Raw genomic sequence first — 72,089 nt, 5'->3', positions numbered from 1 at the left:
ATTCCAGGACATTATTTTAGAAAATGGGTGCGACGCTAACCATCTAAAATAATTATCAGAGAATTTGTACCTCCCCCCTTCCCAGTTCCCAACAGAACACTGCAATAGCATATCACATATTCCTAAGTGACCACAGTCTAGAACAGGCAATACAAACAACCCGCAACTCCCCACCCCAAGAGCAGACAAGCAACTGCTGACCACCCAAACCATAGTAACCAGTACATGAACAAGTGGTTTCATCATACGATTGGATTATTTGACGGTTAATCTGGGGGTCGGCCTCAGGAGCACAAGAGCGAATTGCCTGTGCTCCAGCCTGCCCGCATCTTAGACTTATGAGACCAACAGGGCTGAAAGTGTATAGGCTCCGTGGATTCAGACAATGTCACCTGACGTCTGAGGTGTCACGTGGGGGAGCTCCTCCATCATACTAGCAACCGATTCTACATCAGCGGAGTCTCCCCTGACCAAAGTCTCAGGCCTCGACCTCTGGCTGTCGTCCGAAGCTCTCGCCTCCATCAGGGAGGCCGCTGCCTGGAGCGCCGCTCTCTTCCCCTGATGTGCCTGCTGGTTTGTGGGTTTTGTCACCTGGTGGCCACCTGAAGAATCTCTGGCATGTCTTCTCTTACCACGTTATTGAGGTGGTTTGTATTCCACCTGTTTGGCGCCTATAGTGCCTGCACGGTGTGACTCAAGCCAAGCCCATGCTTCATCAGGTTCCTGAAAAAAGTGTGTAGTGCCATCTAATATAATCTTCAGCTTTGATAGGAACAGCAAAGAGTATTGGAGTCCCTCGTCCTGCAGGGCTCATTTCACTCTCAGGAAGGTGGCTCGCCGAGATTGGAGAGCCATTGTGAAGTCTGGAAATAAGGTGGCACGGCCATCTTCTACCTGGAATTGGCCCGCCTTGTGGGCCGTCTGCAACAGTAGGTCACGGTCTCTGTAGTGCAAAGGTTTTGCCACTATTGGTCGCAGTGGCCTCCCCGGTTCTGGCTTGCGAGTCGGGACTCAGTGTGCTCTCTCCAGTGCAAAGAACCGTTTGAGGGGTCGCTCACCCATAAGTGTGCGCAACCAGCTCTCTAGGTAGGCCACCGCATCAGGGCCCTCGATGCCCTCCAGTATTCCAATGATTCGTATATTATTCCGCCAACTGCGGCCCTCCGCATCCTCAGCGCGGCACTCCAGTACCTGAACCTGCTCCGAGAGGTGGGTGACCTGGACCCGTAGGGCCCGGTGTGCGGGTTGTATCTTCTCCATGGTTGTTTCAGTACCTTTCACCCTATCAACCAGTTTGTGATGGTCTGCTCCTAAGTGGCTTTGTTCGGCAGAGACCTTTCTGATTTCCTGGCTCAGAGTTAGTTTAGTATCCTCAATCGTCCCAAGGATCTTGTTCAGGGTGTCCTGCATAGTGGTAGGCGTTGAGCTCTCTCCAGCCTCACTGTTAGCCAACTGTCGGGGGTGCACCATGCCATCTGGGGTGCCCCCTGCGATTTGGGCCTGAGTTTCCCCATAACCAGCATGGATATGGAAGCAGTTGGGACCCACAGCCATCCAGTGACCAGTAAAGTGGATTGGCCCCTCAGCGCAGGGCACTAGTAGCTATCCGTCTCATGGATCTCTTCACGCAGCAAGGGAGTCTCCCAGTCCACCCAGCGTAAGATGGTCAGTTCTGTGCTTCCACAGTCTCTCATGTACAAGGACCCCCCATCTCTTCTCACGCGGGTCAGCTCTCGATGTGGGGGCCACTCCAGCGTCGTCCCCACGTCAGGCACCCCTAGGCTGTCACTCCCATTGCATGCAGTGAAGGGCGGAGCAAAGAATACATCCTGTCATCTGTTCTTTCTCGGGGACCTCCTCTCCAATGCCTCACCTCTCAAGGGACCAGGTAGGCTGGGGCCCCCACGACTTCCCTGCTGCCTTCTCCTCTCACTGCCACGGGCCCTGTCCCCAGAACTCCATGAATCTAGTGGCCAGTCCTGGGGGAGGGGGCCCAAGCAGCCAGGATCTTCTGTGCCGCCCCCAGGAATCCGGGCCGGGCCGCACCGCCACCGCCTCACCAGCTGCAGTCGGGGTGCCTCAGCGTGCCCTCAAGCACCACCCCGGCAATCAGCTGGCCACTGATCTCTTGGGTGCATGCCAGCACCACAGGCTCCTCTTCGCCGTCGGCCTCCCTTCAGGCCAACGGCCCGCGTGGCAGGCAGTGCTGGGCCATGCTTCTCTGATCGGCCGGGATGCTCGCTCGTCCAGCACAGCCAGCGGCGGCACCCAGCGCCCCTCTGGACCTCGTCTCCTGTATCACTCCAGGTAGGTGGGCCCCGCCTTCTCACGATGTCATGGGGGCCCCCCAGTAGCCAGGGAATATCAGGATTTTGAGCGGGCCGGCTCGGAGCTCGAGCACTAGGCAGCCACCATCTTAGCTGGGCAAGCTCTGCCCCCAACCCGCCACTGTGTTGCCGGGTTGGAGACAGCAGGCAGAGGCTCCCAGTCTTCCTTGGAATGCCAAACCAGGACGCTCCAGCTAATCCTAATGCTGCCTTGTGCTGCCAGCTGCATGAAAGCAGTGTTAAGAATGGGCGCAGGGCAAGCTGGGAGCCTGTGCCTGCTGTGACGAGGATCGAGGAGCGGGGTGGCAGAGGCGGCAGCGCTTCAGGTACTTTTTTTAAAATGTATTTTTTAATTGTTTGTTATGCCCCGCCACCTCCCCTTCTTTTAACCATCACGAGCCATGACTGAGCAGGACTGCAGCCACTGTCACCACCTTACTGATTTAGAACTGCATCCCTGCCAGGTCGACTGTGGTTGGAACACCTCCATCTCAAAGTTGGCCTATTGGGAGTGAAAGGGGATGAAAACCCACCTTATCCCCCATTTTCTCTTACATTTTCGACTGGAACATATCTGCGGGACACCTGCCATTACTGCTGATATTTCACCACAAAAGACACTGATCCCGTCGTCGCTGTACACAAAGGTGACCAATACATGGGACTTGTACATGAAGGGGTGGGCCTGTACAGTTGAATGCAACCCGACTGACAACATACATGTTTTTTTTGTTTTTCTTGGGGTTGGAATATGTGTTGACATAGGCAGTTGCATACATAGTATGCAACACACCTATATCAACACATATATCCAAGAGGACATTCCCCCTTCACTGCCAAACTGCCTCCGTCACACCGCGGGTACAGCGGGAACATCTAATCAGGTCAGCAGTATACCACCAGGCCGACGGCAGTGGAGTCCAATTGGCCAGCAATAGAAAACCACAGCAGCGGCGGTTTGTTTCCCAACTGCTGACATCTAAATACGGTGGTCAGTACTCCGTCAACTTGATGGAGTACATGGGACCACCGTGACAGCGGGACGGCGGTAAGACCGTCAAGATCTAAATCAGGCCCTAAGTCACTCAGGTGTTTCAAAAGTGATGCCATTCTTAAACTTGTCCACTACAGTACATAACATGCAGAAAAATTGCATATAATATATTTAACATTAATTAACCAGTGAAGCCTTTGTTGGCTCATGCATCCATTGCTGCACGTAAATCCTAAAGTCATTCATGCTGCCAAAAGCAATGTGTAACACATCCTACTACTTCACCACAAGAAAACTACCTGTGTGTCATTCACATACATGCACCCATTTGCCTTCTATCTGGCAGCAAAGCTTTGCAAAACGGGGGCTTTTTAAGACCAGTTCATGTATCACATTGGTCAAACAGTAAGTACAAAGCTGACATATAACAGAGATGGTTTCAAAATACCGTCATCTTTGAAATCTCCACTGCCATACACAAGTACATTTCAAATAGTGTCACCATCTTGGGGATTCCCAAGTAGCATGCAAGCACAATGCATCCCCTTGCTTCCATTAATCTAACTGAAATGTGGATTCATTCATACTCCCAAAGCAAGAGATAATAGACTCTGCCATTCCCATACATCAGACCAGTTATCATCCCCCATTGGTCATAAAAAAACCTAGAGTGCTGACCCGTATCCAAAACACTTTCAGAATGCCGTCATCTTAGTCCCTCACTATTATACATGATGAGGAAGGAAACAAACCCAAATATATTTTGAGAGATGTCATCATCCTGTGGGTTCACAAATATTACACATGCATAATTAATCCCCACTCAAAGAGCCAAAACTCCCTTATTGTCTCACCTCATCTTGACAATCCTACATATATCTGACCGATCTAGTATTGTTCTAAAATACTTACAAAAATTAATGTAGCTCATGCTGTGTATTCATTCCATGTTCAAAGGCTCATAACCTACTGCCTTATCTAGCTTCGGATTGTCACAAGAACAATTTCTGATCCCCTCCATATGTGTCTATAAACTATTTCTTGTATGGCGTGGAATGTAAATCACAGTTCTCTGGGTATCTATCTATAATATGTTGAACAATGGGACATTGAGTATCGTCATTCCTTATTGCTTTATAATGGTCTTGTGTGCATGCCTAAAATGATCTTTTAGTGCTTCCCGCATATATCTTTTGACAACTGCATGTCACTACATACACCACATAAATGCTGTTGCAATTAATAAGCTGGTCTATGAAGTAACATCGTTCAGAATTCTACTTGAACTCTTTCACTTTTTTTTCAAAATGTACCTGTTACATTCTGAGCAGATAAAAATCCTTTAGTCAACTTGCAAAAGACACCAGATTGATCACATGCCCTTCCCCAGCCTGGTACATGCTGAATGACTAGACCACACACAGAGCTGTAAATCACAAGTCTTCATTTCTCTGCATGTACCAGTGAACTCCAAGATTCTGAAGCAAGCAATACATTTGATTGTAGCGATTATGTCATACACTGATACAGAGTCCTCAGGTAGACAGAATGGTTCCATTCTAAATCATGCAAGACACTACATCTCTCCTATTAAATGAAAAATTGCTATTTTTTTAGAAAATCATGAGAAAGACACAAATGTATATATATATAGAAACATGTACAATTAAGTCTCTTCAATTAATCTTCTTGGTGTTTTGATCTGTCGACCCGATCTGGTTACTGGAAGTTGTAAAAGCTTGTCTTCAATGTCAGAAATTGCCAAGGATGGTAAGGAATCAGAAGCAGTCATTGAGTTTTCAAAATCAGACTTTCTTTCACCATCTCGAATTGAAGAGAAATGAAACACAGGCCTTAAGTGAGAAAAGTCTGTGGTAAGGGACTTCCCAGGTCTTTAGGCAGTCACCATGTGTCCTTTAGTAGACACTACTTAAAAGGTTTCAGCATCATAATGAGTATCAGGTTGTCTCTTCTGCTATCTAGCAATCACCAAATCCCCTTTTCAGAATGAGAGGTCTTTCGCATATTCATTTTCTGTTTTTGAACCAACTCCCTGGTATGAATCATGTTTTAATTTGTATCTCTCTTCGCGGTCCATTGCGGTAGCTGGGTTGCCATTGCTCTACCAAACATCAAAGTCGCAGGTCTTTTACCTGCAGTTAAGTGGGGTGTCAAACATTAAGCTAAAAAAATAAAGTTCAGTACTGTTTCTAGACTGTGCTTCTCAAGATTTGCACGCGGTATCTTTTGATGGTTTTTGTTCAGATGCTCTAGAAATTCTGTAAATTCTTTGCTGTTGAAGGGTGACCAATATCAGACTTCCGAATGGCTGGCAAACCCCATGCTGTAAATATGTAATCATGTTTTCAGATTACTCGCTCATATGTCAAGGATGAGATATCTTCAACCAATAGAAAACATGAATATTCATCTCTTACCACTATTAAACAATGTCTATTGTCAAGTGGAATAAAGAAATTGATGGCTATTTTCTCCCAGGCATGTTCAGGGAGTTCTCAGAGTGCCCTTGGTTGACGGGCAATTTCATATGTGATAGGCCTTGAGTTCCTTTTAAACTCTTTCATCAAGATATGAAAACCAAACTTGGTCTCGGAGAGCTCTCTTTGTTGCAACAATACCACAATGTTCTTTGTGAACCACTTCTATCTAGACCCAGGCATATAACACTGATTGGCTGGCAGAGTTTGCAGAATTCAGGCAGGCCACTCCATATGGAGTAGCATGGAGTTTCCAAATTCTTCAATCCAGCACAGAGCGGAGTTCGTTTGCAAACACAAAATCTGGTTTTGGCGCTCACTCATTAGCGCAATGATACTCTGGGGCCACTGGCGAGTGCGCTAGACTTTGCGTTTGCTCACACTGTTGTTCGGCTGCATGCGCATAACTTCACATTTACCTGTGCTGCTTCTGGCCAAAATAATCCCGCTTGCAAGCGCAAATGCACCTGGAGTAGATTTTCTACTGGAGATATAGCTATATCTAGTCAAAAATAGGCTTTTGACAGGATTGTCCTCTCCAATTGACCCTTCAAATTGTTTTTAGTGTGAGATGCCTTTTTTCTTTTTTTTCAAAGAGGAAGGACATGCCCCAGAGACTCCAACCTCCTGTTCCTGACCAGCAGGCTCCTATCAGTGCTTTATCCATCTCCTGGTCACTTTTTACTTGGATTTCAAGGTGGAATGATCACTCTCTTCATCTCCAAGATATACCTTTGGATTTAAGGACTTTGTTTTGGTGAAATCACACAAGTAAGTTCCAAAAGTATTGAATAAGGGTGTTTATTTGCTTGGACATGCACTGGTGTATTGATAATGGTCGATGGCCTAGTTATTGATTTTGCATTTCAATTATTTTTCATCCTTTGTAAAGGAAAATTGTTGCACAGCTCAGTGCCTTTTCTACATGTTTGTAACATTTCCAATATTTTTTTTCAATGTGGCCTAGGTTTCCAAAGGGCCATCTAGTCATTAGGCCCAGTACTAGTTGTCATGAGTGCATGAAATAAATGTTTAATTGGTATCTGTCTTGGTATATGTTTTTAAAACTTCATTTAGGTCAGGGATGGAATTAGATTAAATCAAAAATGTTGGCTATTGTTTGCATTTCATTTTTTTTGCAAAATGTGTATATGTTGAGGGGTAATATCTAATGGCATGGGAGGGTATGTACTGTTGTTGTGAGATTTTTATAGTTCAGTTAATTTTTGTGTTTTGCATTTTTGAATTAATGTTAGTGTTTATTTCAGTGTTGTCACCATGCCTTCTTATGGCCAGTGTGTGTGTGTGTGCTTGTTTGTCATCATCCACCATTTGACTTTGTTTTCTATGCCGTGTGGCCAGGGGCCATTTTGTAAAGTTTACGTCCACAGGCTTGCATGTGTTCTTTGTTCTCCATGCCTCCTTGTTCGCAGTTACTGTTTGACTATGTGGCTGGTGGCCATTTACTGCATCCAGTCAGTGTCCCTTGCCATAGGCTTGCATGTGTTCTTTGTTTGCCATGCCTCCTTGCTCCTTTTTGTTGTTTTACGAAGTAGTTAGTAGCCATTTCGTGCTTCCAGCCAGGGTGCCTTTGCCATAGTCTTTCTGGGGTTCTTCTTTGTTCCCCATGCCTCCTTGCTCTTTGCTGTTGTTTTTTGACCATGTGGCTGGATGCCATTTTCTGCACCCAACCAGTGTGCCTTTGCCATAGGCCTGCATGTGGGCTGTGTTTGCCATGCCTCCTTGCGCCTTCTTGTTGTTTTACCAAGTTGTTGGCAGCCATTTTGTGCATCCAGCCAGTGTGTCTTTGTCATAGGCTAGCTTGGGTTCTCCTTTGTTCTTCATGCCTCCTTGCTCTTTATTGTTGTTGTGTGACCATGTGGCTGGTGGCCATTGTGTCCATCCAGCCAGTGTCCCTTTGCAATAGCCTTGCATGTGTTCTTTGTTTACCATACTTCCTTGCTCCTTGTTATTGTTTTACCATGTGGCTGGGTGCCATTTTGTGCATGCAGCCAGTCTACCTTTGCCATAGGGTTGCATTCAAACATCATTAGTTATTGATCATTTGTTTATTTTATGTTTATATTGTAATTTTTCATTTTAATTTTTTGTTTTAATTTTCAATTTTAATTGGTTATTCTATTTTAAATTTTAATTTTCTTATTGTATTTTTATTTCTTTTTTACTTACCTTTTTTAGTTTTTTAATTTTTTTCTTCATTTTATTGAATCCTGCATTTTGCCTTAATCCATCCATTCCTTCATCCGTCCATCCACCAAAGGAGCACAGCCGTGCAACAGCACTTCAGTTTCTTTAGGTGTATAATAATTCTATTTCCTCCTGGACACTCTGACTGTGGTGCATGCAGAAAAATAAGAAGCATAATTTATTTTTTTGCTGATTATTCCATTTCCCCTACCATCCTGCCGCCATAGGTTTTTCAAGGATTATTCAATTTACCCATGCGCCTCTCTCTGACTACAACAGGTGTCTCCTTTAAAACAGATAGAGATAAAGCAAAGAGCTATAGCTATGTGCTGTGCTGCCTAATTTGAAATTAATGTTTCTAGTGTGTGGGTGTGGTTTGACTTTACAATGTTTGAATAAATTGGTAGTTTTCACATAATTACCCCACCACATTAGTATTGCATTTATCTGTACTATTTCAACTTGCAACAATGCCACATTTCACTAACTACACATTTTTCTTCCTTGTTTGCTTTTAGGTGCACAAAAGAAGAGACGTCACATCATTTGCAGTACTGTCAAAGAGAAGGCCTGTACAGTTAGTCCTCCAATCTCTTCTACTTGTACAGCTTAGCACCACTCCAAATAAGAGCTTTAAGATGGCCCCAAAGAAAGTTGCCCCAAAGAAAGTGGTTAGTGAGAAGAAGCAGCTTTCCACCAATGATGTGCTGACCACAACCTTTTTCGGGAGACATGTGCCTGCCACACTGGCCTCCAGGGAGAAATCTGGAAACAGCACTTCTGCATTTACAGCACGACCCCAACCTAAGCCCAAGGCCATGTCTGTCAGTGAATTAGTCACAGCAATCATGGTGACACCGATAAGCACTGACATTGAATTGAGTTTGACCTTTTCGCAAAGTACAACCTAATCATTTCAGGAAACAGAACAAAGTGGACAGCAGCCGCAGCCAGCAATAGTAGATCTTCCCAAAGTTGGAGCAGAACAGGAAGTCAAGTTTATTGCCTAGCAAGAACCTCCTCTTTTAGAATCAATGCCCCCCAGATCTCTAGCAAGAAAAGGAAAGGTACTATTCCCCCATCTTCTCCAAGCACCACTTCTGATGATACTGATAGGGACATGGAATGGACCCCTGAAGAGTCCGGGAGATGCCAGGAGCGGCAAGGGAAATGAAAAGTTCCAGAAAGCCTTCGAATCATGAAAGAGATGATGGTGAAGAGGCTGATGACAATGAGCCAGTCATTGTGGAAGATGGCACAGAGGAGTCTGACATCACTATCCAACCTGCTCTGAGGGATGTGACACAGGCTGCACTGCTGGTTCACATATTGTAAGGCCCCAGCAGAGACCTGCACCAACCGGTACCTCAGTAGAAGTATGTGCTTTAGAGAGGCAATCAACACACCCACATACCTCCAGTTCTTCTTCAGGCATTGGCAGTGGCCCAGTGAGAAAGTACTTCTCCCCAATTTTGGACTTTTTTATGATTAGCAAACAGGAGGAGAACATTGCGATATTTGCCACACGAGTTGTGGTCAAAGTAAACCTGGCTCACATTATGGTACTGGAGACCAGATGACCCATTTGAAAAAAACATCATGGAATCTGGAGGGAGTAGCACCTTAAATAAGTTGCTAAATGTGGTTGTGAGGGTGAAGGTGAGGAAAGTCAGGAAACATCAGATACAACTGGTCAAATCGTGGTGGAAAGTGAGGAAAAAGTGGGTGACAACCTCACAATAAGCAGTCCTGTCCCCAGCCATGCATGAGTATCAACTGACTCAGTGACCTCACAATGGCACAGGAAGACGCAATGTGAGATGGAGACACCACGGTATACTGTGACTGCACCACAATGCACATTGTCTACTACCACCTTCATCCCTGAAGTCACCTGCGTCAGTGGCCCCAGAAAAGAAGAAAATCCAGGCTACTATTACAGACATGATTAGGCAGGAGGAGCCCTATGACCGAAAATACCAAGTGACACGTTTGTACAATGGGAAGCTGGCAAAAATATTACCTCTGGACCTCCTCTCATTTTCTTTTGTGGAAGTAGTGGGATTCTTAGAGTTTATAGCAGCAATCTGCCTGAAATGGAATGTTCCAAGTTGGACCTATTTTGCTAGAGTTGCTGTACCAGCACTGCATTACGATGTGCTGCAATTGGTGGAACAAGCTTTGCAGCAAAGTTTTGTCCACACTATCTACCTGACCACAGACATGTGGACCAGTTGTCAGCCTACTGATTACATGTACATGACTGCACACTGGATCTCTTATGAGGGGGTAAAGCAACAGCTATTTACAGGTCTTAGCCATGAAGAAATTTTTAAGAGCATTCAGCGGCATGCAACAGTAGCCATGTTCATCACGGAGAAATCACATACAGCTGTAAACATTTTGGACCAATTTAATGGCTGAGACTCAGAGCTCTCCGAAATTGGAAGTAACATACTCAGGGCCATGGCAGATGGTGACTATTTCAGGGTCCTCTGCTGGGCACACTACATCAACCTGGTTGTACAAGACTTTCTCAAAACAGAAGACATAGGTCCTCATCATGACTCTGGCAGTAAATCCCTCTAACTTACTGCTGCAGTGGCGGATATCTGTTCACCGTATTATGACACACACACATCAGTCCGACAGAATAGAGCCACATACACAAATCCGCCGGACCAAAAGTCAGTGATAAACTGGCAGTACCAAAACCCACAGCGTTACACCAACAGAACAACGCCCATCATATTATGACCCACGAATCACCAAGGTGGACATTCAATGGCGGTAAACCATTGGCGGTACATACTGCCGTGCTCGCAATGGACACCCACATACAAAACAACACCACATTGGACAATTCAAACAACACACACCTAACACCCATACTCACACCACATACACACACCCACACCACTATAAAAAAACACACCATTACCCACAACCCCTTATGAATACAAATCATTGGCACAAGACTGACACTGAGACCACTGCGACAACTAGACACTCACACCACTCACACCCATACATCCCTCACGCACTCCACATCACACACCCCAACACATTACCCAACACCCCCTCACCAATACACATCATGCAACACCCATGGCACCACAAATGCACCCCCGTTTCACTGAGGAGGCGTTAAGGGCCATCGTGGAGGAAATCGTCAGGGTAGAGCCACAGCTATTTGGAGCACAGGTGCAGCAGATATCAATAGCTAGGAAGATGGAGCTATGGCAGAGAATTGTGAACAGGGCCAACGCCGTGGGACAGCACCCCAGAACAAGGGACGACATCAGGAAGAGGTGGAACGACCTACGGGGAAGGTACGTTCCATAGCAGCAAGACACCAGCTCGCTATACAGAGGACTGGCGGTGGACCCCACCTCCTCCCCTCACAGCATGGGAGGAGCAAGTCTTGGCAATACTCCATCCTGGGCCTGGCCAGAGTCGGAGGAGGACTGATAAGTCAAATTTCAACAATCCCCCATGCCTGCATGCCATCACATACCCTCACCCTCAGCCTCACGCCCATCACTCCACTCAATCCCATACACTCCACCATCACATCTCACTAATCCTAATGCCAAGCCCTGCATGCTCCACCAATGCATGGACACCTGTCACAACCCTGCATGGACACTCATCACTAAAGAATGCACAGCATAGGGAAACTAACAATACCACCATAGATCAACAGACACAAGTAAAAGCTGGAAGGGCAACACCAACCATAGAGGGTAAGCCAGGGATGTACACTATGTCATACACATGAAGCATAATACATCATTTAGATCCCCACAGGTACCCCAGCCAATGTCACTGGAGAGGAGGTGCCACCATTATCCAGTGCCCCAACAGAAGAGGCCCACAGTGAGGACAGTAACTAAGGTTTTCAGGATCTGGACGATCTACCTGGCCCATCAGGGACCACTGAACAGCCGGTTAGCCAAGCCCAGTCACAGACCACCACAGAGCTTCCCCCATCAGGAAACAACACCACAGCACTCACCCAGCGTCCCCACACCTCTGTCCCCAGGACACATCAATCAGCGGTGTGCCCACCTCTACAGGGACGCTAGGCCACACCTCGCACACAAGACAATCAGGGACCTGGGGTGGTGGCAGTGGGCACACAGTTCAGGGGACAGAGGCACAGGCCAACAGGAAAACTGGGAGGATTGTTGTGCGCCAGGGGAGGACAGGAGCAGGGAACCGACTCTCCAGGAGGCGCTCCCTGAGATCCTGGCAGCCTATCAACATTACCAGGACACGATGGGCCAGATTCAAGACAACGTGCAGGAGAACAGGTGGCTGCAGGAGGGACAGTATCAGGAGATCAGGGATGACTTGCAGGCTATCAACAACACCCTGATCTCCATAGCAGGGGGTGGCAGACATGGCCAACATTATGAGGGAGGCAGTTTCACACCAGTGGGCCCCTGCCACTAGCCAGTAATCTGAACAGCCCTTCACTTCCACTGCCGCTAGGGGCCAGGAGGCCCGCCACAGGACCCACAGGCCACCAGCACCCCTCCCTCTGCAGAAGGTGAACCATCCCGCAAACGTTCCCAGCGATCTAGACAGAAGCCAGAGACACTTGCCAAGACCCCTGCCAGGAAATTAGACTCTGCTGATTGTCCCCCTTGTGTCCCACTCAGTCACCCTATCCACCGTGAACTGCCATTGCCCCCCTTCCTATGTCCCCTTTGACAATGCACCTGTGTTACGAACAGACTGGAAGAATACCATGGACTTTCCTCCATCATCACCCCATCCCATTGCACTTCCCCCTCTATATATTAGTACCACAATAAACACCCTTTGATGTAAATCGATTTTGAGTCTGTCATGTATTTCAAATATGTATTGATTGAAACAGGTACAACCATTGCAGATGAACTGTACATAGAATGAGCATAGAATCAATGACCTGTAGCTGGCTGTTGTGATCACACCAGGAGTATTTGTTAAATCACCACCATCTACAAAATGAATAGCCAGAGGTAACAGTAAGTGGGCATGGAAGTGGTAAAACCAGCATGCCAATACCGCACAGAATACAACCAAAGTCATAGAAATTTAAACTTGAACTGTCTCACCTGTGTGTCATTGTAAGTACTGATGGATCACAGATGTTCTGTTGTCCACATCCTCATCCTCTGCCCCCTCATCCTCACTGTCCACAGGGTCCACTGCTGCCATAGGGGCATCTCCAGTCTCATCCTCCTGCAGAAAAGGTACATGGCATCTGAGGACCAGGTTGTGCAGCATGCCACGACTATCTGGCAGACCTTCTTGAGTGAGAAGCACAGAGATCCACCTGTCAGATGAAGGCACCAGAACCTGGCCCTCAGGAGGCCAAAGGTCTTTTCAATGATCCTTCTGGTTCGCCCATGTGCCTCACTAGAACGCTCTTCTACCCTTGTCCTGGCATTCCTCGGAGGGGTTAGCAGCCATTATAGGTTTGGGTAACCAGAGTCCCCTGCAAATATTGAGGGACAACATTTAGCCACACAGTATCCTATTTGGCCAACACCATAGGCATACACCAACATATACTGGGTGGGAAAAAGGGCTCACCTATTAGCCACACCCCGTGCCTCTGTAGCTGGGCCAATACATTTGGGACGATGCTATTCCTCAGGACAAAGGCATCATGCACCGACCCAGGATACTTAGCGGCATATTTATACTCTGCCTGCACCGAATTTTTGACGCAAATTCAGCGCAAACCCTACACCATATTTATACTTTGACGCCCGACCCTGCGAATGCCAAAATTCCACCGTGTGCATCATTTTCTGGATACGGGAAACCGCCTTGCGTTAATGACATGCAAGGTAGGCGTTCCCATTCAAAAAATGACTTAAACACCTGTGCGCTATATTTATCCTACTGCACAAAAATCCCGCACGGCTGGGAGGCACATGACGCACAGCTTGATTTGCGTAAAAAAATAACGCCTGGGTCAGGACAGGCGTTAAAATGGGGCAAACACACCAGTACTTAAGGAAAACACACAGAAGCAACACCAGAGCTCAAAAAGGAAGACATGGAGGTGCTGTTCATCCAGCATGCACGAAGACGCAGAGCACAAGACCAACACCAGCAGCTTCCACCACACCTGCAGGGACCCCAAAGGCAACACAGAAGGCAGAAGAGGATTTTCAGGACCAGGACAACCCTTCAGGGACTCAGGCAACAAGACATCATCCAGAGGTACAGACTCAACTGGCAAGCCATTCAGCAGCTTCTGCGCCACATTGAGCCACAGTTGGCACCCAGCTTGCAGACTCCCCAAATCATTCCACCAGAGACCAAGCTGCTAGCTGTCCTCCACATGTTGGCAAGTGGCTCCTTTCAAACCACTGGTGCCCTGGTTGCCGGGATCTCACAGCCTTCATTCTCTGCCTTCCTACCCAAGGTATTGGATACTATCATCTCCCTCATACCCGCCACATCAGCTTTCCCAACACACAGCAGAGGCAGCAGGAGACCAAACAGGGCTTCTACCAAATCAACAGCTTCCCACACGTGCTTGGTGCCATTGACTGCACACATGTCAGGATTGTGCCACCTGCTGCAACCAAACATCTATACCGCAACAGGAAGCACACACACTCCCTCAATGTGCAGGCCATTGTCGATCACCGAGGTTTGATCACCAACATCGCGGCAAAGTATCCTGGGAGCGTACATGATTCATTCATCTTGCGCCACTGCACCATCAATCAACACTTCCAGGATGGACGATATGTCAATGGCCTACTTGTTAGTAAGTACAGAAACCCAGTTATATACACACAGCACAGCAACCCTGTAGGACACACAACACATACACCACTACATTGACATGTGGCCAGGAAGACACTGAAGTTGTGACACTGCTAGTCATGTGTGATATCCTCACCCAATGGGACACACACCCATGGACAAATGACAGATGCAAATAACAACAGATGCCACTCCAGAGCCACAAGGGACCAATTTAAAACCACATAGTGACAATGACATGGCCTTAACTGCCAGTACAACTTGGAAGATTAATCTTACAATATCACATCAATAATACTGAATCACACACCCTTCAAAACAATATGTACAGTGTTAGGAGTATGCAGTGTATTTTGCTGCAAGTATAACACCATGACACACATAGCATGATGAAGATGACTCTAATGAATGGGCCATGGAATCATTAAGGCTTTACCAACATCTCACATCACTCCTGGTCTGACATTGCCCACTACCAATAAGCAAGTGGACTGTGCTAAGAACACATATTGATGTGACAATATTGCAAAGTGCACATTCCTACACATACGGTTTGAGACAATTACACATATATACAACAGATGTACTGGCATATGGACCTTCTGACACTTAAACTGTCAACCCCAAAACCAAGTTAGCCAACTGAACTGGACCAGATTCAGTAGTGTAGGTACACGTTTGAACATGAGTCAACTCGGTAAGAGCAGATAAATAGGTCTGCAGAGAACTTGTCACACATGGGATATTTGTGCATTGTCGGTTGTCAACACGTCAGTGCTGCCACCTTATGGAGATATGTTGTACATTGTCACCTAGCCAAATCAAAGGTTTAACAAATTCTGTTGCCTATGCTAAATTGGATGGGATGTTCATGCCATATAGATGCAACTGTGTTACCACCACAGTGGAATTGATTCTGTGTATGGAGTTATCATGTCACCCCCAGTTAAGACACATGGATACCTCTTTCAGATGACAAAATGCATGGGAGTACACAATGTGCTGCAAGTCTACAAAAATACCGCTGACATCGGGTCAATCAGCAAAACACCAGTTCAGATAATGAAACATCCCAATGCTGATGGTACATCCTAGAAGCCTAGGATTCCACACAATAACACAAACACAGATGAGTCACAGACAACACAAGATAACAACTACCATGCAAAGTGATAATCATGGTGCAAGCTCCATCAAAATGTTTCACTCATTTTCTCTTTCAGCTGATTGGGGGTAGGGATCCAGCCATGGATCATGACCCCATTTGCAAACAAAAAGCACAGCATCAGAGTGTGCCTATAATGATGCACATCGGAGGACATGCACCATAGTAGAGACGACCTTTGGCATCCTGAAGTCAAGATTCAGGTGCCTCGACATTACCGGAGGCAGCCTCCTATACTCACCTGAAATGGTCTGCAAGATCATTTCAACCTATGCCATCCTGCACAACATTTGTGTAAGGAGGAACATTCCCTATGAACCAGACCCACAAATGCCTGAAGAGGAGGAAGAGGAGGATGTTGACCATCAACATGAGGCGGACCATCCAAACACTGCAGCCGGATTGCATCAGAGACAACACATTGTACAAAATGTCTTTTAAATCTACTCACCATCACCACTGTCTTACCATATTTCATTAAACACCTATTCTAATCAACAAATCATGGTATGGGTAATTATTTATGCATCACATTATCCCCAGGATTCATAATGAGAGTTTAGCCTCATGGAGCATTGCAGATATACAGATTAGGATCCTCAAGAGTCCACATCACATTTGATGGGTATGAATGTGCAGCCAACTTCACACACAGTGTAAATGACATATATCCTGTCCATTTCACATTTGAAGGTCAATATCAGAGGACCACAGCTATGGCACACATACATGTTGGCAACATGGTTCATTACAGCATATGGCACACAACTAAGACACCATCATTCATAAGGTACATAAGGTAATAAACTGCTTCATACATAAGGCAGTGGATGTGCTATTGCATTGGTAACAGGAATGTATAACCAGATCCTTGACAGCAGTAAGTGTGACATCAGCTATCTCTGCAAGGAGTATGTGTGACAAGAAGTCCATGTAAGCTGCAAATGTATAGCACGAGTGCCCTAGGTCTGACAAGCATTGCTCTCAAGACATGCCCTGCGCAGTCCATCCCAGGTCATAAGTCCTGCCACTACCATGTTTTCAGTCTCTCCCCGCCCTTCTCTAGGGGGCCCTGGAAATGGAATATTTGTACCCAGATAATCCTTCATCTACAAACACCCAGACTCCAGTGTGCTTCCCTCTTTAGTATGGCATGCCATAGTCATAATTCATCTGTCTGCATGAACTTCATGTCAGATAATGAACTACCTGGTAGTCTGTAGGACCTGGAATCACCTGTCCATTGCTTCCCATGTGAAAGGTACTGTTGGCCCTTTGAACTTGATTCTCACCTACAGGACTTGTGAGAGACTGAAGCTGCACACACCTGTGAGCACTTCCATCCAGACCAGCCATTAGAACCTGCACTGCCCTTGCTGCTGCCTGGAATGGCTTAGAAGCTGCCATTATATGTATATTCTTGTTATGCATTGCGGTATAAATCACAGGCTTTGGGTGATGGTGTAACGTTGCAACCCACAGGACAAATACAGTTTTCATTTTGTTCCAGCTTTTCCTTTCTCACTGTGTATTTGCCTTGTTCACGTTAGTTCCTGACAGAGCCTCCATCCTGTTAGCCTGATTGGTTCCTGTCTTTGTGTTACCATAAAGGTTCCCTTTGGCTACATTTGTCTCATTGTTGCTTTCCGTTCCATCACTTTCCTCCTGGGGTATTGTGTCTGTTAGGTCTACGATGAATACTCAACTAGATTGTATAGCGTGATCAGTTTGCTTATCATATCATGGTGTGGGACATGCCTTCAAATAGCCTAATCACGGCCCATCCCTTGTCTGGGTTTCATGTATGCATGAGTGACAAACAGTGACAGTGTATCATGGCTGTATGCATGGATTGGGTGTGGTGCCTCCAGCACAACAAACAACGTTTGCTAATGTGCATGAAAGGACAAAACATGTTTGTGCCCTCACGGTCCACACACAGATTCACATCGGCCCCAACCTATTGATGGGGCTTGCGTGGTGAATAGCTGTGAGATTAATCAGCACAGAGGCACTGATGTTCCCGGTTGCAGTGGGAATTTTAGAGGCCATCCTGTGTACAAATGTTGTGATGAAGCCTGCCGGTTTAAAATTACTGATTCATTAACTTTGTGAGTACACCAAGGTTGTCCTGTTGTGAGTCTCATAAAACTTCTACTGTGCCATAGCTGGACTATCCCCATGTGTGTTGTCAATTCCTCTTTGGCTTTCGTTCAATTCTGCTTTGAAGTATACTCTGTTAATGCAGGGAATGGATCCACAGACTCATGACTAGACCTGCACGTAACTGTGACAACATGGACCCCAATAATGACACAGGGTACACATGGCCACACACATGAACTGGACCCCTTTGTGCAATTAACCAATGGAAATATGTGAACACATGCTGCTTGGTCTGCTGGTCCTCCACTGCCATAAGAGAAACATAGGTCATTTATATGACTCAAACTGTGGAGTGACATTACATTTTTGGGCTGGTTTTGGGACTCTGTGTCACAAACACCGTTCCCCCATAGCATTGTCAAATGCCTGACTCATGGGCAGTATACAAACAAGTGACCAGGAAGTGGCATCCAACATTCCAGTACATGTGATGGCTTAGTCTTGTAACATTGCCATTGTCACCCGTCCTCTATCTATCCTGTGCATAGTTTGTCATGGGAGATGCTTTTGTCCCAAAAGTCAGAGAAGTACACACAGCATTTGTTGCTATGTGTATGACAAACACATTTCCTGACTCATTGCCACACTGAATAGCATCTGATGGTTATCCACATTTACAACACATGCATACAAGCACATTTATGAAAAAACGTCTTGTGATGTTCACACAGAGGGCCAACTAAAAATGAAATAGCGAATTCACAGACATTGACACACAGGCAATGAGTTAATGTATTAAGTTGCGTAGCCTTGCTATCCTCTATTGACACACAACCTGCTCAAACTGGGTAATACCATTTTGTATTCCAAATGTTGGGGTACCTATTGCATCAGTGAAGAGTGCTAATCCGGTAGAACAACTAGAGGATCATGGTCCGCAGTAGTGAGATCTGCCACATGTGCCCAAACCCTGGAATCCACAATGTAGGTGCAAAAGGCCTATCTCTGTATAGTTACAGCTGTCATGAACTATAAAAATGTGAGAAATGACCCAAACCCAGTAAAACACATACATTTTGATGCATACGTGACAAAAAAGACGCATATGCGTCAAAACTTGCCGCACATGAGTAGAAAAATGACACTCACAGCCATGATACATCCATTGGCCCCAAGAGGTATTTCCTACACTGTACCCCATGAAATTGGTTACCAATGCTAAATATTTGGAACTATGGATGCGGGTAATTTTTAAGCATGGGCGTAAAAAAAAATTGACACACAGACTGTAAGCGTCATAATATTTTGACGCATCATAATAAAAACGCACCGCATTTGAGGCAGAAAGTGATGTAATAGGATATCCTGTTTACAGAATTGGTACAGTGGGTGTACTTTCACTTTCACTTTGCAGTCTGTGATTTTTCTAGACTGTGTGGCTGTGATTAGAGTTTTGTCTGTCCCAATTGTGATTTTGTCTCATGTGTGCCATCCAATTTGTCATCTGTGTCATTTCTAATTGTCTCAGTTGTTCATTGCAAGTGTTTTTTTGTCATTTTTGGTGTCTAATTTTGTCTTTGTACTGTTGGGAGTCTGTTGTGGGTATTGTTAGTTTGCGGATAGTTGGGCTGTTTTAGGGTTACTTTTATTTCATTTTCCTCCCTCCTTTCCCTTTATTATCTTCTGTACCCTTTAATTTTCATAATATTTCTGTCATGTTGGGTAGGCCACATCTGGGGAGAATGGGTGAGGAGGAGTTGAGGGGATTCATTTGGCTAGTGTGCCACTTCCTCCCCTTGATGATCAAAGCAGGTGGCAGGGTGATACAGGGGTATCACACAGAGGCGAGGAGGATCCAGTGGTCAAAGGTGTTATACCATCTGCGACGCGTCTACAAGACACCACGCAACAACCACAAACTAAAGCACCGCTGGGCTGACCTTGTTGCCAGAGAGCAAGACCTGCTGGACCACCTGGGTATTGTGATTGGTGGCCCTGTTGGTGAGTGCAATTCAGAATAATGTGCACATTTAAATGCTCTGTAGTGATAGTAGCAGATTTGTTGCTATGCTGCAGGCAATGCTTTTGGGCATGTGGAATGCAAATTAAACATACAGTGGCCCTGAGTTATACAATAATTGCTACACATTACCGTCATTTGTTGACGCAACAGCTGCACTAAGTTACAAAACACAACTGGAGCTTGTAAATTAGTGCTGCCTTCACGTCAATAGATCATGCTAATGAAGCTCTAACATATGTTTTATCCATGGTCTGTGAGTTTACCAGGAAAGAGAGGTTTTGACCAGCTAATTCCAAGAATTAATGTGTTGCCAAATTATTTTGAATACATGTCTGAACTCTATTCTGGCCCATGCGTACCAATTTCTTTCTAACCTCAGGTAATATCTTAGGCTGATAGTTTGACTTGGTTGCGCCACAATGAAATTAGGAATGGATGCCAAAGTAATGCACAGGGGTTCATATCTAAATGTTTGGTGCTACTTTCCATAGCTGTAGCATATAACATGAAGCAAATGATACAATTTGAGGGATAACAACTATCCATGGCCCTCTGTTCATAGTACCTTTGTGTTTTAAATTGATCTTGGGCTCAATAGCTGGAACAGAGCTAATGCATTTCCCATCTGTGTTACTCTGTAGCCATGCACTTCTCATAAGTTATGGGATCTTCATGGGATACCTGACGTTGGGGAATGCATGGTCACAATGTATTACGTGCATGATGTCGTGCAAGGGACCTCTGACCAATTCCATCATACATATAAAGTTCCCTAGTACTTTGCTAGTTTCGTTTGGTACACCCCTGCTGATCTAGTGCAGCATATGTACAATAACTAACTTCCCAGTATGGAGGCTATTACAGACATGGGTGTATGCTAAGATCAGAAGACCAGCATTCCTGTGACTGCTGATATTCCAAAAGTACATACAAATTGAAACCTACATCATCATGATTGACACAGTGGTCCATTTGCTAAACCATGTTTTAATAATGTGACAGTGTCAGTTTGCTATATACCCGCTGATCTCCCAACTTGGCAAATGTAAGATGATGAATGTGGCTAAATGTGATTTCCAAAACCCATTATGGGTACACAGGGCAATGAGTGACACATTTCAGGTGCAATGACCACACCTGTGCCCATGCATTCTGTCATGGATTACCACAATATACACTGTCAGCATATATCTCATTGTTGTATTAAAATATTAAAAATGACCAATCCATGTCTTGCCTCAAATTGGCACCAATTAAGGCGCAGGATCCCTGCCATTATGGTGTCATGGGGGCATATGTGGCTCAGGGTACACTGTTAATGTAGCATATGTAACCTACACACAACACAGGCCCTACATGTAAGGGACCATAGAAAGCATGATAAATCATGACCTTCAATCAACCCACAGGAGCATCACACAGTAACTGATTGTCCCTTGATGCACAAGCCACAATACTTGAGTGACTGGTATTGCAGTGCTCCATGAATGTGGCTTTTCATGTCTCTCATTACTACAAATGATGAGAGGAGTACACTCCATAAATGAGTCTGCAACCAATCGATTGAACATGTTTGTCACCACATGATAGTTAGGGCCACTGCATGTGTGCAGATGTGTGTGTATCACTCACTGGAGTGACAGGGTCTATACATGTTTGCAGTGGTATGTATGTTAGAGTATCATCATGCCTGAGAGGCTGGACTTTCAGATATAATGTTACGCAGTAATTTTATTTGAAAGTGTTGTACAGTGCACAGACATTGAGCACATTTCACCCTTCCATGCTTTACAGGTGGACCTACCCCTTACACAATCGGAGAAGTGGCTCGGTTTGCAGACCCAGACATATCCAGTAAGTGTTGATATTTCTGTTCTGTGTTGTGTTTGCAGCTGTTGTGTGATTGACTCCTGTGTGTTGGACACATAGCAAGGTATGATGTGCTGGCACATGATCTGATATGTAACTTGACCGGAGTTTCACTTTTTTTCCATCTTTGAGTTGGACAATCAGTAGCGCATAGTCATATTTTGGGATTGTAGGAATGGCCATGTGAAGAGGGTGACATTTGTTTTTGAAATTTTTATAAAGAAAAATTAGCAGAGGGCCATATTCATGATTTAGTCAGCAAATTAGACCCTGAATCTCACAGAATAGGGATGACAAAGTCTTACCCACAGACTTGAGCCTCCCTGTTCACTAATGAACCTGTTCGACTGTATGTTTGACTTCCTAGCAGCATGTAGCTCCACATGTTGTGCTACGTGTATGTGGCACTTGAGTACAATGTCATAGGTGTGCATGCAGCTCATGCCCAGATGTGTGCTTGCATCTATCTGCTTGTTGTAGGACAGGTATTAGAGATATCAAATGATGTTGACAATTGTCTGCAATTACAAACATAAATGTGGATGGGATTGTCCAAGGTTTGTGTCTATCCTAGTTGGACACCCTCCTAACCTGTGGTGGACTGCCTAAACACATGTACAGCTGTCCAAAGCTTCCTGGGTGTCCTTGATGTTTGAAAGTATGCGTTGCTTGTCCATCCCCCCCGAGGCACAGGCTTAGGGTTATGAAATGTGTACCTAGGTGTGATGATCCAAGTTTAGTACACAGACATGTAAATCTGTAAATCACTTGTCCAAACCTAGGGTACCCACTCTTGATTAGCAACTGCATACCATTCTGGCAATTCCATTTACAAATCACAGATCTTGTGGCCCTTGATTGTCATCCAGAAGATAGTTATTAGTTGGCCTGTCACATGTGGAGGACTTGCAGCATGTTTTACGTGACTAATGGCTGACCAATGATGCATAGGTAATTTAAGTTGGTACACATCTTTTAGAGCATTGCTGTGCTGTTAGATAGGACATGTGTAGGCTGCGTTATCATGTACTTCCTCAGGGAAAATCTATGATCTGTATGGTGATATGGCCTGTTTCAGCTACATTAGATGTATTGTCTGATTCTCATCATCAGCTATATCATACAATGAAGTACCCAATGTTTGGCTTTATTTTTTTTAACAGCAACCAATATGGATGCCAGCCAGATCTGTGAATTTCAGCGGCGAGCGATGCGTTACCGACACATTCTGGATGTGGAGTCTGGGTTCCGCCACATGGCACAGCATTATCGCCATGAAAGAGCATCAGGGGAGTGGAGGGCATTTGCCCAAGGGGGACCTTCGTGTCCACAACAGCCGCCACCACCAGGACCACAACTACAACCCAGGTGGCACCAAGGATGACAGCCACCACTGCAGGACCATCGACTTCCTCAGCTCCAGGACCACTGACAGCAGCACCTGCACCTCCCCCTCCAAGCATGGCACCACCAACCGGACAACCCTCAACAACTGCCACTCAGACCACCCCTGCTGCAGTCATTGGCCCTGCTGATTTTCGAGCTATGCAACGTGACATGCAAGGTATGTTGCACAGACTGGACAGGCTGCAGCAGGAGGTGTCACAAATAAATAAGAGGGTGGGTGCCATTAAGAGTACCCTGCGCAGGGCGAACTTGTAAATCGGATACCCTCACCCATGATTCCCTCCCCTCCCTCCTCTTTCCTGGTTCTTTTAATTAGTGGGTTTAGGGGGCTTAGTGTTAGGTTAGAATAGGCTGTTAGTTTAGTTAGTAGTAGTGGGTTGGGGGTAGGGGTATGATATTTTTACATGTTTTTTTATTTGTGTTGATGATTTTGGGGTTTTTGTGTTTTAAAAAATAAATAAACAAAAAAATATATAAAAAAAGAAAAAATCACAAAAAAGATATATTTGTTTAGTATAACATAGTATGTGTTTAGGTTAGTATATGTTGTCCTCCATGTGTCCCGTCATATAAGGGGGGTGGGGGTTGATGTTTAGAGTGTTTAGTTAAATGTGCTAAGTACTTTTAGCTTAGGTTAGTTAGGGCCAGTTGTGGGTAATGTGTAGTTAGGATAGGTGAGGTTAGTTAAGGTGTTTCCCCTAATTTTAGTATCTGTTTTTTACTGTTAAATAAATATTTAGGTACTCCTTTACAGTAGGTGTGATATGCTTGGGGACCAGGGCCTTGGCATGGGTGAACAGTGTCAATTTAGTATTTGCATTTGTGTTTCATCCTGCCTCCAAATCCCAATTGAGCTGTCACATTGGCAGCTACACCAAAGCTACTTCTCTATGCATCTGCCATCCATTGCACCCACCACTCAAGGTTACTATGGATCCCAATGTGTTGTTAAGGTTGGATGTATGTTTTCAATCTGACATACTTTGAGACCAGATTTGGTATTGAAGACACTGTGTTACGTCTGCCTGCAGCCTGATGTTCATGTGAACCCTGATAAGGTGAGTGAGTAATCTCATGTAGTATAATATACATAACTCACACCTATCATTTGTTACATTGTACAGCCAGGTTACTTATTCATACGTTCAATCATAAACATCCATTCCTGCTATATGGTGTGTGTGAGGAAAAATATGTGACAAATGTCACATACGTAAAGATTGTCTGGGAGAAAAATTGGAAGACAATATTTTTCTGCTTAGACAACCCTTGAAGAAGACTTATTCTGTCCAACACAGCATTATACTGTATAATTTCTAGTTACCTCAGAATTAACCCTCAGGAAGGGTAGATGATGGTACAATCCAGACCACAGTGCATAGTTATCAGCCCACATTCTTTCAGGCTAGTTGTATTGACATTCTATAGACATTGACATGAGGCAAACATCACTAATCTCCCTCTCGTTTCATATGTCACATTACACAGAGACAAAGTGGTTGTGTAAGTGCTATTTATTTTAAAGTGCTATTGTGCTATATTTACATATTCCAGGATTGTGAGTCCATTAGTATGACACCTTCCATTGTGATCCTGCACAAGTGCAAAGGGACATGTCATTGGACATGCTGGGGTGAAGTGTCATACAGTGCAGAGGGACATGAATTGCCAATGAGGTAGTGAGAGACAATCACAGGGCAGAGTGACAAGATAAACAGTGGGCTGAAGAACAGTGCTTGTGAGCAGCTGTTGCATGGACTTGTGCTACTGGGTACTCTTACGGGTGAAGGTGATCTGTTCCATGTCTTCTGATGTGTGTGTTGTCTCCTCTGCCCTTGGTGGTGGTGGGTTTGAAGGGGCAACACACACTTCTGTGTTTGAAGACGTGGAGTCAGAAATCCCAGTAGCTGCCCACTGTGGGGCTCTTAAGGGCAGTACTGCAGAAAGGAGCAGCTGCTGGTTCTTAAGGATAGCAGCTACATCACTGTGGTAGGTAGCAAGGTCGGCCCTGAGGGGGTCATTATTGCATTTGTGCACGAGTTGAAAGGTTTGTTGTTGGAGGTGTTGTGTCAACTCCCTTACTGCTGTGCTGATTTCCTTCACACTTTGTTGCAGTTCTTGCAAGTTAGGTGTTCGCCCTTGCATGGCTGCTGCCTGTTCTGTAGTTGTCATCATGCATGAACGCACCCCCTCTAGGTTGGCTGCCATATTTTGCATCCCCACCTGCACCTCCTTGGGCAGCTCCCGCGCTACTCCAACTACAGTTCTCTCAAAGCTGGTGCCAGTGTCGTCAGAGTACTCAGCTGGGTTGGAGCTGGCAGGTCGTACTATTGTGGTGGTGGGTGGGTCCTCTGTGATGGCTGCTGTATTTGTGCTCCTCCTTGCGACTGAAGGTGGGGTCAGAAGGGTTCCGGGAACATCTTGGAGGGTCTGCGGGCTGATGTTTGTCAGCTTGTCATCCATGCCATCAGGGAAGTCCAGGACAGGCATATCCCCAGGAGAGCCATCATCCTCTGCAATGAGATATGGTATAATTAGTGTGTCCGTGTTGTGGCATTTGTAATGTGTCGTGCCTGACTTCCTAATAGTTGCACATTGTGATACTGGTTTCTGTTCATTGTTCCTGTCATTAATATTAGCATTCTCCCAGGTCTATGCCCCACCTGCATTTCACATGTAGTGTGGGCAGTTTGGGGCAATGTCAGCGTCATATCTTCTAGGTGTAGGTTCAGCCCAAATTGTATGTTGCCACCTTCTTGTCCTACTCAACCCTCCGTCTACTTCCACTCTCATGTTGTGGCCTTGCACTGGCTGTGGTTGTTCTGATGGCACTTGCACCACACTTAACAATGTGGAACTGCCCCAGTCTCGGATATTTCACATCCAGCTATATGTTTCTGAGACCTAGCATATACTATGTATAGCATTGGCATGGCACACTACAGATGTCATCATTGGTAGTGTGTAATGTTGATGTTGGGGAATGTGTGCTACATTGGATTGCACTGATGGTCCTAGCAGTGTTCCAGTTCCTCCTCTGACTGCTGGTGTATTTCACTAGCCAGTTACGTATGTCCTCCCCCTCAATGCTGTTGTCTGAGCAGTATGACAGTTGGGAAGTTGCATGGTGCCATTGCAGCTATTGTGACCCAGGCATAGGGTGGACCCTGACATATGCAGCATGGGTATGACATTACTGCTGTGTACCTCATAATGTTTATGCCAATGGCTGTTGTTTGTAGTGACTATGGACATTCACATTTGACTGGTTTAGCAAATGTTTTGTGATTTCAGGGGATTGATAACTTTGTCATCCTGAACCCTCTAATTTAGGTATGTTTGATCCATGGGCACGTAACTGCCTTGACCTGCACACACAGCAGAGGTGGTAGTGGCAACTGTTGTCAATGTTAAATTCCACTTGTGGATATGGCCTGAGACTGTTAATTGAGCCCTAGTTCATGTAGCGACAATAGCAGCTGCCATGTGCAGCAAGCCAGTTTTACATTCTACCTTACCCTCCTGGACTGGCTTTACCTTTCCCATCGGCCTTGGCATGGCAGCATACCCCAATGCTAAGGTTGTTGGTGTAGTGTAGTACTGTGCCCCTGGTTTCCTCTGAACAGCCCATGACCCAGTGCCGTGCCCCTTTGCCCATTACACTCCCTGAATATCATGTCTTCCATGCATTGTGCAGTAGGTATGTCCACCCCCTGCTTGCAGTTAACAATTAGGCATTTTAGTTCCCTATTTGTGACTTACCCTGCATCTGTGTTGTCTCCTGGTAATCTGCGCTGTCCTGTCCTTGAATCCCTGTGACGATCTCCTCAGGGATGATGACTGCCACCATCTCCTCCATGTGGTCCAGGACCTCGTGCGGTGCTGGACTCCCACCTCCAGCATACCCCAGTGCTGTGCTGTGCAGTGCTGCCTTCCCGTTCCTGGCCATCTTTTCCTTGGTCCTGCGCTTGCCAGTCATGCCAGTGTTTCTTGCACTCGATGACTATTCTCCATACTTATGCCACACTGTTTATCTTGTCAACAATTTGTTGCCAAATTGCCTCTCTCCTACCAATTAGCAATTTAGAGGTGACAAAAAGTCGGTGCTGGTGTTCCCTCACCTCTCTGACCAGTATTTCCTGCTCCTCTGCACTGAACTGACACTTCCTTTTCTTCTTCTCCTCTCTTGGGTCTTGTGTGGGTCCTCCTGGCTGGTTCCTGGTCTGTTGTCATCTTCCTGGGGTCTCTCAAAGCTTCTGGGATCCATTCTGACTCTCCTTTGCACATTTTGCAGCGTTTATGCCGCTTTTTGCATAAAAAAGGCACATATCCGGTTTGCAACGTCATAAACCGGATCAAAGTCATTTTCGCCACGCTAACCTCATTTTTCTTTACGATGTGACGCATTGGTTTGAGTAAAAAAAAATGACTCACACCAGTGGTTTGCGCCGCCGTGGATCAAAGTATAAATTTTACACCCGAGCAGCGCAAAGAAATGGCGTTAGCCGGCGTTAATTTTTTTTACACAAAACTGCATCTGCGCAGTTTTGCGTCAAAAAGTATAAATATGGGCCTTAGCATTGATGTAGGAGAGGTACTGGTCAGCCAAGCACACCATCTGCACATTCGTGGAGTGGTAACTGTTACGATTCCTGAACACCTGTTCATTCTGGCGGAGTGGCACAAGTGCATTATGTGTTCTGTCAATCACCCCAATTATTTTGGGGGTATGTCCCATTGCATAGAATCCAGCATTCACAGTGGCCAAATCCTCACCCTGGGGGAACGCAATGTAGATGCGCATGTGTTTTATCAGGGCAGACAACACTCTTGTCAGCACTATTGAGAACATTGGCTATGACATTCCTGCTGCCAAGCCCACTGTCATCTTGGAAAGAACAAGTTGCCAGGAAATGGAGAACTGATATCACTTGCACAAGAGGGGGGATTCCAGTGGACTGACGGATAGCAGATATCATGTCAGGCTCCAAATTGGCACACAGCTCTGTGATTGTGGCTCTGTCCATTCTATAGGTAAGGATAATATGCCTGACCTCCAGTGTAGCCAAGTCCACTAGGGGTCTGTACATGGGGGTATGTCTCCATCTACTATTCATCTGCAGCGGTAGGTATCTAAGGGACAAAAGAGTGAGGAGGCTGTCACCAACTGAACAATGGAGCCATAACAGCATTCCGCAATCTGCAAAAATGTTATGGAACAGTGTAATTTATCGAGTATGTGCCTATTTATCCCATGACGCCGCATTAATCCATAGGCCTGTTCCCCCACTCCCTGAAATGGCATCCGCCTGTCCTGTGTGGAGAGAAAGGTGGAAGTGAGGTAATGCCCCTGACCTTTTGTGCCGTGGTGGTAGGTGGTCGTGAACCGCCGTGCAACTCCTCATTGGTTATAATTGGGCCCTATGGGGTACAGTGGCCAATGGTGATCTACGCCAGCGGTGACAGTATGCACCGCAGCGGGTATCACTGCCATTTTCTATCATATTCATCACTTGTTTCCTGACCTTCCATAGGAGAGGACCTACACTGCATGTGCTGCTGTGACCTGTGTCTGGAACCTATCATGGCCCATGTGACCGGGGAAAGGGCCCCAGCCTTCACTTCTGAGGAGTTGGAAAGACTGGTGGATGGGGTCCTACCCCAGTACGGAATGTTGTATGGGCCTCCAGTACACTGTGGGCACGATGCATGTAGCATGAATGCATGGAGTTGTGTGTGTAGGCATCGTGTAAGGGGAGTGGGTGGATGTCCTCCTGGCGGTGCACACGTTGTGTGCTGAGCTATGTGTGTGCCAGTGGTGATGGAAACGGGTATGGTGGTCCATTCGTGTTAATGGCTGGACTGTTTGTCTAATGGTGTTCTCCTTCTGTATTGTCTCTACAGGTCAGTGCCCATCAAAAGAAGGGTATATGGCGTGCCATCACCAAGGAGGTGCGGACCCTGGGGGTCTATAGCAGGCGGAGCACCCACTATCAGAAACGATGAGAGGACCTGAGACACTGGGCATGGAAGACCGCAGAGGCCCAGCTGGGGATGGCCTCCCATCGGGGAAGAGGTGCCCGTCGGACCCTGACCCCCCTGATGGCCCGCATACTGGCTGTGGCCTATCCTGAGCTAGATGGGCGCTTGAGGGCATCACAGCAGCCACAAGGGGATGAGTACAGTGGCCATCATTGAAGCTCACGGCTGGAGGGGTGGTATCCGAGTGGTGGTTGTGTGTCAGCGGGTGCCACTAGGCCAGGCCAGACATAGCAGCGTAGGTCCTCTGGTGGCTAAGGGTCTGAAGGGGAAATACTACCTACCTAGCTTGTTAGCATCCACCACTGGTCAGGGCTGCGTGGGTCCTAGGTGTGCTGCAGTTGGCGGTGTGTGCTCCTCCTCATGCCTTGGTGGCTAGCAATATCATTGGAAGTGCAATGCATAGTGTGCAGGCCTGTACCCTGTGTGTGAGGGTTCTGTGTACGCCAACGGTGCTGTTAGTGCAGTCATTGACCCAGTGTATCCTTTGTCTCTCTCTCTCCCCCTTTCTTGTTTTGTCATCCTGTCCTCATGTGCATTTGCATCATCTGACGGAGGAACAGAGGCACCAGCGACAGAGGGAGCTGCATCCCACAGGACCCTGAAGGCAGAGTCCACTGACGCTGAGGGCTCCAGTGGGACGGTGGGCGAGGGGAGTACTACGGCGGAGACTGGAGTGGACAACACAGACTCAGATATCTCCTCCGATGGGAGCTCCCTGGTGGTGGCGGACACCTCTGTGACCACCCCAGCTGCAGGTTCAGCTACCACCCCCATACGAGCACCGCCCTCCCATCAGCCCCTCAGCAAGTTGCCCGTGCCCGCTCACCCAGGAGGGTGGGCATATCCTTCACCCCAGGCACCTCAGGCCCTGCCCCAGTGAGCCCTGCTGCCCTGAGTGAGGAGGCTATTGACCTCCTGAGATCCATCTCTCTAGGGCAGTCAACCATTGTGAATGCCATCCAGGGGCTAGCAGCCCAGAGGCAGCAATCTAATGCATTCCTGGAGGGTATTCACGGTGGATGGGCGGCCCAATTGAGATCGATCCAGGCTCTGGCCTCTTCTCTGATGGCAGCCATTGTTCCGGTTTCAACCGTCCCCCCTCCAACTTCCTCTTTCCAGTCTCATTCTCCTCAACCCCAACTAATCCCAAGCACACAGCCAGATGAGCATGCACACAAGACAACACCCAAGAGTGTCACAGGCAAACACAAGCACCACACTTCATCCCACAGGCACGCACACAAACGCCATCCAGTTACAGACACAACATCCACTATTTCCACAGTCTCCCCCTCCTCCTCCTTCTCCACCTCCCACCCAGTTACGCCCACACTCACACCTGAATGCACTACATCATCATCCACTACCAGCATCATCACCACACCGAGCAAAACACACACCTCACCTGCAGACACCTCCACAACATCCATGCACACGTCCCCTGTGTCCTTTCCCACCGTGTCTGTCCCCCCTCCTAAAGTACACAAACGCAAGCACTCAGACATCCAACAGCCATCCACCTCACAACAGCATACAGCCCAGGCTCCTGCACCCAAATCCAGCTGACAAACAACTCCAACAGCCACTCCCTCATCCTCCACTCCCACTGCTGCTCCCTCTCCCGGCCCCAATGTCCCTAAAAAGCTTTTCCTTTCCCAGATGGACCTCTTCCCTACCCCTCCCCTCCATCCTGCATGTATGGGCAGGGTATCAAGGTCCCAGCCAAGCACCTCAGCCAAACAGTCCAGGGGCCCAGTGTTAGCAGCACCTACTTGTGGTGGAAAGGATTCCAGACCACAAATACTGAAGGGGAAGGAGCCTGCACCAGCCACAAAGAAGGGGAAGGACCCTGCACACAGCCACAAAGAAGGGGTAGGAGCCTGCACCAGCCACAAAGAAGGGGAAGGAGCCTGCTCCAGCAGCTGTCACGGAGCCCCCACCGCCAGCCGTGGTTGTGCAGCCATCAGAGGGTGCAGGGGCTGAGCAGGAGCCTCCTACAACCACCACCACAGTGCAGCCATCAGAGGTGCAGGGGCTGAGCAGGAGACTCCCACAACCACCACCACAATGCAGCCATCGGAGGGTGCAGGACTGAGCAGGAGCCTCCCACAACCACCACCACAGTGCAGCCATTGGAGGGTGCAGGGGCTGAGCAGGAGCCTTCCACAACCACCACCACAGTGCAGCCGTCACCTCCGGCGGACGCCATATAGTCCAGCCTCCATGGGCTGCTGTGCGGCTGCCCCCACAAGAACCAGTGGGGTATTCACCCACTCAAGAGACTGTGGCCTTTCACTCCCCAGGACCAAGCACAGGGCATGTTGCCCCCACCAGAACCATTTGGCAAGTCACCCACTCGAGAGACTGTGGCCTCGCACTCCCCAGGACCAAGCACAAGGCATGTTGCCCCCTCCAGAACCAGTGGACAAGTCACCCACTCGATAGACTGTGGGCTTGCACTCCCCAGGACCAAGCACATGACATGTTGCCCCCTTCAGAACCAGTGGGCAAGTCACCCACTCGAGAGACTGTGGCCTTACACTCCCCAGGACCAAGCACAGAGCATGTTGCCCCCTCCAGAACCAGTGGGGTATTCACCCATTCGAGAGATTGTGGCCTTGCACTCCCCAGGACCAAGCACAAGGCATGTTGCCCCCTCCAGAACCAGTGGTCTTGTTTCTGCATCCAGCTGAGGCGCACCTCTCCCCCCCTGAAGTGCCTGCTTATTTGCCAACTGATGCCTCTGCAGTGTTCTCTCCGTATTGGTACAGGAATCGAGTAGTGCCTTGGACTTTGCCCTGTGGCCATGTAGGGCATGTGACCTATGGACTGGGCAGTGTCCCTTTTTTGTACATTTGTACATATCTGTTACATTTCCACATCGACTTCTTATTTTTGACATTGATCTTATTACAATCACTTTAATCAATTCCTGTTGTCCTTGCATTATTCTGCCAAATATCGGGGACAAATTGTTTTTCTTGTGCATCTGCTTGTGTGTATGGTGTGTGTGTGTGTGGGGTGTGTGTTGTGTGTGTGTGTGTCACTGTCGTTTTCATCCCCCCTCCCTGGTGTGCTAGGCGGCTGTACTCACCATTGTTGTCTTTGCCGGCGTTGGTGTTCGTGGTGGAGCATGACGTAGAAGATCATCGGGAAAACATGCAGTTCGGGTTCCATGGTGGTTTGGTTCTTCCCTGTGCCTCCAATGGTGAGTCCTTTGACTTCTGTCCACTGTTTCCGCCAGGCTTTTGATGCCGTTGGTACCGCCCTGGATAAGGTGGCAGATTGAAGGGTCTTAATATGGTGGGCGGAACTTTGTCTTCTGCCTGGCTGTCGGCGGCTACCTCTGTGGTGGCTGTTGGTTTCGCCCTGGCGGTCAGTGTGGTACATTGGCTGTCTTTCGGAGATATCAGTGCCATGGTCATAATTTGGTGGTATTACCGCTAATTTATCACCAACCGCCAGGGTCGTAATGAGGGCCACAGTCAGCTACATACAAGATACCTACAAACAAATCTGCACTAATTTCAGCCATTTTTTAAAACAGTTATGGATTATTCAGCATGGTATCAGAGTACCAGTTAAAGCCCTGATGCAAGAGGTGAGAACACGTTGGAATTCAACCCATTATATGTTGCAAAGTATGTTTGAGCAGTACACACAGATCAATGACTACGACTCTCATTAAAACCCTGGCGGTCGGTGTTAAAGCAGCGGTAATACCGCCAACAGGCCGGCGGAAAAAAAATGGAATCACGACCAGGGAAGAAACCGGCAACATAGACAGCCACTTTAACACTCCGACCGCCATGGCGGTAGAAACAAACACTGCAGCAGTAACCGCCAACAGACAGACGGAACACAAGGTTCCGCCCACCGTATTACAACACGCCTATCCGCCACCTTTTCTGGGGCGGTTCCAACGCCATCAAAAGCACGGAAGGAACAGGACTTGGAACGGAAACCACTCACCTTTCGACACTTTACGGACAACCAGGATGCCATGGAGCCCGAACTACAGGTCCTGCCCATGCTGGTCTACCTCCTCTTGTATCAGGAGCAGCAAAGACGCCGGCGACGACCACGGTGAGTACTGCACCTAGCACACAGGGGAGCGGGGGAGGAAAAAGAGAGTGACACACACACACAACACGCAACACCTCCACCCCCCACCCTCAACCACAACCCCATACACACAAATACATGCAGCAACATTACATATACACCCCATCACCCCCTGGAAGAACGCAAGGGCAAAATGAAATGATTGTAACAAGTGTAATCAATAAAAATCAGATATGCCAAATAAAAAAATCAGTATATACAAATATGTACACCAAGTACACAAGTCTGGATATTAATTAAATCATTGTCCGTGGATCAGTGTCCCAAAATGCATGGGCGAAGCTCACACAAGATACCGGACTCGAAATGGACAGAACACTGCAGGGGCACCAGATGGAAAATAAACAGGCACCTCAGGGGGAGGGGGGCACCTCAGCCGGATGAACCAACGACACCACTGCTCCACGTGGGGGCTCCATGCCCACTGATTGGTCCTGGAGAGTACAAAGCCACAGTCTCTCAAGTCTTTCCAGTGGGTGGTTTGCCCACTGCTTTATCCTGGGGAGTGCAAAGCCACCGTCTCACAAGTCTTTCCAGTGGGTGGTTTGTCCACTGCTTTATCCTGGGGAGTGCAAAGCCACTGTCTCTCAAGTCTCTCCAGTGGGTGGTTTGCCCACTGCTTTATCCTGGGGAGTGCAAAGCCACAGTCTCTCAAGTGGATAACAGTCTCCACTGGTTCTGGAGGGGGCTTGGTGCCCAGAGTGCTCCACCCTGCCAAGGACTGAGGTAGTGGATATGAATCTCCACTGGTTCTGGAGGGAGCTTGGTGCCCAGAGTGCTTCATCCTGCCAAGGACTGAGGAAGTGGATGTGAATCTCCACTGGTTCTGGAGGGGGCTTTGTGCCCAGAGTGCTTCACATGCTGTGTGGCAGGTACCATTCCCTCACCTCGGTGTGTGTGCCACGAGATTGCCTGGGAACAGGTAGCATGATACTCCATGGAGGCAGAGACACACTCCACCCTACTGGGACTTCGCCTGGCACCTGCTAGTACAAACAGTGTTGGGAGTCATGCCTCATGTACGCTGGGCAGGGTCCAGGACGTCTCCTGCAGCCTCGGACAGCTGGCCACTGGGGATGATTGCCATGCCAGCTGTGGTGGCACTGTCTGAGCACGTCGCGGGGCTGGTGGCGGTGGTTGCAGCGGTGTTTGTGGCGCAGGTGCTGGCAGTGGTGCATGTGTCTGCACCTGTTGAGGGACACAGCAGGATGTCTCCTGCAGCCTCGGACTGCTGCCCACTGGGGATGATGCTGGGGACTGTTGGTGAGGCAGCAGACTTGCAGGTGGCGGTGTCCACCGCTGTACTGGTTGATGTTGTGGTTGACAGAAGGGGTGACTCTGGTCCCTTAGCCGGAGCCTCCGTGCCTTGTCCTGACCTACTCTTCAGCTTGTGTCCCTTCCCCACCTTTAATGTCGCTGCTGGTGCCTTGCCACTGTCCCCTTTTGGCTTGGAGGAGCACTTGCTTGCTGGTAGGTGCGGCTTCTCCCTCCAGCATGTGGGCACCTTCTTCACCTTGGCAGGTGGCGGAATGGCCTGCTCCTTGGCCTCGCTAGGTGGCACACTGGCAGCCCTGATGGGTGGCGCCCACGATGTGACCGGACTTGCTGAGACCATTGTGCTGGAGGATTTGGTGGCTGAGGTGCTGGGCTGGGACCTGGACAGCCTGGCCCTAGGGGAAGGATGGGGGCGGAGGTGTAGGGAAGAGGTCAAAGTTTGTGAGGAAGAGTTTCCTAGACACACTGGAACGGGAAGATGGAGGGGGTTTGGGAGTGGAGGAAGAGGTAGTGGTTGTAGGAGGTGTACGTTTTCTGAATTTGGGTGAAGGTGCATGGGCCAGAGGCTGTTGTGAGTTGGATGGCTGTTGGGTGGGTGTGTGCCTGCGTTTGTGTAGTTTGGGAGGAGGGCTCACAAACACACTGGGAGAGGACACAGGGGATATGTGAATGGTCGTGGGGGTGGTGCGTGCAAGTGAGCGGTGTGTGGTGATGGGCGTGCTGGTGATGGAGGTAGCGGATGAAGATGTAGTGCATGCAGGTGTGAGTGGAGAAGAGACAGGGAGGGAGGAGGAGGACATGGAGAAGGAGGACGCGGTGGAGGCAGTGGATGTTGGTGTGTCTGCATGGGGATGGTGCTTGTATGAGTGCCGGTGGGATGTGTGGTGCTTATGTTTACCATGTCCACTCTTCTGTGTTGATGAGTGTGCATGCTGGTCTGATGGTGTGCTTGGGATAGGCTGAAGTACAGGGGATTGGGTCGGGGTGGAGGAAGTTGGAGGGGGGAGGCTGGACACAGGGACAATGGCTGCCATCAGTGTTGAGGCCAGAGCCTGAAATGCTCTCTGTTGGGCTGCCTGGCCAGAATAAATGCCCTGCAGGTATGCATTTGTTTGTTGCAAATGCCTCTCGACACCCTGGATGGCATTCACAATGGTACACTGCCCAACAGTGAGGGACCTGAGGAGGTCAATGGCCTCCTCACTGAGGGCAGCAGGGCTGACTACGCAGGGCCTGAGGTGCCTGGGGCGAAGGAGATGCCCACCCTCCTGGGTGAGCAGCCACGGGGCACACGCTGAGGGGCTGCTGGGAGGGCGGTGCTGGTATGGGGGTGGCGGCTGTACCTGTTGATGCGGTGGGCACAGAGTTGCCCGCCACCGCAAGGGAGCTCCCATCAGAGCAGGAGTCGCTGCTTGACTTGGTGTCTGCTCCTGTCCCCGTCGTGGAGCTCCCCTCGCCCTCAGTCCCACTGGTGCCTTCGGACTCCGTTACTTGACACTCCAGGGCCATGTGGGATGCAGCTCCCTCCTACTCTGGTGCCACTGCTCCTACGCGAGATGATGCTAATGCACGCAAGGACAGGGTGACAAAACAAAAAGGGGGGAAGACAGAAGAGACACATGGTCAATGCATGCAACACCACTACCGTTGGCGGACACAACACACAGGGAGCAACCATATGCACTAAACCATTCACTGACAGGGCAGGGGAAAAGCACATACCCATAGGGGACTCTGTCGAGAACCATTCTATGCACAGCTGGAAGCCATAGGAGCTTGACTAGATGTAGAGGGCACATACCACCTTTGGGGTTGGACAGGGAATGAGGCTGCAAATCAATGGATCTACCTTTGCGAGTCTGCCCTGGCCTACAGGAACCCACAGCCCACCTCACCCACCCAGATACCTCATAAAGAGCGCAGAGTCAGCTGAATGAGAGTGTACCCACCCCCTTGTGGCTGCTGTGATGCCCTCAAGCGCCCATCCAACTCCAGATATGCCACCGCCAGGATCCGGTACATCAGGGCGGTCATAGTGTGACGGGCACCCCTTCCATGTTGGGAGGCCATCCCCAGCTGGGCCTCTGCCATCTTCTTGGCAGGGGCCCTTTCCCCAGACACTGTAGCCATTGTCACTTCCAGACACAGGTCACGGCAGCACTTGCAGTGTAGGTCCTCTCCTGTTCAAGGTCAGGTATCAAGTGAGGGAACTGATAGAAAATGGCGGTCACGTGCGCGGCGGTGCGTACCATCACCGCCGGCGTACATCGTCATTGGCTCCTGGAACCCATAGGCCCCAATGATAACCAATGCTGAATTGCGCTGCGGTCTTCGACTGCCTACCGCGACGGTGTACAACACCCGCGCAGTTACCTCATTTCCCAATGTCCCAACTTACAGGTCGGGCAGCCGCCATTTCAGGGGGCCACATGGCAGGCCAAATAACTGAGTCACACCTATTTAGGCCATGAATATGGACAGACAAAGGCACACAAAGAATAGTTCACTATTGTGCTAAACAGCCTTGTGAAACCTATGTGTTGTATGACCCTCTGCTCATCGTTCTCCTCCATAGAACACGTCCGCTGGGACAGGTGATGAGATGGCGGCATCCTCTGGTGTAGAGTCCCCTGGTGGACCTGTCGACAATGGAAGACAGACACATAATTATCACTTACAGACTTGATCATGCAACAGTCCAGGAACTGTGTGCCCAGTTGGAGCCTGACCTGATGTCAGCTATCCGCCATCCCACAGGAATACCCCCTCTAGTGCAGGTCCTGTCAGTACTCCATTTCCCGGCCAGTGGGTCTTTACAAACAACAGTAGCCATGGCATCAGGGATGTCCCAGCCAATGTTCTCTAACGTGTTGTCCAGAGTGTTATCTGCCCTGCTGAAACACATGCGCGAATGAACAGGTGTACAGAAACCGGAAAAGCTACCATTCTATGAATGTGCAGATGGTGTGTTTGGCAGACCAGTACTTCTCCCATGTGAATGCCAAGCATCCTGGCTCAGTGCATGACGCTTACATTTTGAGGAATAGCAGCATCCCTTATGTGATGGGGCAACTCCAGAGGCACCGTGTGTGGCTAATAGGTGAGGCTAAAGTCCCCACACAGTTTCATTTGATGTCTGGGTATGGGAGATTCTCTAATGTTTAGAGGATGTCTAACAGTTGTCCCTCAATATTTGCAGGTGACTCTGGTTACCCCAACCTGTCATGGCTACTGACCCCAGTGAGGAATCCCTGAACAAGGGCAGAGGAACGCTACAATGAGGCACATGGGCGAACTAGGAGGATAATAGAGCGCACCTTCGGCCTCCTGAAGGCCATATTCCGGTGCCTCCATCTGACAGGTGGCTCCCTATACTACTCACCGAAGGTGTGCCAGATCATCGTGGCCTGCTGTATGTTGCAGAACCTGGCTTTGTGACGCCAGGTGCCTTTTCTGCAGGAGGATGGGTCTGATGCTGGTCTTGTGGCAATTGTGGAGCCTGTGGACAGTGAAGAAGAGGAGGCAGAAGAAGATGTAGACAACCGAAACAACATCATCATGCAATACTTCCAGTGAGACACAGGTAAGAGGATGGAACTGCTTCCCACATCTCATACTATTGTAGGACCTAGCATAAGTCTGCCTTTTTACCTGTGTGTAGGGACCCTGACTTGTCACTTTGGCTTTCCATTTCACAGATCTCGGTCCCAATTTGTGCCCTCTGCTATGTTTACTACTGGCCTACAGCTGTGTAACATTGGTATGTGAACAAGTACATTGACATTGCTATATTTCAGATATGTTGCAATTGCACATTTGTGAAAGCACAGACTGACTCCAGATTGTTTTTATGATTCAAGGGAGTTTATTTCTGTGCTAATAAGTGGACGGGTGTGTGCAATGGGCTGGGGTGATGGTGGAGGAATGTACATGGCAGAGACTAGTCTCTTGGTCTCACAGGTGCATTGTCCATGGGGGCATAGGAAGGGGAGCACTGGCAGTTTAAGATGGACAGGGTGGCAAAGTGGGACAGAAGGGTGATATTCAGGAGGGTCTTATTTCCTGGCGGGGGTCTTGGCAGTGTTCTCTGTCTTGTTCCTGGATCTCAGGGACCGTTTGCGGGGTGGTTCTCCTTCTGCAGAGGGTGGGGTGCTGGTGGCCTGTTGGTCCTGTGGCGGTGCCTCCTGTCCACTAGCGCCGGCGGAGGTGGAGGGTTGTTCATGGTCCAGGCTAGTGTCAGGGGCCTGTTTGTGTCCCACTGTGTCCCTCATGGTGTTGACAAGGTCTGCCAGCACCCCTGCAATGGTGACCAGGGTGTTGTTAATGGACTTCAAATCCTCCCTGAGCCCCAGGTAGTGTTCCTCCTGCAGCCGCTGGGTCTCCTGAAACTTGGCCTTTACCATGCCCATGGTCATGGTGGAATGGTGGTATGCTCCCATGATGTTGGAGAGTGTCTTGTGGAGTGTCGGTTCCCTGGGCCTGTCCTTCCTCTGTCGCACAGCACTCCTCCAAGCTTCCCTGTTATCCTGTGCCTCTGTCCCCTGAACTGTGTGGCCACTGCCACTGACCCCAGGTCCCTGATTTTCTTGGGTTTGCCTGGGTTCCCTGTAGTGGTGGACACACTGCTGATTGACGTGTCCAGGGGACAGAGGGATGGGCCCGCAGGGTTGGTGCTGTGCTGGTGTTTCCTGAGGGGGGAGGGTCTGTGGTGGCTTGTGACAGTGGCAGGGGAACCGACTGTCCAGAGGTCCCTGATGGGCCAGGCTGGTCATCTTGATCTAGGCTTATAGAGCTGCTGTCATCACTGTGGGCCTCTTCTGTGGGGGGACTGGATATGTCTGGCACCTCCTGTCCGGTGACTTTGGGTAAGGGTCCTGTAAGGGTGTAAATGCATAGTTTTAGTATGTGTGTGTGCCATCTTGTGCATTGGGTGAGGTACCCTCTACTCCTGTGCTTGCATCATTGTGTTTGCCCTTTTGTGATAGTTGGTTTGGGGTCTGTGTGGGTATCTGTACTGGACATGCTTTGGTGACGGTGGTCCATGGATAGGTGTTGCATGCAGGGCCTTGGTATTGAGATGTGTGGGTTGTGATAGTGGGACATATGTGAGATGATGGAGTGATGGGAGGGAGGGTAAGGGTGGGGGTATGTGATAGCATGCAGATGGGATGGGGGGGATATGGTAATAAAGATATGAATTACCAGAGTCCAGTCCCCCTGCTACTCCTGCGAGGCCCTCAGGATGCAGTATTGCCAAGACTTGCTCCTCCCATGTTGTTAGTTGTGGCGGAGGAGGTGGGGGTTCACTGCCAGTCCTCTGTACAGCAATCTGGTATCTTGATACCACGGAACGCACATTCCCCCGTAGGTCGTTCCACCTCTTCCTGATGTCATCCTGTGTTTTTGTATGCTGTCCTACTGCGTTGACCCTGTGGACGATTCTCTGCCATAGCTCCATCTTCCTTGCAATGGAGGTGTGCTGCACCTGTGATCCGAAAAGCTGTGGCTCTACCCGGATGATTTCCTCCACCATGACCCTGAGCTCCTCCTCTCAAAACCTGGGGTGTATTTGAGGTGCCATGATATGGTGTGTGTGATGTGTGAGGTGCTGTCTGTTGTGATGTGTTGGGGGATGTTTTGGTGTGTGTTGTTTGAGGTGTGTGGATGTTGTATGGGTGATGGTGTTGTGTGTCTGTGGATGCTGGTGTTGTGTTTTCTAAGCTTCTTCCAAAAAAGTCATTGTAAGGGTTTGTGGGTAATGCGGGTGTGTGTTTTATAGTGTTGTGGGTGTGGTGTGTGTATGTGTATCAGGTCTTGTATTTTGAATTGACCAATGTGGTTGTGTTTTGTAAATGTGTGTGTATTTTGAGTGCGACGGTGTGTACCGCCAATGGATTACCGAGGTTGAAAGACCGCCGCGTTGATTCGTGGGCCGTGATAGTGTGGGCGTATTCTTGTTGGCGTGACGGTGTAGGTTTTGGTATCGCCAGTTTATCACTGACCTTTGGTGTGGCGGACTTGTGTGGGTGTCTGTATTGTGGCGGATTACGGGATGTGGGTCGTAATACCTGTAGCAGAATTCCGCTGCAACGGTATGTTGGCGGTCTTCAGCACGGCGGAAATCGCGATTTACCGCCAGGGTTGTAATGAAGGCCTATGTCATTCTAAGAGGAAGGGGTGCAATTGGGAAAGCTGTTGGCATGGATGCAAACAAATGGAGCCTAGTTAAAAGCCTGACACAGAAGCTGCTCCCTTTTGAGGTTTTCACATGCATCTGCTACAGAAGCAGCTACTGAAGGTGTCTGAAAGGTTCGCACTCATAGATGTGAACTAATGCTCTGAAGCCCTTGCCTTGGTCGAGAGCCTTAGCTATTACTTGACTTGTAATGCAAGGCTCCAAAATGACATTATCAAATCCAAACAGTACCTCTGTGCCACCCAACTTGATCCACACTATAAAATAATTCTTCCCACTTTCATTCCATTTTCTGAAGGGTATGCTTTAAAATACAAGAGTTGGATTGTGGAGCAAGCTAGAGAACTGAAGAAAAATGGCTGGAACTTAGATTCCAGCTCTGCACTTCTGGGGTGCCACTTTCAACTATAGGAGAGGGCAGACTTGTCTGAACGCAGCCAACACCAGCAATAAAAACACCTTCAACAAAAGCATCAGGAGAATTGGACCCAACCTCTGCATTCATTTGGTTTAAAGTGACAGGTGTATTAAATCCTGTGCAGAGGCAAAAGCAAGTGTCTGCACCAATGAGACTCCAGAGGATGTTCCAGGAGTATCTGGGTGACCCAAATAGGTGTATGTGGATCAAAATCCATTGTTGCATTGGTATGTAAAGATGTGTCAATGGCCACAGCTCAGCAGGCTGGCAATAAATGATCTGCCTTGTCCTGTAGCCAGTGTGTCTGCTGAATGTGTGTTCAGGGCAGCTGGCGCTGTTCTTACATTGAGAAAAATCAGTCTCTCACCTCAATACGTGGAGAGTTTAACCATGATTGAAATTAACCAGCATTTTATACCGCTTGATTACACTGTTCTCAAAACACCACACGAAGAAGAAGAGGATGACTGGTCAAAATCAAGTGTGTTTGCTGACCAACTCTTGGGTGAACCACCTGAGTTTGAGTTCAAACACTCTACTTTCCGGACTGAGTGCACCATAGAGCTTTTAATTATTTCTCAATGAACTTTTTTCTTTCTTTCTTTGAAGAAAAAGAATTGCTAGTGGAGCATTGTTTGTGTCAGACATGTACTGCCCCACCATTTATAATAATGACATATATGGCCTGACTGGAGTTGGGCCCGTGTGCAGTGAAGAAACCTCCACATTCCATTTAGGACATTCAAGACAATGCCTGCCTCCCTTACATGCCATTGCCTATCCTTTTTTCATTTTTTTATCAACTAGTCGGGCTGCCCCAGAATATCATTGATTAAAAGACTACCAGCGCCAATGCCAAATTCCAATGTGTTGCTACCATAAAAGAGGAGATAATATTTTGTATCAACCACCATTCTTGGATTGGATGAGGTAACTATTAACTATTGCATCAATGAGTGGTGATATAGTGAGTGATTGTGAGTGATGATTGATGATGTATGTGGTGGGTGACAATGAGGGAGAGAGTTCAACAAATTTGTAAACTTGATTTAGATGATTTGCAGTGTTTGGGGGCTAATGGGTGATCATTTTATCATGAAAGCGATTATCCTTTTAAATTTGGCAAAATTCACCTGCAGGGTCCACTCCTTTTTACTGGTTCCTCAGAGACAACACCAGTCACTTCAGTTACCAAACACAAATCTAAACAACATACTCCAATTCTGTTTCTCTATTTGCTCTTCAACAGCAGTGCACTACACAGATCTACCTCGCTTGGTTTGGAACTGGGCTGTAGTTACTCAGAATCAGGAGAAGGAAGAGAAGGATGGAAGGACTCAGGGAGGAGCTACTTCAACAGCTAGAAGGATAAAGTTATCGACTTCAAAGAGAAAACATGATGATGGTGAAGACTCTGAGGCCTAGTACTCACTCATCTCTGTGGACTAGAGAAAGGTGCACTGATTTGGGAAAAGCTGACAGATTTGGTATGCTGTAATGCTGGCTCAAATATGAAAATCCTCTTTATGTTGTTGCTCTGCCTCTGAGTCTTTTTGGTACATTCCTCACTCCTCATGAAGCTTACCTTGCTTCCATTTGTCCTTCTACTTCACTCTATAATACAGCTAGTGTTTTTCATTATGCAGGCCTTCTCCTAGCTCTCTCCTGCATGAACAAAACTTGGTTAAAGCTCAACACTCCAGCTTACCTCCTGGACAGGTTTAGTCAGTCACCCAAGAGTGATGGAAGTTCCAAGAAGAATGGAGATGCACCACCATATTTGGCAATACAGCATAGTTTTCCTTTTCACAATCATAATTTTTAGAACAGGGTGGGTTAACTTCAATCCTCCATAATTTGTATTTTGGGTTTCTCTGGGGAAGAAGGACTCCTTGTAATGCATTTAACTGTACTGTGTCATACACCTTCCACAGCAGATTGATGATGTTGTGCTGCTCAGTGCCCTGATGACTATTATTGTTGAGGTTTCTTTTGTGTAGTGTTTGTCTTTGTCACATCTTTCCCCAAATCCTATTTTCAATCCATTCATCGAACCCCTAACTCTCTTCCCCTGGGCTGTGTGATGTATTGAGGTATGACTTTATTTTACACCATAAATGGATCACACACTTGCTTGGGTGGATGTGGTGAAAATGACACCAACTCACTGCATGACCTTCTATTACCTAAGCAATATTCCACACTGGCCCCATCAACATCATCATTAAGCCCTTGTGTTGTGTAAATGCTTAACCTTGTCCAACCACTCCAGACTCTGAGTCTACCTTTCCTGACTTGAGGATTTCATTTCCTAAGTTTATTTAGCTGCCCATTGTTCAGAAGAAATTGGTATTGCTAGTTTATATTATCAGATCTTCTTTGTTGTGTGTCAAATACTGTCACTGTGGTTGTCTGGTCTCAGTCTTCTGAAAGTTATAATATATGACCCACTAACGTTGTGTTTTCTTTCAATCTAGTTGACAGTGATGGATAACCCTTTTATTAGCCCTGCAGTTGGATTTCGCATTGGTGGGAGTGGCACCTTGTGTCCTCCCTGTTAGCATTCTCGTCTCCTACAGCTACTACTAGCCCCTTAGGTTGACACCTTGGGAAAAACCTTGCAGTAAGTTGACTGAGTTACTTTTACCCCTATTCAGGTAAGAGAAGAACTATGGATTGAAGTGAACTTGCTAAACTAGTAATTAACTTCTACTGAATTTGCTTGTGGATATCTAGGTTTTTGTAGGAAAAATAGGCAATGGAAATCATCCCCTAGTGGTCAATATAGTTACGGATGGCAATAGAGCAATGGTATAAGTAAATGGCATACACTTTTTTTAGCACATTTCAAAAACAGGCTATACTAAAAGGCAGAAGTGAAAACTAAAACACCAAAATAAACATTTGAGGCAAAAAACAAGTTAAATAAATGATCTTCTTTTATTTTTGCAAATAGAACATCCACCCTTTCCATCCACAACAGGCCCACTCCTCTCTCTAAGCAAATGGCTCGATCCCCAAAAGTCAAAGCCCACAACAAAAGTCCACAACGAAAGTCTAAAGCCCAAAAAACAGTCCCAACTTCCTTCGCTCCATCTCCACCCACAGGAAGTCCCTCCTATCAAAACAAAAAACTTAAAAAATGGCTCAGAAGAGGGCACAGTTGATTTGGGCCTAGAGCTGGTCCAGGCTCCACTCGCTCACGCTGGCTACAGGACAAGCCAGATGCTTTATTGCCCTGACTCCAAAGAGGCAGATGAATAATAAATAAGATACTGTGCCACAAATGTCACATATAAAATGTGCATATAAAGCTGCTTGTGGATATTAGTATCCTGTCTGCCGTAAGTAGACGGTGGGGAAAATGATGCACTCCACTATTGAGAAAGAAATGTGCTATAGATTGTATTTTGGACATTTGACACAGAGTATCCATTATATCAAACTTGAAATCAAATCAGGCACTTAGTCCCCCTTTTCTCACTGGCCTCGCCCACCACCACAAATTATTTCCAATAAATTAATTTGCTGGGCAGTAAAGAAAGGAAACTTGACTTACTCTACTGCAGGGTAAGGTAGAGGGATTAGACAGGTAGGTAAAGCTTTTGTTATAGAATAGAGGGGTGTCACTGATAATAGATCTGTTATGTGCCTACGTTTTGCCTTATTCAGTCACTGTAATAGACTTAAGTCCAAAGGGAAAAATCTGAACAGGCATGAAATAAATCTGTTATGGAAAACCAAGAAATATATTTTGGAATCACTTCATATGACCATAGAAATGTGGCACATGCCAAGAATAGATTTTTCAATTAATTTTTGGTAGGCTGGGACAGAAGAACTTAGGAAAGAATAAAAGGTGAAGTACTAAAAGGTGATTAAGTGGGCAAAAGGAAACACACCTTGTGTGTTCACTTTGCAATGCATTTAAATTTTTGTAAATGGTGCTTTAACTGAAGAATACACGCATTGTACAGCCAACACTGCAGTCACAAATTGAACCATACTGCATTTCGGTCATGGGTGGCAAAATACCATGGGCAGAGAGGGAATTGATGAATGATGATGGGTGGAATCCATATCTGCCTAGCTTAACAAATACAGTGGATCAAGGGATTAGACCAAACATTAAAATACCACCCACTTTGAACCATAGCTTTGATAACCATAAAACAAAGTAAGCGAAGTAGATGACCAGCATGCCCGTCTCCAGAAGAGCTCCCTTGCTTATTCATCCAAGCAATCATTCAATCTTTCTTTTGTTCCTTCTACTATATTGACCCATAGCCATCATGATTTAAGCTTTACTTTCTCTCATCCAGTCATTCGCCAAACTTTTCAATCCATTATCTATCCATTGAGTATCCACCCTTTCTTTCATTCTTTCTTCCACCCATCCATCCATTGACCCAATACTCACCCATGCATCCTTTCACCCATCCACGCATCCTTTTCTTTCACTCATTTGAGCCATCCCTTCTTTTAACCTTCCTTTCATTCCTGTTTCCATCAAACAATAACTTTTAGCATACATTATGTTAGCTTTTGCTGAGTTGCAGATAGAAGAGACCATAATTCAATCACCGCTGTAGCTGGTAAAGCAGGGGGTTTATGATCATGAGTCACAACAACCCCCTTGTAGCTAGTGAGTATAATAGTAATTGTCAATAGGCAAGCAATGTGACTTACCACTACCTGTCTGTGCCGCCCCTTCTCTCACTCCAACTGACACTCCTCCTGCAGCAGCACTTGAGCTAATAATAAACAAAATACAATCACAATGCATCACTACAGTTTGGTAAGCAGCACTGCAGAATCTTCTACCAAAAATATCACTCTGGGCATTTTTTTGGTTCACAATGTTGGAAAAGCCAGGTAGTCAAGCCAACCAAAAATAGAGGGGCAGAGCTATAGCCTATGATGAAATAAGGAAAAAAAAAGACAACAGGAATTAAACACAATTTGGATAGAGGAGTTGAAAAAAGGAGACATTATAACAAAAATTAAAAGTAGAATAATAGTGGGCAGAGGTAAAAGTTAGGGAAATAATGAAAATAAATAATTTGTCTTACTGGGATGAGCAGAGCCCTGAGGACTGGTGGTCGGCACCTCCTCCCTAGTTGTTGCGAGACCCACCTCAGTGATGCTCCTTTTCTTGCTCTTGAGTGCTGATGTAAGAAATAAAGAAGATAAAAACAATAGATTTGTGGTACACTTATCCTCCACAAAATTATTATAACAGGCAAACTCAGTATCACTGTACTTATCTAATTCAGATTTACCTATAGTACTAGTATCAACTATTGTTGAGCTGGCTATGCTCATAAAATCTCTCTTTCAAATTTCTTTAACTAAAACTACATTAGGAACTAATACATTGCAATGAATGATCTTTGATTCTATTCTCATTTCTTGACCCCCCTGATGGAACAGCATAGATGCATATTAGTAATACACAGTGTGAAATTGCTTTGGAATGTCCAAGCTACATAAAGAAAGCCACAGAGAACACTAACTCACTGAAATCACTAATTCACTATAGTGACAGGAGGACAGAGAAGTCTGCATTGCTGTGGTTTCTTACATAATCAGCCAAAGCGAGCGCTAACAAGTATGATGAGGTAGCAGCCAGCAGTTGCCTTGCTCAAACTGGATCACATAATAATATTCCTAACATAAGCTAAACTTAACGTACCCCTAGGTATGACCAGTATGCTATTCAGAAAAACATTAGCATTGTAGAACACAAGCACAACAAATAATATAGTTAATACTCATTGAACCCCAGAATCTCGACTTCTAGCCGGTCAAGCAGGTCCTACTCCAGGATGTCCCCCCAGTAGTGCATCAGCTACTGGGTCGCATGCTGGACCTGAATGGTGCACCGCACACACCTGCGCACACTTCCCCAAAAACAGCCGACGCTCCCGCAGGGGGTACCTGATGTCAGTGCTATACCTCTAATGGGGCCACCTCTCACAAAACAGCCCAGGGCTGCACACCTTGGCGGCACCATCATCCACAGGGTAGGCAGCTGCTGCTGGCTGTTGGGGAGGGCTTGGCACCGCCACTCCACTGTTCACTGCCCCGTTCTGCCATGGTGCTGGTTGGGGTGAAGAAAATAAACAGAAAAGGAAGGAAGGAATGAAGAAATAAGAAAATAAAGTAAACAAAAATACAAGAAGTCAGGAAAAACACAAAAAAATGAAAAAAGTAAAAATACACAGACACAAAAACACACACTAATAAAATAAATAGAAATGAGGGGTAGAATAATTTGGATGGTAGAGGATTGAAAAGATAAGCAGGGGTACCTTTTACACACGATTTTGAATGTGAGGACGTACTCCACATTGCATTTCGCTTACAATTTGATGCGAACGGGCGCAACTGGAAACTCTGCCCACCAGCGGAACTTTTTTAACTAATCCGTGGAGTTCCACATACCACAACTCAGTGAATTCCACCCAGGTCTACTTCTGTCACTTTTTGTTGTAGACTCTCCGGAATCAGGATCCACAATCCACGCAGAAAAACTCCTTCCTGGGTAATGGACAATTGATCTTTAACCTTCTTGTACAATCATCATTACTGAGAGGTTGAATGTGTTTGTTCCACGACTGATGTGTAATTATGTCTTTCAGTTCAAGCAGGTCAGTATCATCACTTGTAACAGGTACAATCTGGGCTAAGAATATACCTGCAGGTGTTCTTGACTTGACAGTGAAATTGATGTAGGCTTTAGCTGTTTTGGGGGGAGCCATGACCTTGAATGGGCACAGTTAGACCTGGCATCCTTGGCATGGTTTCCCCTAACATTTTGCCTTCCAACCTTCTGTTTTTTTTTACTTCATTTTCGCTGGCTTGAGGATTCTATGCTCTTTGCCACTGCTAACCAGTGCTAAAGCGCAGATGCTCTGTACTCTGAAAGCCGGTACTCTGAAACATGGTGATATTGGCTCATGCACAATTGGCATATTTAGTTTACTTGTAAGTCCCTTGTAAAGTGCACTATATGTTCTAGGGCCTCTAAAGTAAATGCTACTAGTGGGCCTGCAGCACTGACTGTGCCACACGTCTCAGACATACCACTGCAGAGCCTGTGTCTGCAGTTTTAATCTTCCATTTCGACCTGGAAAGTCCACCCACTTGCAAGGCCCAAACCTTCATTTTTATTACATTGAAGTCACCATTAAAGTAGTCCCTAGTTAGCCCCAAGGGCTGGATGCAGTGCATTTAAAAAGATGGACATGTACTTTTAGGTTTAACATGTCTTGGTAGTGAAAAATTATTTCACTACTGCAAGGACTATCTGTCACATAGGCTAACATTGGGGTTACCTTGGAGCAGCCTTTAAGTGTAACTTCCAATTGGGACAAGATTAAATTTGGAGTTTGCAGTCTCTGGAATCCCAATTTAAAATCACAGTTTATGGTGAAGTGGGATTTTCAATTGTAAGCCTGAAAACACTACTTTTAGTAAGCTGGCATTTTCTAACTTTAACCATTCTGTTCCTCTGCATGCCTCTGATTACAGGTCTGGGGTGGGTGACAGCTGGGCTTTATGCATTTCCTCTAGACATTGACACACAAAGGGCACTATGGTGTGACATTTGCATCCTGATGACCCATCACCAGTTTAATGGGTCTTCCTGGGATAGTTGGGAGAGAGGAGTTGACACTTATACCTGAGTAGGGACGAGCCTGTTCCCACACAAACAGATGCATAACCCCCTGTACAGGCCACTCTCTGAAGCCTCCCCCACTTCAATGGCTCAACTGGGTATAAGTACTGGAACACAAACCCCTCCAAATAAGTACACTTCTGGATCTGAGGACATTCTGTCAGGAAGAAGGACTGCTGGCTACCAGGAGGGACTACCACTTGGATGGACAGCTTTGCTGTGTTGGCCTGGTGCCTCATGCCTGGGAGTGAGAAGGACTGGACCTAGCTCTCTGCATCGTCACAAGAACCAAGTGATCCATGGGCTTGCTGGCTTGCCTCCTGTTCTGAAGTCTCAGGGCCATCAAAGGCTTCCTTCAACTCTGCTGTAGCTGCCGGACTCTGCCAACCGTGATTCCTTGCCTGCCAAGCGGTGTCAATCCACTCCTGTACATTCAACTGGGACGCTGCAGCTGCTTTCATGCAAAACCAATGCATCAACACTGTTCGGAACTGCTGCATCCTCCCTTGACACTAATGCATCACCGATGAGGTTGAATGCTCTGCATCACAGACTGCATGGCTCTGGACTATCGCATCACTGTGAGCTCCACCATATCACCTTCATTGTGCGGCTCGACTCATTACCTTCATCACAAGAGTTCAATGTGCATGTCGAGGACATCGTATCAATCTTTGTGCAGCTCGATGACAATGCATCCCCCAGACTGCTCAGATCAGAACCAATGCATCACCTTTGCATCGCCTCTTCGACACCAATGCGATCCTCCATCCAAGGTACTTTTCAGCTTACCTTATGTGGGTCCTGTAGCTGGCCTGCCCTCCATCAGGGTCAGCCTGAAATACGGATTTACCCTCGTCTAGCATGTACTCAAGTAACCTTTTAACTCTATTCACATCTAAGCACTATATTGAAGTTTAATCTTTAAAAATCAGTATCTCGACTTCTACTTATTGGCTTTTTGTCATTTTGGTTTTGTTTTACTCAGATAAATATTCTCTATTTATCTAAACTGGCGTGGAATATGTTTGTGGTGTTTTCAATGTGTTTCTGTAATTTAAGTGTTGCACAAATACTTTACACATTGCCTCTTAAATTAAGCATGTCTGCTCTGTGCCAAGCTACTAGAGGGTGAGCACAGGTTAATTTAGGGTGTGTATCTGACTTCTCCTCACTAGGATTGTGGTCCCTACTTGAACCTGGTGTACACCTCTGCCAACTAGAGCCTCAATTTCTAACAGGCACTCTTAAAAAGTAGTCAGCATGATTTTGATCCTTTCATGATTGATGCATGACTGTTTAGTCGTTATGTTGCAATCGGAGTCCCCATTGTTTAATTCTAGGATGCATCTTGGAGTTTGGATTGCCAAAGATGGTCAGTAAGGCTTGATGGTCAGTCAACAGGTTAAAAGTCTTTCCATACAGGAATGCATGGAAATGTTCACAAGCCCATACTAAAGCCAAACATTCCTTTTCAGGCTGTGAGTAATATGCTCTGTTTGAGAACTAGCATAGGCCACAATATGTTGTCTTGCACTTTGCAATCTACTATGCTGTGCAATTATAGCGCCTAAGTCAACAAGGCTATCGTGTACTACATCCTCAATATGAAGCTTTGGATTGAAGTACACCATTTCTGCAGTTTTTTCTATGGCATGTTTGAATCTTTTGAAACTCTTTTCACATTCTATGACCATTTGAAAGGAACTTGTTCTTGGTTAGCTCTTGTAATAGAGCACTGATAGTGGCAAAGTCCTTTATGTATCATGGGCAATAGCTTGCCATTCCAAGAAATGCATGTACAATTGAAACATATTGTTGGTGTTCAACATTTGTTAAAGCTTGTCATGCCCCGAGCAGAAAATATGTAGCCAAAGAATTTCAATTTTGTTTTATTGAACTCACACTCATCTATATTTAAAGTCAAACCTGCCCCTGTGAGTAATTGACATACTTGTGTGAGGGCTCTGTCATGTTGCTTCTGTGTAGTTCAAAAAAACACAATATGTCATTGCTATAGTTAAATGCATTCACAACATGCTATATGGTGCATCATATGACGTCATGGAAAAATTCCTCAGCTGATGACATACCAAAACTAAGGACCTCATTTATGATCTTTTGTCACAGAGCAGCGCAGCAAGTCACTTTGCTGCCTTGTTCTGCATCAAAAGGAAAGGACTGGTGAACAAAATGGTGCCTAGCGCCAATGCAGGCACCATTGCACCATGGTACATGGGTATCTGTGTTGTTGTCACTATTGTTTTTGTTCAGGGTTTTCCTCTTTCTATGTGTGCTGCATTCTGCAGGAGAAATTGAGAAGAAATAAATGTATTTCTCACTGTTATGGGTCCCTTGGGGAGGTGCATAGTTTTGACTCATTCCCAGGTTTACAGTTCCTTATGAATCTGGTGATGTGTCAAAACACATGTATGTTGCATGGGAAAACCCAAAGCAACTCCCATGGAATGCCACCCTGGTGCAGAGTAAGGCAACGAGGTGCTTTGCCCTGCCTTGCCATACTCCATTTCCAGGAGGCCATGCAAAGCAATGCAGGGTGTGTCACCTCATAGATATGATGGATATGATGGAGAGGCCTCTGACACTGGAGTGTCATAAACAGCGACACTCTGGTGGCACAGGCCTCTTCCAAATGAGGCGCTAAGGGCCACATGTATAAAGCATTTTCCTAGTCACAAAAGGGCCGTTTTGCAGAATCGACCCGTTTGCGACTAGAAAAATGCTTTTTGGGATGTACAAAGCCCTGTAACTTGTTACCGAATCACAATTTGGGTTTTGCGATTCAGTAAAAGGAAGGGGCGTGTTCAGGATGTCCCTTCCTAATACCGACTCCGAAAGGTATTTTTAAATGTTTTGCAACCAAAATGAGGTCCCAAAACATTCACAGATTACCACAAATTTCAAATTGGTGGTAAGCCATTCGCAAACAGGAAGGTGTCCCCAATAGACCCCTTCACCTTTGTGAAGGCATGCGAAAATATTTTTTCAGAGCAGACAGTGGTCACACAGACCACTGCCTACTTTTAAAAAAATGAAAAGAAAACTCTTCATTTTTCGTTTTGAAATGCATCCTGTTTTCCTTTAAGGATAACAAGATGCATTTAAAAAAAAACAGCTTTGCTGAAAAGCAGTCACAGGCATTGTGGTTTGCTGTTCCCAGAAGTCCACCATCCCTGTGAGTGATGTCCATTCCCAATGGGGTCGCAAATTGCGACCTACCTCATGAATGTTGATGAAGTAGGTCATTTGCGACCCCATTAGAAAACGCAAACAGTGTGTTTAACACTGTTGTACATTTTGTTTTGCCACTCACAATTTGTGATTCCCAAACTAATCGCAAATTGCGAATCACAAAACAAAAGGTTGTACATCTGGCCCTCAGTCTCTTGTATGTAAATAAACCAACAGGTGTAGCAAGGGTTGTAATGTATCCGCAGCTTTCTTCTAGTTGTAACAGATGATAATCTTTATTCAAATCAAGTTGAGACAAGATTTTGGCATCATTCAAAGTCATTGTCATGTCAGCAATGTGCCGCCCTGTTTGTTGCTCTCGTTCAATTGCTTTGTTTGCCTACCACATGTCAACCCATATGTGCACAGCTCCTTCATGGTCCTTTTTAGGCACTACTATGATGAGAGAAACCCAAGGTTTTGGACCAGTGGAATGTTCAATAATGCCATGTTTAAGTAATGACTCCAATTCTTTTTCAACAGCTTCTTGTCAATGAAAATCAACTCGTCAATGTGTCTGAGTAACATGACAAACATACTCTTTAATGTGCAGTTTTACTTTCATAGACATTAACTTTCTTAAACTATGAAACAATGAATGGAATTGACTTACTATTTCATGATAAGCATTCATGTCGTGATTCACTGAAATCATCCCCATGTCATCAGTTGTATGCAAATTGAGCAAGTAGGCACTTGCTGCTGTACCTTGAAGTACATGATTCTTATGTTTTGCTGCCACCATAAATGAACCTTTACTCTTCATGGGTGTTGATGCAGCCCATCTATATACTTTGACACCGTAAGACAGTTCGTTGTACTTTTCTTCAGGCATTATATTTATCGAAGCACCACTATCAATAAATAAAGGTGTTCAACATGCATTTATTTTCAGAGTAAACTTTTGACAGTGCTTGTATGATGTTGCTGATTTGAAATGTCAACTTTTCTTTGACTGACTTTTCGTCTCACAGTCTCAACCAGTCCAACATGTGCACGGTTTTCTTAGGTATGCATTGACATGGTACAACCACATTCTTCACTTTCAGTTACCATTGAAGCTGAAAAACTATTTGATGATGATTTAGATGAAAATTGACTTCATTTAGCATCTATTTGCCCCAACTGATGTTGCCCCTTGGCAATGTGGGCGCACATCAAACATTGCTTCTGGAAAATTCTTGGGGCCATTTTGCCCTTCGTGCCATGATGCACTTACTTTATCCTTCACTCTGCACATCATCATAAAATGGTTCAATTTGACACAGCCTTTCCATATTTGACCAATATTGCATATCTGCCCAATGACAGGACACTTCCCTTCATGTGGAAATGCAAATCCACATCTGAAACATAAAACCTTTTTCTATGGAGCCATCATTTTGTGTCCTTCAGACTTTTGTTTAGAATTACTTTTCACACCCATGACTGACTCGCTGTGGGGAACTGAGACCGCCATGTTGGCAGCTTGTTTTTAGCACATTCCTCTGCTCTGTCAGCCATCAACACTCGCTCCAAGCTAAGGGCTGGATTTAGATGTTGGCCGCAACAGGTCCGCCACCACTTTTTTGACAGAAACTGCATCTGCCGGCTTGCTGGTCCCCCACCCAATTTAGATGTTGGCGATACCATAGATGATAATCGCCCTAGTCCTGCCGACTCCTTGAAGGATTCCCATCCGCCACCACTGCACAATAGGAAAAAGTGACTGGCCCCAGGACTCCAGCTACACTTACTGCTGTACAGATTTAGATGTGCCTTACCGCCAAGCAAAATGTGGAGGTCTGACCTCCACTTCTGAGTTAGTGGATTGGGGCAGAAAGGGGTGAAAACTCACCTTTTTACCCTAATTCCATATCCGTTTTCAGGAGGGCATGACTGGACAACACCCTCCATCATTGCTGCCAGTGGACCACACGAAAACAACCACAGAGAAAACATGACCCTCCCCATTGATGGACATAAAGGAAGGGAATCCGCTTTGGCTGTGTACCTTTGGAGGGGGTCACTGCACATGAGCTCGGGACCACTGAAAACATGTGCATGTCAAAGTAATATTTTTGGATTACTGTGATATACATATGTTGGGGACACAAGTGGGTCAGGCATGGTTGGGGACACAGTAGTACACAAAATATATTGCACACATACACATCTGTCAGTTTAGTGTTAGTATTCATTGCCAAATGAATGGTGGCACCACAATTATAGTATATTCACACCTGTCAACTGTGTACTTAATGTGTGACTTGATTTATTTTGTGTGTGGAAATCATGATGTTCAGAAATGAGAATTTTGTGAATTAGATGATATTTTTTACTATGTACTGATTAGTTACTGGATGACTCTGCAAGGTTAGGTCTTCCCATGAATGTGATATTGTGTCAAAAGATTATGGGGGTCATTTTGACCTCGGGGGTCTTTTGCCAAGACTGCCGAGGGACCGCCGTGCGGAAGACCGCCAGTGGTGGCGGTTTGCCGCTCTGCGTATTATGACCGTTGGCAGCTCTCCGTCCTTTTTCGGATGGAAAGCCGCCAACAGCCATACTGGCGTGCGGCGGGGAAGTGGAGGTTGCTCCACCTCCACCGCCACGTCAACAGAACACCGCCCACCGAATCACGTCCTGTGATTCGGCGTGGCGGTGTTCTGTTGACGGTGTAGTGTCGGCGGAGCAGCCCCCATGGATCCCATCTCCTCCCGGAGGATCGACGGACCAGGTAAGTCGATCGTCCGTCAGGGGAGGGGGGTGGTGGGGTGTTGTGTGTTGTGTGGGTGCATGGGGTGTGTGTGTGTGTATGTAGTGGGGGTGTGTGAGTACGTGTATGCTTGTAGGTATGTCTATATGGGTGTTTGCGTGTATGTGTGAATGTGGGTGTGCATGTCGGACTGTGTGTGTGGATGTTGGCATGTATGTCGGTGTGTGTGTGTGTATGTGTGCTGGTGGTGCCGGCGTGCGTGTCGTGTGTGTATGAGTGATGTGATGTTGGGGGTCGGGTGGGGAGGGGGGTCCAACAACCTTTGGGGGGTGTCAGGGGTGGTGGGGGGTGTAGGGGAGGGGGTCGGGTGGGGCTGGGGATGGGAGGTGGGGGAGACCCCTATCAGTTCCAGGGAAGGAATTCCCTGGCACTGATAGTGCTTACCGCCATGGATTTCATGGAGGTTCCAAACCGCATGAAATCCATGGTGGTCAGCCGGGTCCAAATACCGCCGGCGGTATAGTGACGACCGCCGGGCTGGAGACCCAGGTCTCCAGCCCAGCGGTCGTCTCCACCCTGGCGGGCGGAACGGAGAAGCGGCAGATGACCATGGCGGTAACCGCCATGGTCATAATTAAAAAAAAAAGACCGCCAGCCTGTTGGCGGTCTTACCGCCGCTTCTCCGCTGTCCGCCAGGGTCGTAATGACCCCCTATATATTTAAGAATGTTAAGACATTGTGAAGAGGCTTATGAAATGATCTCATTTTGTTGTTGAGAATATAATTGTAATAGTGAAATGAAGATGAATCAGAGATGTGGAAATATCAGGGGACTTAAATGTTTTTAATGGTTATATATTGTAACATATGTTTTTACAGCCCTGATGAAGTCACAGGTGGGAACAAAATGGATTGGATGGTCTGTCATCTGTTTTTATAGGAAGAAATGAAGATTAAAGATTGATCATCTATTTTTTAATCAATGATGGATAACTATGCCTCAATCTTATGGACATTTAAGAATACAGTTTATATAATATATGCTTGATAAATGTGAGAATTGTGCTTTCCCTTTATGATTTTATTCTTGTGTGAATTTGGGGGTCATAGAGCAGTTCAACACAGTGGTCTAAGCATCAAGTAGATTGAAATTCCTTACTTTGTACTTGCGTTGTGGTGAGGAACCATTTCTGCCAAATACATAGAGTTGTAAATGACAACTGTGCATAGGAAAATTACACCACCTTCATTTTGCTCATTACATTCATCTGGCAGTATGAATTCATGCAAAGTCATGTCACACTTAGGAAGTTGATGTAGGTTTGTGTTAAATCCTAAGGGGTGCCTCCATTGTCTTTTGAATGCAACAGTAGATGTACACTGCTGTTTATGTCACTTTGCATCACTTAACTGTCAGCGCAATAGAATAATAACTTTAGCCATTGTTTTTAACCATGGTGGAAGGTTGTCATGATGACTGTTCACTATTTACTTCCCTGTGATTTCATTGTGCTCTGTTGTCACTCTGACTGCAGTGCATGTTGATCTCACTTGATTATTCGGTTTCTCTTTTAAGCTATGCGTATCATGAGACTCCTGGTAATGCAATGGGGTGTGGTAAAGATAAGACATTCACAGATGACTAGCAGCAGTGTGAGAGTTTGGAAGTCTCCTTACCATGCCTTGTACAGGGACCTCAAAATTAATCCCCTAAGACTCTGTCTCACCACTAATGCCACCCTCTGCAAGTATGCGAGCTAGAGAACAAGACAGGCACATTCTGAAACAAGGGTAGATATACACATTATGTTATATGCAGAATAATTAAATGAGTTATATGTGGAAAATGTAAGAGAGTGGCGATTCTCCAATTAACATGCAGAGAGAATCTTGATTTCATTAAAGGCAGTGGAGTCCATCATTATGCATAAACCTTTATTGCTGGCTGCATTTGCAACCCTTTAAAGAACTTAAACATGTCACAAAGTCAAAAGTTTCATTCTGAACTCACAGCATGGGATTTATGCCTATGCCACACAGCTGTCTTCCTCTTTTAGGCTGCAACAGAAAGAAAACTTGAAATACCTTGAAACATCTCAAACAGCATAGTCAACGTGGAAGAAACTCCAATTTCTCCTCTTCCCTCAACAGAAGAAAACCATTTAACGATTGCCTCCTACAGAAACAGAACAAATGAATAGGGTTGTCTCTATGTAAAAAAGTAGAGATAAATGCATCATATGCACAAAACAAACAACATCAGAAATACATTTCTTTTAGGGAAAATCACATTTTCTCTCCCTAATTATTTTTCATTATAGTTATTTATCTATTTTTTTTTAAACATACTCTTTTCCACCTGACCCCAGTATAAATAACTTAAGGTGCGGTGGGTGGGATAATGATTGCCTCCAGTGCCTTTAATGAACTCTAGATTCTCTCTGCATGTTCATTGGAGAATTGCCAATTCATTACAAGACCGGGGGCTACTGTTATGCATGTTTAAAGCTTTCCATAACTAAATTGCTTACATGTTTCACTGGCCCCAAGGAGAAACTGGCCAAGGTACTTGCTTTTGACCAGTCTGCCGCTTTCATTATTTCTGAAAAAGAACCACTAGCCCAAAACACTTTACTAACCATTGTACTTCTGGCTGAATGTGCACCAAATTTGCACAGATCTATATCTGCCTCCTTCATTATTGCTCCACGCCATCTAGATATTGTGGCAGTAGATACTGCTTTATTTGGTTTCACATAAGATACTAATGGTTGATTCTGGCCATTATGTCTGAATTTCAGCATTCTGTGTTCACATACCTTCATGCAACTTAACACACAGTTTTAGACAATCTTGGGAAAAAAGGATAACATAGGTGCCCAGACGTATTTTTTGTTCTCTTCTAAATATCAAAATAGACACAATCTGATGAACAGACTCTGTTGCAGGTCTCTAGAAGTTTAACATCTGTAACCCTTCTGAAAACACTACGTAGAGAAGGGTTGCTAATACTACCTGGCCAGGAAACAAATAGTACAAAATTAACACCCCATAAGGAAACATAACAAACCTTAGGAAGTCTCTTAAGTTTGATTGCCTTCATTATACTACATATCGGAGGGTGGCATCCAATTGTGACATCATTCACTAGAAATGGCCAGCTGATACGCCCAACCTATGGCAATTAATGGTCCTGTAAGATAAACCTACTTGAAATAATTTGCATAAATAATTTGACAAATCTGTCACAGGAGCCTCCACACGATCCAGATTCCTTTCCATGCACCAACTACTCCATTTATACAAAAACCCCTTTAAATCGCTGTCTAGTACCTGGTGCCCATGACTCACCACGTAAATCCTTAGCCTTTCCTAAAAATGCAGAGTATCTTCTAGAACCCCTGAAATCCTCTAAACAAGACGATTCAAATTTCCTTCTACCACCAAATAGTGCTTCTCTCAATCTGGGCCCACCAGTAAACCCTGATAAATGGGAATAAAATGAGGCTCCTATACTGCAAGCTCCATTGCCCACGGGGACCAAACTTGTGAAGTCCAAAAGGGGGTCCCTAGAAATATCCTGCACCTCTTCCTCTGAAATTTCTATAATACTCTCTGGATCATTGCAAACAGCGGGAAAACCTAGGCCCCCTCCACCTAAAAGTTTTGTACAAAAGCATCTACCCACAATGGCTCTTAGATCGGGCCTTAAACTGAAATTCCTTTCCACTTGACATGTCAGTCTGTCTGCAAACAGATCTACCTCTATTGGGCCACAGAGAGATTGTAGCTTCCTAAAAATCCCTGGGTTCAACTGCCAGTCATTAAAATCCCTGAGATGACGTGAATTCCAATCTGCCCTCTAAGTTTCCTTGCCTGGAATGTGGCCTGCTGACAAGCCGATCTTGTGTTCCCCGCAGAAATACCATATTTCTTTCACTGGAACTGCTAAATGCTTTGACCTTGAACCCCCCCAGGTGATTGATATAAGAAACTGCTGAAACTTCGTCAATGCGAATTAGCACAACACTGTTTGGTCAGTAGGATTTGAAGCTCCTCAAACCCTTCAGGCATGTCAGTAATTCAAAGCAATATGTGTGTAATACCTTCTCTTCTCTCATCCATTTCCCCCATGTCTCTAGAAGGTTTAGGCGAGCCCCCTAGTCCAAAGTGCTGACACCTATCTCTAAAGTAAACTCTGGCACAGTCCCAAAAATAGCTTTTCCATTACAAATCTCTAGACTGTTTAGCAAACACTCCAGCTCTGAACAAGCTTCCGGGAACAAAGTCTTTAAGTCTGTGTACCATAAACCTTTCCTCAAACCTAATGTTTTTAATCTCTGAAAAGCCCTGTAATGCAGGGGTCCTGGAGAGATTGCTTGTATAGTTGAGGATAAGAGACCAATAGTCCTTGCCAAATCCCTGAAAATGCGACCACCTCCATTCCTAAGAAATAGCTTACTTTTTTCCTTATATTCTTTTTATCTTTTTATGGGCAAGAAGTAACTTAGTTCTTAAAGTGTCTACTTGAAAACCTAGAAACTCTAGAGACTGTCTTTGCACCTAGACTGCTCCACATTCACAATGAACCCCAGGTCTTCTAGAAAACCTTTTATCATGTATAAATTATCTATTAACTCTGTTTTCGCCTGACTCATCAGCAAGATGTTGTCCAAATATATTATTAACCAAATTCCTCTCTCTCTAACAAAGTCCATCACCGGCTTTAGACCTTAGTAAAACACCACGGAGTGGAGGATCACCAAAAAGGCATACAACAAAACCGGTACAACACACCTCTCCATTCGAAACAGATATATCTTTGCAAATTTGTCTCCATAGGAATCGTGAAATACGTGTCCTTCAAAGTCACTTTTTACTAACCAATCCTTTCATGCAACATTTCCCATATGGATGGATTTCCTCCATTTTGATGTGTCTGTAGACTAAATATTTCTTTAGTTCCCTTTGATTTATCACTTTGCACCAGCCTCTGTCCTTCTTTTGAGTCTGATACCTTTATTGTTTCACCTTTTTCTAAAATTTGAGCAACCTCCAAATCCACTAAATCCATTCTCTCCCTGTTGAAGACAATCTCTCTGGGTTGAGAAATCTGAATAGGAACCTTCCAAAAGTATATCCTGAAATTGCTTATTGTTTCCAGAACCAAAGGTTTGCTTGTCCCTTCTACCCATTTGTGTGCGAATAGTCTTAAACTTCTGACTACCTTTACTTCTGAAGAACCAATACAAACCTTGGCACTCACCTACATGTCCTGAGCCATGAGATCTAGTTTTAGCCCCCTAGGGGCTAGAGCGTCCTCTTTGGGGTAGGACCCTGTTGAGGGTCGGAAGTCTCTGCCATACCCTCTTGAATTATGGGAATACAAGTTTTGTGTATTAAAGTGTGACCTTCTGTCATGTCACCCTGCAGCCAGTCCCCTCCTGTTGTCCCATCCAAAAACGGATCTCATGTTGTATTGAGCCTCACTCAAGGATGTAAATATGGACACATACTTACCCAGAGACTCACTGAAGTTGTGACCGAATAGGAGGCCCCTGAGTTACCCTTCAGTCTTCTTATGGGCCAACTCTGCAAGTTTGGGGTTAATTTTTATAAGAATGGCCTTTTTCCTTTCAGATTCAGGGCCCGCATTGGCGTAACCCAACATACAGCTCACCCTTTGACTTCTTCCTCTTAATGGCTCCACGTCTGTTTCTGTGTTATTTATATGTGTTTTTTCTGCCGTGTCCAGTATACGTGCCAGAGGCCCCAGTATACCTGGAAGCTGGTCCTGGCATTGTTTTAGGCACTGTTCTAAGCCCTTTCTAGGATCTTTATCTGATTTGAAATGGAATGTTATTAGCTCTGGATCCAGGTTGGATATATGACATGCCCTATCATATATTATCAACCTGGGATATTCGGCTTGCATCAAATTCTGGTGCTGCATCTCTAGGGCTTTCCTTATCCATTGTTTTATAAAGTCTGCAAAGTGTGTCAGTGGCCACCATTAGGAGGTGCATGGATGCTTTATGGCATCTGAGCTAAACATATCCTCCCCCAGAGGATACTTAACTGGTTTCGTGGATGAGGTACTGTGTAAGTCATCATCCAGACTCTCAAAGGCATCTAACCCTTTATTAGGGTCAGACATGAACTCATCAAACCCATTGTAATCGTTTTTGGCATCAAAGATATCATCCAGGCTTAGAGAGTCCTTCTTTCTTTTTTATGCTGCAGAGGATACCCCTCCTTCTTGTGCTGCTGCGGACACCATCATGTCTTGTAGCGCTAAGGCTACCCTGGTCTTTTGTAGTGCTAAGACTACCACTCGTGGAGGACAGAGGTTCTTACCTCCTTGTCCCTGATCCAGAGGATGTATTAAGGGGTTTGTTCAGATGCCTTGTCTTTTTTAGGGCCTTTCTGCCCTTTTTGGATGGGTTTGTAGGTCTGTCTATCTCAGAAGCGGAGAAGTACCCCTCCTCTGAAAGAGTGCTGCTCTTTTGTTTAGACCTAGCAGCATCCACTGCTTCATTGATAGAGGTTTGTAGCCCCTCTTCGAAGAATCTTCTGAACATCTCTTCCCTTACCTTTATCTGAGGGGGTTTCCCTTTCCTCCTCCATTCCACTGCCAAATTTCAGTAACGGACACTATACTTGATAATTTTTATAAATATTATTCAAATTTTAAACCTAAGTCTATTAATTATCATAATAAACATCTAATCAATAAACCCAAATTGATCAAATGTTGTACAATCTACTAATATATCCTGCCTTACTTGCTACAATAGCTAAACACTAATTTAGGGGTTGGGGGCACTTTAGGTCAAAGATAATGTGAAAATGTGTAATTGTCCCAATGGAAATGAAGTGGCAGTACCAGCTGTCAGCCAAAAAAATGTAAAAGTGCTGACAGTTATTTCACAACTGGTGATCACCTTCAAAACAATAGGGCTGTCATACCAGCCAGTAAAGAATACCTTGCCCCAATACAAAATGGGTGGCAAACTTAGGGGCTGATTTAGACCTTGGCAGTAACAGGTCCACCACTACTTTTTCAATGGATATCCAATCAGCCAGCTTGGCCATCCACCTGACCGATTTAGATGTTAGGGGTGGAATAGATGATAACCCACCTGAGTTCTGCTGACTCCACCAAGGATTCTCATCCATCACTACAACGCCAAAGGAAAGAGTGACTGGTGGCGGGACTCCAGCCACACTTCCTGCCATGCGATTTGGTTGTGTCTTAGTGCCAAACAAAATGTGGTGGTCTGACCTCCGAGTCTCACTTGGCAGATTGGAGGGGTTAAAGGGTGAAAACTCACCTTTTATCCTAATTCCAATTCTGTTTCTGAGTGGACATGACTGGAAAACACAACCGCCGCACCTCCTGTAGGTAAGGTTGGGAGCCTGCATTGGCTGTGTATGTTGGGGGGGTCACCGCACATGAGCTCACTGCAGACATATACATGTCACAGTCATTTTTCAAGATTACTATGACATGCATATGTCGGGGGCACAAGTTGGTCAGACATGGATGAGGACACTGGCACACAACACATATTGCACACATACACAAATGTCATTTGGTGTCAGTATTTATTGGCAAATGAATGCTGGCACCACAATGACAGTACATTCACTGCCAACTGCATCCATGTGTGCACATTGCAAGGGGACCTGTCATGTTGTGCTTTGAGTAGCGTTTGTGAGTCAGTACATGTATGTATGTCTGCAGTGCGATTGGCTGGTTGAGGTGAAGGGACGTGTAGTGGGTGCTGTGATTGTGTCAGTATGTGTGCCACTTGCATATGGCATTGATGTTGTTGTGTATGTTGTGTAGTCTGTGGTGTTGCTGTGTGTAATATACAGGTGAGTGTGGCAGTTGTCGTGGTGTGTGCAGTTGTGAAGTTGTGCCAGTGTGTTTGTGTAGATGAGTGTGTAATTGTGTTGGTTGTTGTAGTTGTGTTGTGTTTGGGTACAGCGTCATTAATGTGTTTATGTGTGTGTTGTGGTATGGACGTGTGGCAATGTGTGTTTGGGGCATGTACGCATTGTGTTGTGGTGGAATGGCAATTGATAATAGTGTGTATGCGGTGTGTTGTATCGTGTGTGATGCAGGTGACACATATGGCAAAGGTACAGTGTGCAAGTGTGTGTTTGACTTACCTGTATTCCACACCCACTGCCATTGTCTAATGTACATTGGGTCCCGCAATGTCCTCCCTCTGTCAGCCAACTACCACAAGTACACCACCTGCAGGACTGTAACATCTAAATACCGCGGGGAACACCGTCGACTTCACAGTCTTCTCAGATCTGCTGCCACTGCGGTTTGGTGGTAACACTGCCAAGATCTAAATCAGGCCCTTAGTCCGCTTTCTGTGTTGTTGTCCATGTGAGAGTTGCTCTATTGACCGCAGCGCAGAGAGGTAAAATAACAATGCCCCCGATCACTGACACGGCAGGGATTAATTATAAAGAAAGGCAGCATATGAGTGCACGCCTGCCTTCTTGCTCTCTCCCAACTGAGTCTCCGTGCACCTCTAGTGCAGCAGAAAAGACCAGTCGAGGCATCACGCGAGTGTGGGGCTGGGGAACACCAGGATGCAACTCCTTAGAAATGGGAGCACGTGAGTCGAAGGCGCTCCCAGAGCCACTCGTGTCTCGTCCTGAAGGAACGTGAAAGGATCCTCATGTGAGTGGTCTGCTCACTAATAACAGTGCATTTAGAGGAAAACAAATATCAGGTAAGTCCTGAAAAAACAGTTAAATTAAATTGCAAAGCTGTTTTTAGAACTGCGATAATAGCAACTGTGTCATCAATAACTCTTTAATAAGTAAGAACAATACTTATAAAGACTGAATGTTATTCCACAGATTGAAATAACTTGTTTAAATTATAACAATATATATAACCTAGCAGTGTATATATAGCACTTATCAAATAAATTGTAATAACATATATATACATTAGTCAAATAATAAAGTACCAAGAAAAATGATGCAGCTAATAAAAGAGTAAGATAGATGTGTGACATGGGTATTTATACCATGATGTGGTTTTAGAATGGAAGTTTTGACTTTGTGGCATGTTTAAGTTCCTAAATGCTCTGCATGTGGGAACAGCAATAAAGGTTTATCAAAATGATAGCCTCCGATCTTGTAATGAAATTGATGAATTTATGTGCCTTGTAGACGTTTCACTGGCGTATTTCTTTTCATTTACATCACATATTACTTAACGATTGCTTGTTCTAATTAATTTAAATTGGGAAATGACTTAAGAGCAGGTGCACAATATGCTGGAGCTCGAGCCCATAACCATTGCAATTAGTTCTCATTATGAACAGTAGATAGTCAGAACAATCCCTAAACAGTTTTCAAATGAAACCTTTTGGTAAAATGCTTTGTACAGTCAAGAAATAAAGACACTCATGCTAGTAATTAAGTCAGTCTCTACTATGTCATATCAGTTGGTTCGTAAAGCAGATGTTAACTCTGCTATTAAGTTTTGGTGACTTCCTATAGGTGTTACTTTATACAGGAATAAAGATTATACACATAGATTGTGAACTGCTACTAGACCCAAGGGTTCAAGCTAAAGTGCTCATTTAGATGTGAAAAGTGAAATGCATTTCAGTAGTGCCCTCCCAGTCAACAGCAGAAAGTTTGATGAGGCCCCCTGGTGATAGACCGGTAATTTAGGAATTATGGGCCCGATTTAAGAAAAGTGGTGCTGCATCCAAAGCAGAGCCACTTTTCCTGTGCCCCTTAGCACCCCCCGCATCGTCACCATGTGTGCGCCATATTTAAGATACGGCACACCATGGCAGTAATTAGCGAACTAGCTTCAAAATGTTTTGCGCTAGTTTGGTGCTTTGTAGATTAGCGTCAAAATTGTTGACGCTAATCCTGCAAAGCACATTGAGACCCATTATAAATAACGGTGTGCCTCCTTTTAACACCTGCTCTGTGCAAGTGTTAAAATGCTGAAATATGGCACAAAGAAATATTTTAGATATCTTTACGCCATTTTTTCAGCCCTCCTAAAGGGGGGAATGCCCCCCTTGCATACATTATAGCTGGCACAGGCATAAAGTTGTGCAAGGGGTTACAAAGTAGTGCAAGTAGACACAGGGAAAATGCCACCTTACCATAAAACAAAATTACACTATGTGGGGGCTAATGTGGAACAAGGGGTTTTTAAATCTGCCCCTATGGTGTTGTGCAAAGTCACCATATAACTTTGTAGGTTTTCCCTGCAGGTTTCTACAACTGAAAGCTGCAAAAATGTCCAGGGGAACCCACAGGGGAGAAAGAGGAATTACCTGATGAACGGGCCCAGAATGACCAGTTCCCTTTGTACTTTTATCATTTTTCAGCAGACTGCCGTGGTTCACCTGTGATCCCCATTATTTCCGCACCAGAAGAGTAAATGCAACCACGGAATCATTAACTCCAGCGTTCCAGAATTGGCTGCCCTCAAAGGGTCATTTATAATGAGATCCCATGAATTCAACCCCACCGATAGATTTTTCTGCAACTGCACACTTCGAAATTTAACCTTGAGAAAATGTGGCACCGTAAGGTCACACTCGTGAGCTTACACAGCCCACAAGCCTAATCTTATCTTCTAGGCCCTTGCACAAAATCACCCTGGTGCTAACTTGTGTTTTCCAGATTCCGTATCCTATTTACAATTTTACACAAAAATGAGGAGGATAACTGGTGGAAAGCGCATTTGCCTATGTTTTGTATGTGTCATTAAGTCATTTCGAACTTCTTGCTTTAGCCACCAGCTTGCGGACACAATATGCAATCAATTGTAAATTGACGGAAGTTGAAAACCTGACAAATATTTTGTTCGCTCCCTTATTCTGTGTATGGCCATTGATGTAATGAACACATTTATCAGATGGTTCAATTACTTTTCTTCCAGTGCACGTACGTTCCAATACTAGTAGGACCACGTGGAAGATAGGATATATGCCATCCCCCACAGGTCAGAGCCTCTTTTATATTTTTATAGGTTGAGGAGTCCTCAGCCAGTCTAGTGGGACACAACTTACTTACAAAACATATATGATTTGCTGCTACTGCAAAATATTTTCCTAAATACTGAGCCAGACCACGAACTACTGGATAAGTTCATGACTTTCTCTCAAGAATTTCCTGTAAAAAATGGTTTTACTCACTTATTTCGAAACATTTCTTCTAAAACGAATCGTTTGGTAACATTTAGTAAAAAAGAAAAATGAATCTTGCAGCCAGAACCTCTCCAGATAGGCAGACATGTTTTCTACGTAAATATGTACCAATTAGTATAAAAGGTTCCCAATCCTGCCTTTCTACCTTTTAAAATTGCAAAGGTATGTCTAAGAATAGACATCACTTGCCTATTTAAAGCTGTACTTTATTCAATGTTCCGTGGAACTCATTTCGTTATGCACTTGATATAACACCCTCTCTCCACATTTCAATAAAATAAAATAAATTATTCTCAAGACAGGTATAGTATATCATACATAGTTTAAATAGTCCCGACGGCGCAGTTCTCAAAAGTGCACTGGTATGCAACATTAACAATGATACATATATACAGAAGGGATGTCATATAAGTTCATATACAACAGCAGTACAGTATATACATCCCAGCTACCACCCTCAATGTGTATCTATGCCTGACAGTCCCTATTCACGATGTCGACTTTTTGCCCCTATGAGCAGCTAACGTGGGTCTTTCCAGGACATGAGTCTGGCACAATATCTCAACATAGTGTATATCATTCAAAAGCTGAGATGATCTCCAGTTGGATCTCAACTAATGTTTTTACAAAAAACAGAGGGAAACAAATTCTTACCAGTCTGCGTTAGAAGCACAGGAGTGCCATTTGCTCACGCATCTGCATTCATCCCAAAGGAATCACATTTGAAGCTCATTCCAAATCGGTCTACACTGCTTCCATTAACATTTATTCATAAGAGCCAATGGAAACAATCCCTACTGACATCTCAACTGAGCTGTGGCCTAAAACAAAGATTTCATTTTGATGAGAAAGGGGTATAGGTTCCGTTGACCATTCAAAGGATTGGCTGGTGATTAAGATCTAGAATTCCAGACTCTGCATTGGATCTGCGAATAAGGCTTCAAAACTAGCCAAAAGAAACCCACATTGTCTATGTTGCTGTTTATATATTTCCTGTACAGAATGTAGAGTTCCTCTTCTCAGATGTACCATGGTGGAAACACACTTGGAGACTGCATGAATGCACTTGCAAACTAGAGTATCTCATTAGGGAAACTATTGTGCATTTATTGGGTGGGGAAATATATTCTGCAGCACATGCTTATGAGTTGGTGGGGCTGGTGCGCTAGTTGTCAGGGTTGGTGGGTTGGTGACAAATTTGATCTACAGCTCTTCCAGAGGTTCTGGTTGTTGGCCTTGGATCTCTGTGGAAAAGTATTTGTGGGAATAGATGGGGAATTACATACTTCCATGGTCTAGGTTAACACGATCTGTGTCACCGGAAGCAGATACACAGTATCTAGCATAAATGTGTCATTCAGTGCGTATGCGTGGCTAGCTATTTAAAATGAAACATTCCTATATGTGTGTCTGTGTGCATATGTATATATATACATATATATATATATATATATACTGTATGTATATATATATATATATATATGTGTTGACTTTTTTCTTCGATCATTTGTAGAATCTCTGCCATCCTATATTAAGGATACAAGTGATTTCTTTAAGAAGGATCAATGGCATTGTATGGGAGAAATAGTTCTTTCTACTATGTTCAGATGTGGAAAGTTTATACACTTGTATACCCCATGACTTGGGTAAGAGCAAGCAAACACTTTATAAGAGCTAGATCAATATATATTTTCCAGCATTCTGAGATGCTCCTACAAATGATGTACACCTGTTTGACAAATAATTTGTTCATTTTTGACAGAGAAGTCTATAGGCAAACACAGGAGACAGCGATGGGCACTTGCTTCGCCCCGGCTATGCAAGTCTTTACCTGGGCTGGTGGGAGGAGCAGATAGTGTATAAAATCCGTCAGTTTGACGAACACATCGTCCTTTGGGTTCGCTATAGACAATATTTTCTGCATTTGGAATGGTAGTGAGAGTGAGGCCTCTCACTTTGTTAAGCAATTGAACGATAGCCAATTAAACTTGAAATTTACACCTCATATACATTCATCTAAAACTGAGTTTTTAGATTTGAGGTTGGAGGTCAGAGACTTAAATCTGGTAAGCACCCTGTTCCATAAAAAGACAGCAGGAAATAGCATGCTTCATGCAAAAAGTTGTCATCCCATGAACCTCATATGGAGTATTCCTTAAGGGGAATTCCTCAGAGCCAAGAGGAATTGTAGTGTTGAAACAGATTTTTTACACAAAATTTAAATTATGAGCAAAAGATTCCTTGAGAGAGGTTAATCCCAAAATGTTATTGAAAGTGCATGCAATAGGATTATCATAATTGATCGTGAAAAATTGATGATTTCACAAGAAAAGGAAAATAGTAAAGAGATTCAATCTGTAATGTTTATTACAACTTTTCATAACCAAGCTTGGGGGGTAAGAGGCAGTCTAAATAAGTATTGGGATATATTAAAAACTGAAGAGCATCTAGTTGACTGTATTTGAGAGAAACCACAGATGGCCTTTAGAAGATGTACCCCACTAAAGGATAAACTCTGTGAAAGCTTGGTACAGTCTACACAAACTGGCAGACACACATCTATACAAGGTTTTTTCACGTGTGGTTCATGTAAAGCTTGCAAATATAGTAGTAGCTGCCATACAATTCAGCTATCGAAACAAACAAGACCACATATGATTAACATCTTACCTGTAATACGGGATTTAGCATTTATGCATTAGGCTGTCCCTGTGATAAATTTTATTTTGGCAGCGCAATCCATAAAGCTTAAAAACGAGTGCTTGGACACATGAGAGCTATATTAAATGAGAATGAGCAGTACCCTATTGCTAGGCACTTTGCTATGTATCATCAAAAGAATAATAATTTATTAGAATGTTGTGTGTTGGACAGTATTCCTATTCATTTGAGAGGAGGTAACAGGGAACGGGAACTAAGGAGATTGGAATCGAAACTCATTATAAGATATAGAACTAGTCATCCAGGAGGATTAAATTTGGATGAAGAATTATCAGTACATTTAGGTTGAATTTCAGTGCATTCAGAATTGCAGGTGCTAAATAATAGGAATTTTTTAGATAATTTAGATATTGGGTTTCAGTGGACATTAGATATGACACTTAAGTTAGAAAACTCATTTCAATTGTTTTAATATTTATATTTATTGGGCATCGTCGTGAAGATGGAGTTGGAATGGAGATATGGGAATACAGTAGAGCTATTATATCCAAATCCTTTTTGGCCATTTGAGGTTTTTTAAGAGATGTGATCCAACAAAAGTGATTGTGTAGTAGGAAATTGTTTTCTTTTATTTTATTATGAAAGGGAATACAATTTTGAAAAGTAGAAATTTATATAGTTAAGTGTGGTTTAGTTTGAAATGAGAAAAATTACTAGGGTGCCTATTTGCATTGCTACATTTATTTATATTGATCTCATCCTTACAGTAATATATTTTAGAGAGAGAGAGAGAGAGAGAGAGTAAGTAGTTTTAGTTAGGACCAACTTTTCCCATAGAAAAAGCATTATTTTGGTTTGCTAACAAATTTAGCACTGTTTGATGAATCTTCATGAAATGTTCAAAACTAGTGTACCAGATACTTAAGCTGCTGTCTGGAAATTTTTGAGGGGATTAGTCAAGCAGGAGCTGAGAAAAAGGGGTCTCTCAAAACACTTTTTCCCCATGCAATTTCTATGGAGATTTTGCAGTTTTTAGACAAGTCTATAGCCAGAACCACTGAATGGAATTACACCAGTTTTGCAGAAAGGTCGACCCTGGTCCAGGAAGAGCCCTTCTTTTGTAAAATGGTGTAAATCTGTTCAGTAGGTTCAGAGTTATTAAAGGAAAAAAGATATAGGTATTTAGGGATGCAGATCCTTCAAGGATACACGGGTACTCGCAGATCCGGGCAAAAAGCAAGGCCTTGATTGGCTGGCCACAACCTGACAGGAAAGTTGCAGCCACCATTTTGTTTTTTGACTGGCCCCATGTTGAGAAAACATAAAAAAACCTCTCACATAAGGGGTCAGGTTAGAGGTATCTTGACCCCATAGGACACACGGAGGGGGGGTCTCTGAGTGGGCCCTCAGGGGCAAAAATTGGGCAATTGTTTTTGGCTGATCCACCATGGAGCTCAGCGCGACCCTGTGTAAATCTGAGATGGACCCACAAACTGAAAGCCCAATGAAAAAGAAAACTCACTCACACACCATAACCCTGCCACGCACGGGCAAAGGCCATGCGCAGCAGTGGTTTTATTAACGTACAGTAATTATATATTACTCTATGCTTAAAAAAAAAATCACTGAAAAAACAAAGGTTACAAGGACATTATAGTTAGGTTGATGATTTACCACCATAAAATCTTTGAAATTCAACAGTTACAGCTATACTTATAGCATAATTATCTGAAGAAACTATAACTCATGCTACTAAGTAACATCAGGCCATGAGTTATAGTTTCTTAACATAAGTATAACTTTAAGTATAACTATAGCTGCTATATTTCTATTGTTTTGGGTAGATAAATCATCAACCTAACTGTAAGGTCCCAATAACCTTTGTTTTTTTTCCTGTGTTTATGCATATATTTATATATATACACTGAAATAAACAAAGGTTGCAGGGGTGTCATACTTAGGCTTACATTTTAAACGTACCAAACCATAGAACTTCACCAGTAGAGCTATCTCAAGTAACTATAACTCGTACCCGAAGATAACTATCACTCGAGCCCCCACCGTAAACAGTTTTTTCGTCAAAAATGTGACTGCCAATATTACACTGATGTTATCATTGATGTTATCAAAGATGTCAAGAGTGCCATAACATGTGGGGATATTAGCAGTGGATGGTGACGGTGCAAGGTATAGTTACCTTAGGGCACGAGTTATACTCAATTTCTGTAAAGTCTCAGGGAGTGGTGGTCCTCACCCACGCATATGTGAATATATCGCCCTAGGTAGGTGGTGGTTCCCGGGGCTATGGCCTTCCCCATATTACCAGAGCTGGTGGCCCCTGGAGTGCAGGGGACTGCTTGGCCCCCGCACATACTTCATTAATTGCCCTGGGGATGTGGTGGTCACCGGGGCTGTGACGGGGGGCAGGAGTCCCCCTATGTTAAAAAACAAAACACTGCCCCCATGACCTGGCCCACCCGGGGGCTTCTTTCAAAAACAATTGAGGGAGCCCAAACTTGTTTTTTTCTTATCATTCTTACCACGGATTCACGACCCCATCAGGAATTTGAAGTAAACATTATTTAAAAATGCTGTTTAGCCCTGGCGGGTCCCTTTGGGACCCCAGCACCAGAACTAAGGGGTCTAGGTGTCCCTACCCTTGCCCCTTTCCTTTACGTTGAACCTTTTTTGTGGCACTCGGCTGAAACTGAGTCCCAACATGGCTGACAACACTTCCTTGATGAGGTGTTGTCAGCCAAACAAATCTCAGCACAAGATCAGGAAGGGTCAGGAATCCTTGGTGTGCCCCATATATACACATTTAATTTTCCTTTAATTTCCCCACTGAATGGGTTTACACCACATAACAGAAGGCCACTTTCTGGACCAAGAGCTACCTTTCTGCCATATTTGATGTAATTCCGTCCAGTGGTTTCGGAGCTATCGCTGTTCAAAATCCCTATGGAAAAATCAATGGGAAAAATGTGTTTTGGGACTACCTCCCTTTTTCTCAGCTCGCACTTGACGGATCACCCTGAACTTTCCAGACAGTAAGTGAAGTGATGTTCGTTGTTTTTTGAAAAAAATTGTGAAGATTCAACAAACCGCGACAAATTTATCAGCAAAAAAAAATGCTGTT

The sequence above is a fragment of the Pleurodeles waltl genome, chromosome 2_1 (genome assembly GCF_031143425.1).
Source record: "Pleurodeles waltl isolate 20211129_DDA chromosome 2_1, aPleWal1.hap1.20221129, whole genome shotgun sequence".
Taxonomy (NCBI): domain Eukaryota; kingdom Metazoa; phylum Chordata; class Amphibia; order Caudata; family Salamandridae; genus Pleurodeles; species Pleurodeles waltl.
Note: the sequence above shows the minus strand (reverse complement) of the source record.